Source organism: Panthera uncia (genome assembly GCF_023721935.1).
Source record: "Panthera uncia isolate 11264 chromosome B3 unlocalized genomic scaffold, Puncia_PCG_1.0 HiC_scaffold_1, whole genome shotgun sequence".
In the NCBI taxonomy this organism is placed as follows: Eukaryota; Metazoa; Chordata; class Mammalia; order Carnivora; family Felidae; genus Panthera; species Panthera uncia.
Window position 1 is genome coordinate 125,028,267 of NW_026057582.1, and position 71,279 is coordinate 125,099,545.

Here is a 71,279-nt window from a genome sequence, read left to right on the forward strand (position 1 = left end):
AAAAACCACCATTAATCAAGTGAAAATAAAACCAACAAAGTGGGAAAACATAATTGCAATATATCTGGCCAAAAATTCATATCCGGAATATGTGAGGAAAGTTTAAAACTCAACCAGAAAAAGAATAGAAAATGGGCAACAGACTTGAATTGGCACCTTACAAAGAAAATAGCTTAATGGCCAAGAAAATCTAAAATGTAAATTTTTTAGTTGTCGTAGACTCTAAGTCTAAAGTTCTCTTTTGCCTAGCAAGAGAGCGGACGCGGGATTAAAAAGAGAGATGGCTAATGTCCGGAGGAAAAAGACAAGAGCTTTGCCCCGTATTTATTCAGATCAGAAGGCTTGCAAACGTGATGGGCATGTACAAAGAGACAAAGAAACTAGGAACATTAACTTGTGGATGTGAGGGGGGAAAGGGGATTTTGAAGATATACACTGTTTGGGGTTTGGGTCAATATAAAAAAAATCCAGGCGCCGGGCAGATGGGTAGATGGTTGTTAACAGCAGACAGGAGGCGCCGTGCCTGTTGATCTTTGCTATCCTAGGGGATGAGACAGATAGGGGAAATAACCTCAGAGTTAACAAGACACCTTTTCTTTTGTTAACCATCTCCACTCCGGGCTGCTTTGCCTACAAGCCCAGTGGTCCAAAGTCCAATTCACCAATTTACCTAATCTGGCCCTATTCTCCTATGAAAGCAGCTTTCTGCTATAGTACTAAACTTGGGGTGCTTTCACCCTGAATATCTAATCTTGTTATTCCTATGTATTGGGCACCTTTGTGCCGATTCTATTTCAGGCCTTTGCCTCTATTTTGGGGAGTTCAGCACCCCCTCCCTATTTTGGGGTGCCTTTGCACCTCCCTATTCTTGGCACCTTTGTGCCTCCCTATTCTTGGAGTGCCAATCTGGTTACCCAAACTCGGGTGTGAGCATTTTATGACTTTGTGTTTCTTTATGCCTTGTTAACCCATTGGTGTAGGCCTGGGGGATTCCTAAGTTTATCCCCCACATTTAGTCATTAGGGAAGTGGACATTAAAACTACTACTGATGTACAATTATAGATGCACGATACTAGCTAAAATTAGAGTTGTTTTTAAATTTATTTCTGGGCTCTCAAGTCTACTCCCTTTATATGTCTATCCTTCCAAACTTGTTCCTTTTCAAAATTGTTCTGCTATTTGGATCCCTTGTATCTCCGCATTACTTTTAGGGTCACCTTGCTGATTTCTGTAAAAAGTCAACTAGCATTTTGACAGATATTATGCTGAATCTGTAGATCAGCTCCTTCATACAATTGACATGTTATAAATATTGTCTTCCAGTCCAGGGGCACACAAAAATTTGTATACAAATGTTCAAAGCAGCATTATTCATGATAGCCAAAAAGTAAAACAAAATGTGTACAGCCACACATTAGAGTTATTTGACAAAAAATAAAAAGAAAAAAAAAGAAAAGAAATAAAAGTATTGATACATTCTACAACATGGATGAACTTTGAAAACATTATGCTATGTTAAAGAAACTTGTCACAAGAGACTCATCCCATATACACAAAATGTCCGGGATAGCTGAATCCATGGTGACAAAAAGTATATCCTCAGGGTAGGGGTGTCATGGAGAGAATAGGAAGTGATGGCTAATGATAACTGGATCAAGATTAATTATTCTTTTTTTATTTATTTTAGAGAGACACAGTGAGCAAGTGGAGAAGAGAGGCAGAGGGAGAGAGAGAAAATCTTAAGCAGGCTCCACAATTGGCACAGAGCCCAACGAGGGGCTCAATCCCACGATTTTGGGATCATGACCTGAGCCGAAATCAAGAGTCGGATGCTCAACCAACTGAGCCACCGAGGCACCCCAAAGATTAATTATTCTAACATTAGATTGTGGTGATGAGTACGCAGCCCTGTGAATGTACTAAAAAAAACTGAACAGTATGCCTTAAAAAAGTCAGTTTTGTAATATGTGAATTATATCTGAATAAAGCTGTTAAAAACAAATTGTGGTAATTTTAGACAGTGAAAGAATAAATAGCAATGAAAATGAACTGCCGTTGTACGTAGTATGATGTGTGCATGGACCAATTTAACAAACATGTGACTTATGTCAAAGTAGCTATATACAAATAGTGTGTGATTCCATCCATGTAAAATCCAAGAATCACAAAATTAAACTATAGCATCAAAGTTAAGACAGCAGTGATGGCAGGTGCCAATGGGGCTCCTGATCTGATGGCCATGATATTGTTATTCTATAGGTTGATTATATGGGTCTTCATTTCGTAGTGGTTCACTGAGCCTTCCATTTACATTTTGCCCATTTTTCATATGTGGGTTATACCTTAGTAAAGATTTTTGTATTCTTATTTTTTTTAAGTTTATTTATTTATTTATTTTGAGAGAGAGAGACAGAGTATGCGAGCAGGGAAGGGCAGAGAGAGAGGGAGAGAGAGAGAATCCCAAGCAGGCTCTGCACTATACTATGAGTGCAGAACCCAACTCGGGGCTCGAACTCATGAACCCCGAGATCATGACCTGAGCTGAAACCAAGAGTCAGATGCTTAATTGACTGAGCCTCCCAGGTGCCTCTACTTTAGTAAATATTTTTAAAAGAACCTGATAAGCAAGCGTTCTTGAGAAAAATCAATGTGTCCTGATTCCAGGGTCATTATCTTCCAAGCAGCCATCCTCTCTTTGGAACGGGCAGCCCTTCACTCGACACCTGTCTGTAGGACACAACTAATTGGTCACCCTGGTGAAAGACTCCAGCCTGCCTGCTTGTCCTGGGATGGGCCACAACCGAAAGTTCTCTCTGCTACCAAGGCCCTGGATTTTCCACCAAGCTTAGCTGGACAATGTAAGTTCTCACCTATAGGTGGTCTTGAGGGCTTTTCGAGAAAGAAAAGGCTGTGATAAACCCAGATGCTTTCGAGTTGGCAAACACCCTGGATTCTATCTTTGACCAAAGGAACTTGGCTAGGTTCCACTTGCATTTTGCCAAAACCCCCTCTTACTTTAACTTGAGAAATTTCATTGAGAAACTTGAGATATTGTGGATCCCAAGGTCAGCTTCTTCCCAGGAGTGTTACTTCTTCCATTTTGCTCCCAGAGATATGGCACAGTCAGAAACCAGGAACACCTGGAGCCCACTGTGAGGAACAACACCAGGGGCCCGGCACCTAGGAAGTTCTCAAAGGGGCACCTGGGTAGCTCAGTTGGTTGAGCATCTGACTTGGGCTCAGGTCATGATCTTGTGGTCCATGGGTTCGAGCCCCACATCAGGCTCGCTGCTGTGAGCACAGAGCCCGCTTCAGATCCTGTCCCCACTTTTCTGCCTCACTCATGCTTTCTTTCAAAAATAAATAAACATAAAAAAATGTGTGCAAAGCGTCTCTAGAAGTGATGTCCTTCCAAGACAGTCACACTGTAGTACGTGCTCTGGTCTGCCAGCCTTGTTTCAGGATTTTCACACTTTGTGGACATTCTCTTTCTGGAAATAATTTTATCAATCTTGGACCTGTTGATAGCTCCCTTCTTTTCTACTGTTTTTTAAAAATTTTTTTATGTTTATTTATTTTAGAGAGATAGACAGAACGTGAGTGGGGAGGGGCAGAGAGAGAGGGAGACACAGAATCTGAAGCGGGCTGTAGGCTCCGAGCTGTCATCATAGAGCCTGACGTGGAGCTCGCACTCACAAACCATGAGCTCATGACCTGAGCCGTGAGTCACCCAGGAGCCCCCCACCCCTTTTTAATGTACTATACTTGCTCTCCTTGGAGGCATCTGGTGAGAGCCTGATTGTTCAGTGGGATTTAGTGTTAATTTTTCTAACAACATGATACTTGAACTTGGACATTTTTTGTCTTCTAGGTTTTTAGAGGATGTGGGTTTTCCGAAGTTATGGTTGTTCTTCATGTTGTTCTGTATTACTTTTCCAAGGATGTGTTTGGAGATTTGTATTTAAATGGCTGCCATTACCTTGACTGCATAACTCTCTTGTTTTTAAGAAGAAGCAGCCAAAACCTGGAGATAAGAGTCATTGATCAAAAAGTAACCCAGTTGAGTACGGCAGAGCTGGGCTTGAAAACCAAGCAGAATGTTCTTGTTTTATCTTGTAAAGCTTGTAGTGTCAAGATAACCGCATCACTATACATTTTAATTTGAAAATGAACTTCAAGTGTATTTATTCTCAGGATGTTCTATTCAGGCTTTCAGTGGATTGCATGATGCCCATCCACAGCAAGGAGGGCACCCTACCGAGACTGCCAATTTAAATGCGAATCCATCCAGAAACATCCTCACAGACACACCCAGAAACAATGTTTAATCCAGTGGCCCATGGTCAGTCAAGTTGACATGTAAGATTAACCATTGCAAAGGGTCTGCTAGCAAACCTGTTTGATCTTGGCCCCAGAGTAAGATATTATTTGTATTACACAGGACAGCCAACAGATCTTTTTGATACAGAGATACTATCTCCACTTCCAAGACATTGTGTCTTTGTTTCTTTGTTTGTACAAATACCCTTAAAAAGATAGTCTGGAACAGAAGTGATCAATGTTTTAAAATTCACAGAAATGCAAAAGGCCTGTGAGAATTGTCTTCCAGCAGCAATGGCTAGCCTAGAAGCCAGACTTATTAAGCATCTCATTCCTTACCCTACATACTACTGAGGAAAGACCAACATCTAGTCATTCTCTGTAAGCTTAGTGAGGTAAGACTTGTGTTTCTAGGGCTTGCTTGTGATCTTGCCACGATACTTAAAAAAATTTTTTTTCTTAATGTATATTTATTTTTGAGAGAGAGAGAGAGAGAGAGAGAGACAGAGCGTGAGTTGGGGGGGGGGGGGGCAAAGAGAGAGGGAGACACAGAATCTGAAGCAGGCTCCAGGCCCTGAGCTCTCAGCACAGAGCCCAATGTGGGGCTCAAACTTATGAACTGTGAGATCGTGACCCAAGCTAAAGTTGTACGCTTAACCGATTGAGCCACCCAGGTGCCCTGCCATGATACTTTCTGAGAATGGCCTCTTGGGAAGCTCTCAGGGGAGCCAAAACCAAACTATGACCTGGGGATTCTGTTTAGCAACTTTTCTCCAGAGAGCCTCTCCCTAACAGGGGCTATTCTGCTATTTGGTTTTCTAAACTTCAACAACATATTATGTGGGGATACATACTTAGGTATGAATTGAATGTAAAAGTCCAGAGAGCAGTTGTCTATTGGGAGAGGAGGAGGTGTATAAATCTAGGGAGCATGGGGGGCAGGGGCTTAGTGATAGGTTCATGGGTACTCATTTTACTATTTGTTAAATGTACGCATACCTTTTATGTACACTTCTGTATATGGGTTTTATGTACACTTCTGTATATGGGATGCATTCTACAGTTTAAAAATAATGTAACCACAACAGGGCACCTGGGTGGCTCAGTGGGTTAAGTGTCGGACTTCGGCTCAGGTCACAATCTCGCCATTTGTGGGTTCAAGCCCTGGTGTCAGGCTCTGTGCTGACAGCTCAAGAGCCTGGAGGCTGCTTTGGATTCTGTGTCTCCCTCTCTCTGCCCCTTCCCTGCTCGTGTTCTGTCTTTCTCACTTCAAAATAAATAAAAATTTAAAAAATGTTTTTTTTTTTTTAATACAAATAAGGCACGAGTAGTAGGCACGAGTAGGCACGAATGAGTAGAGCTTTGGAGTCAGAAACTCCAAACTCTGCTCCCCACTATCTTGGGCTTTGGTGAACTCCTCTTAATCTTTGGGAGCTCAGCTTTTTTGTAATTAATTGGGAATAATTGCAAATGCAGCAGAGGTGTGGACTTTGAACAGAGGTTGGGATTTGGTCAGGGTAAATGACAGGGAAGGCTGGCTCCTTCCCCTTCCCAGTAATGGAGCTTAGCTTAGGGTGACAAAATAGGGGGATGAATGATGGGTGTTTTTAACTCTCCCCTCCCCCCCATTATATTAAATGGGCCATGACAATGAATTCATTACACCTATCCCTAAAAGGCAAAAAAAAAAAAAAAAAATCTGGAGCAATTATAAAGTGATATATTATGGGCTTCTGGCGCAGGATGGACATCCAAGAACACAGTGGTCAATGTGGTCACTCTGATTAGAAGTCTTAGAGAAAATGCCTGGCTGGGGTCCACCTTGGGAAGAGTCTGTGGTCTCCTGCAGAGGCCAGCTCAGCCTCCTCAGGCCCCCATAACTGGCAGCTCAAGCGCACTGCTCTCACTGGAGTCAGAGAGGGCCTGGGGGGGGGGGGGGAGTGCAAGCACAGGCAACCTAGAGGGAGAGAGAACAGAGTAAACCCAAAAAGAGTAAATGAGAGGGACACCTGGGTGGCTCAGTGGGTTAAGTGCCTGACTTCTGCTCAGGTCATGATCATGCAGTGCGTGAGTTCAAGCCCCGCATCAGGCTCTGGGCTGACAGCTCGGGAGTCTGGAGCCTGCTTGGAGTTCTGTGTCTCCCTCTCTGCTCCTCCCCCACTTGTGCTCTGTCTCCATCTCAAAAATAAATGAACATTTAAAAATTATTTTTTAAAAGAGTACATGAGAGAGAGGGAGAACAAGAGAGGGATGGGGTGGGAGATGGGGGCTGGGGGCAGACAGCAAAGGACAAAAAGCCAGAGGGCCAGAAAGAGAAAGAGTGGGTTGGGGTAGTGGGGAGAGAAAGCGGGACAAGGGCAGATCCCGGGAGGTGGAGCAGATCTGGAACAGAGTGTTCGAGAGGTCCCCTTCCTCCTCCCCTCTCTCCTGGCTCCTCCCAACTCAGCCCTGCCTTCACCGCCCGCTCTGCCCCACCTCCCGACGTCTCGCGCTCTTTCCCAGCCTCCCTCCCGGCTTCCCTCTCCACTTCTCCTACCTTCCAACCCCCGTCCCACCCCCCACCATCACTTCTCTGCACCTCTGCATTCTGTCCGCATCTCGGTGCACGGGTGGCTCTGTCCATCTGTCCGCTTGGAAGATCCCCAAGGTATCTTTGGGTGCCCGTTTGACTTTCGCTTCGGGGACTGTGTATTATCACAATACAAATATTTTCGGACGGAAAAGAATGGGAGCAAGCCTCCTCGAGAGCAAGCCGCAGCGCCCGCCAAGTTCAAGGGCTCCCCCCCACCCCGCCCGCGCGCGCGCACACACACACACACAAGCACCCCTGCCAGGCTACCCCAGCGGCCCGGCTCTTGGCCGGACGGTGGAGAGCTGTGCAAATGCTTCTGGAGAGGCTTCTCCTCGCGTGTGTGAACTTCCTGCTCTGCGCCCGGGCCAGGCTAAGAAGGCGGAGCGGGCGGGCGCGCGCGCGGGTGGAGACGAGATCCCGCGGGTGGAGACGCCGCCGCCACGCGGGGGAACGCAGAGGGGCGGCTCCTGGAGAGCCCCGGACCAGCGCCGCGGCCTCTCCTCCTGGCGCCCGGGAGCGGCGGCGGCGCACCTGGCCTCCCGCCTCTAAGGAAGCGGTTTTGGGCAGAGGCTGGGGTTGCATCCCCGCCTTCGGTGCCCTTCTGCGGCTTTGGGGGACCCGGTGCAGCGCGCCTCACTTGGTCCCACCCTTTGCCCAACTCCCACGTCTTACCCCCTCCGCAGCTGGGGCCGGATGGTCCCCGGGGAGAAGACGGAGGAAAACACGAAATCAGGTCCAAGGGGAAAAAAAGAGAGACAAAGGGACGGATTTTCCCCCCTTCTGTTCTTGGCAACAACTTCCAGAGGCTCCAGGAAAGGGGAATTTGATAACCCGTGTAAGTTCACCCTTAGATGTAGCCCAGGCCTTGTCTGGCCCTTCGCCAGGGGCGTGTTTGCCAAGCCCAGCTTGCGAGAGGCCTTTCTGCAGACTCCATGTATCTTTGAGATCTGTGTGTCTGGCTGCCCCCTCCCCACCTCGTCCTCCTTTATTTTTCTTCCTCCCTGCCTTCAATTCTCTTTCTCTCCTTCCTCCCTCCAATTTTCCCTTGCACCACCCCTCCCCTCTCCCAGGACAATAGTGGACAGATTGGACTTAATCATACTCTCTGCACGGTATCATCATTGGGCCCCCCAACGCCCTCTTCATTATTTTCTTTTTAAACCTTTACTTCCCACTCCCTGATAGAGGAATTCAATCTGCGTATTTAATGTATGTCTTTCCAGCCCACTCTCTGTCTGAATTCAATACAGTGTTGATTTGAGCTTTAACTACATAAAAGTATCGTCAACATTTCATCCCATTTGTATTTTAAATTCAACATTGCTTTTGAAACGACTTTAGTGAGCTATAGTTGACATACAACAGACTGCACATATTTCAGGCGTGTCCTTTGATAAGCTTTGACATAGGTATGCATCCATGGGACCACCGCTTCAATCAACATGATGAGTATAGTTAGCACTCCCTGCAGTTCCCTCCTATCCCTTTGTATTTTCTTCCATGTACCTCCCTGTGCGGACCCCTTCCCCAGACGGCAATTGATCTGTCAACCACAGATGAGTTTGCATTTTCTAGAATTTTATGTAAATGTGATCCTGGATGCTTACACTATGTATTGGTTTTCTATATGTGGCTTCCTCCACTCAATTATTTTGAGATTCCTTCCTATTGTCACAAGTATGAATAGTTCATTCTTCTTTATTGCCAAGTAGTATTTCATTGTGTATTGTGTGTACACGTCACTGTATACTGTGTATTCTACAATTTATCCATTCACCTGTTGATGGGCATTTGGGTTATTTCTAGTTTTTGACTGTTATGAATAAAACTGCCATGATCATTCATTTACAAGTCTTTGTGTGGAGATATACTTTCATACCTGAGAGTGGAATGACTAGGTAGGCATATGTTTAACTTTTTTTTTTTTTTAACATCTTATGTGTGATGTTTTGAGCACAATCCACTTTATTTTTTTTTTTACGTTTATTTTTATTTTTGAGACAGAGAGAGACAGAGCATGAACGGGGGAGGGTCAGAGAGAGAGGGAGACACAGAATCTGAAACAGGCTCCAGGCTCTGAGCTGTCAGCACAGAGCCCGATGCAGGGCTCGAACTCATAGACTGCGAGATCGTGACCTGAGCCGAAGTCGGTCACCCAACCGACTGAGCCACCCAGGCGCCCCGGCATATGTTTAACTTTTAAAAGAATTGCCAAAATGTTTTCCAAAGTGGTTGTACCATTTTACATTCTCCTGGTAGCGCATAAAAATTCCTGTTCCTCCACATCCCCACTATGCTTGGTATCATTTTTTCTTTTTTTTGTTTTAAGTCATTAGACAGATACAGAGTTGTTATTTCATTGTGGTTTTTAATTTGCATTTCCCTAAGACTAATGAAATTGGACATATTTCAGATACTATTCATCTGTGCTTCTTCTTTGGCAATATGTCTACTCAAATCTTTTGCTCATTTAAAAAAAATTTGAGTGTATTAGTTCAGGTATACAACACAGTGATTTAATTTCTCTTCAAGTTATACTCTGCTTATTAGTGTAGCCATTATCTGTCACCCTACAATGCTATCACAATATCACTGATTATATTTCCTATACTGTGACTTTTAGTCCTGTGATTTAATCATTCCATAACTGGAAGTCTGTATTTCCCTCTCTCCTTCACTCATTTTGTCTACACCATCACCTTCTTAACCTTATGGAAACCATCAGTTTGTTCTCTGTATGTGTAGGTCTGATTCTGCTTTTTGTTCATTTATTCATTCGTTTTTTTTAGATTCCAATATAAGTGAATTAATATGGTATTTATCTTTCTCAGTCTGACTTACTTCACTTAGCATAATACTTTTTAGGTCCATCCATGTCATCGCAAGTAGCACAGTCTCATCCTTTTTATGGCTGTGTACTATTCCATTGTTCTTTATCCATTCACCAATCAATGGACACTCGGGTTGTTTCCATATCTTGGTTATTGTTAATAATGCTGCAATAGGGGCGCCTGGGTGGCGCAGTCGGTTAAGCCTCCGACTTCAGCCAGGTCACGATCTCGCGGTCCATGAGTTCGAGCCCCCGCGTCAGGCTCTGGGCTGATGGCTCGGAGCCTGGAGCCTGGTTCCGATTCTGTGTCTCCCTCTCTCTCTCTGCCCCTCCCCCGTTCATGCTCTGTCTCTCTCTGTCCCAAAAATAAATAAAAAATGTTGAAAAAAAAATTTAAAAAAAAATAATGCTGCAATAGACATAGGGATGTGTGTATCTTTTCAAATTAGTGTTTTCATTTATAAGGGATAATTACCCAGTGTTGGAATTATTGGATCATATGGTGTTTTTATTTTTAATTTTGGCGGGAAACTCTGTCCTGTTTTCCATAGTGGCTGTATCATCATGCTTGTAAGCCTTCTTATCCTAATAAAAATGGAGCAAGGACCCTTACTCGGGGCTCTTGTCTCCTCCCGGACATTAACCTCTCTTGCATTTTAATCCTGCCTCTGCTCTCTTGCTGGACAAGAGAGAACTCCAGACTCAGAGTCTACGATAGTGATACCTGCAGCTTTGTTCTTCTTTCTCAGGATTGCTTTGGCTATTCAGTCTTTTGTAGTTCTTTACAGATTTTAGTATTATTTGTCTAGTTCTGTGCAAAAGACTGTTGGTATTTTGATAGAGATTGCATTGAATCTATAGATTGCTTCGGGCAGTATGGACATTTTAACAATATTAATTCTTCCAATCCATGAGCATGGAATATTTTTCCACTTGTGTCATCTTTCGTTTCTTTCATCAATGTGTTATAGTTTTCAGAGTACATGTCTTTTACTTCCTTGGTTAAGTTTGATTCTAGGTAGTTTATTCTTTTTGGTTCAATTGTAAATGGAATTGTTTTTTTAATTTCTCTTTCAGCTACTTCATTATTTGTGTATAGAAATGCTACCAATTTCTGGATATCTGTATTGTATCCTGCAACTTTACTGAATTCACTTATTACTTCTAGTAGTTTTTTGGTGGAGTCTTCTGGATTTTCTAAGTATAGTATCATGTCATCTGCAAATAGTGACAGTTTAACTTCTTTACCAATTTGGATACCTCTTTTTTTTTCTTGTCTGATTGCTGAGGCTAGGACTTCCAATACTGTGTTGAAGAAAATGTTGGCCATTGTTTGACAAATTGGATGTGTGTTGTCTTATTATTGAGTTTTTTATTATTTTAAAATATATGTAACATAAAACTTATCATTTTAGTCATTTTTAAGTGTACAATTCAGTAGCCTTAAGTACATTCACAATTACCATTACCACTATCTATTCCTAAAACTTTTTTTTATCATCCATCCATCTATACCCATTGTACAGCTCTCCAACCCCACAGGCTTTATTCTATATGATGAGCTATATGGTAATTCCATGTTTGACATTTACAAATTTTTTTAATGTTTATCATTTTTATTATTTTTGAGAGAGAGAGAGAGAGTGAGTGGGGGAGGGCCAGAGAGAAGGAGACACAGAATCTGAAGCAGGCTCCAGGCTCTGAGCTGTCAACATAGAACCTGATGCGGGGCTTGAACTCACGAACTGTGAGATCATGACCTGAGCTGAAGTCGGACACTTAAACAACTGAGCCACCCAAGTGCCCCTATATTTGGCATTTTGAGAACTGCCATATTTTTATACAAAGGCTGCAACATTTTATTTTCCCACCAGCAATGTATGAGGGTTTCAATTTCTCCATATCCTCATCAACACTTCATATTTTCCATTGTTTTGAGAGTAGTCATTCTAATGGGTATGAGTATTTCATCATGGTTTTGATTTGCATTTCCCTAATGATTAATGATGTTGAGTATCTTTCTACTTACTGGCCATTTGTGAAACTTCTTTGGAGAAATTTGTGAAACATTTGGAGAATGTAAAAGTTCAAATCTTTACTATTTTTGAATAAGGTTATTATTGAGTTTTGAGAGTTCTGTATATATTTGGGATAGAAGTATCCTATCAGATATATGCTCTGAAAATATGTTCTCCTGGCCTGTGCCTTATCTTTTCATTCCTTAATAGTGTTTTATGTAGAGCGAATATTTTTAATTTTGGTGAAGTCCAGTCTATCAATATGCCCTTGGATATTGATAGACTGAAATGGATCATTCTTTTGGTGACCTATCTTAAGAAGTCTTTGCCTATACCAAAGTCATAAAGATTTTCTCCTGAAAGTTTTAAGTTTTACATTTAGGTTTATATTCCATTTTGAATTAATTTTATACATGATGCAAGGTATGCCTGTTAATTTTTTTTCCTATGGATTTCTGAATTTTCTAGCCACATTTTTGAAAAGACTATGCTTTCTCCACCTTTGCACCTTTTCCAAAAGTCATTTGTCTGCATATGTGTGGGTCTATATCTGGATTCTATTTTCTGTCCTATTGATCTCTTTTGTCTAACTTGATGCAAATACCATGCTGTCCTGATTAGTGTAGATTTACAATAAATCTTGAAATCACATAGCCCACCAAATTGTTCTTTTTCAGAGTTGTTTTCTAGGACTTTTGCATTTCCGTATGAATTTTAGACTCAGGCTATCAGTTTCTCCAAAAGTCTGCGGGGAATTTGTTTAAGGATGTATCAGATATGTATATCAATTTGGAGAGATTTGACATTTTAGCAATACCAAGTCTTATGAATATTGTACATCTCCCCAGGCATTTAGGCCTTCTTTAATTTTGCTCTGTGATGTTCTATAGTTTTAGTATACAGGTCTTTGGCATCTTTTTTCAGACATATCCCTAAGTATTTTGTATTTTTTGTGCTATTGTAAGTGATATTTATAGATTTTAATTTCTGATTGTTCATTGCTAATGTATAGAAATAAAATTGAAATTTAATTTAAAAATTTTTTAATGTTTTATTTAGTTTTGAGAGAGAGAGAGAGAGAGAGAGAGAGAGAGAGAGAGTTGGGGAGGGGCAGAGAGAGAGGGAGACCCAGAATCCAAAGCAGGCTCCAGGGTCTGAGCTGTCAGCACAGAGCCTGACACAGGACTTGAACTCATGGACTGTGAGATAATGACCTGAGCCAAAGTCAGTTGCTTAACTGACTGAGCCATCCAGACACCCCTACAAGAAATTTTTATATTGATCTTGTATTTTGGATCCTTGCTGAACATACTTATTAGTCCTTATAACTTCAAAAAATCTTATAACTTATAACTACAAGTATGATCATATTTTCTGTGAATAAAGGCAATTTTATTTCTTCCTTCCCAATAGAATTTTTATTTATTTTTCTTACCTGATTTCATCAGCTAGGCTACAATCAAGTTCCAGCTCAAAAGGGAGATAACCTAGCTCACCTTCTCCTTTTACAGATGAGAAAGTAGAGGATCTGAGGAGAGAAAAATGTTGCCTTAAACTATACAGACAGTGAGAGATAGATTTACTACCCAGTCATACGATCCATTCATAGGCAAGTGAACTTCCTTTTTTTTTATTTCCAGTCCCCCCCCCCCGCCCCCACTTAATGACAGGCATGACTCTGGTGCCCCAACACGGATTCAAATCCCAGTGTTACTACTGACCTGCTGTGTGGCCTCAATGAGCACAATGCTTATTTTTATCCTAGTGCTATGGCCCCACCTGTAGTGTGGTTAATAACACAGGGTTATGATGAGGCCTTTGCACCTCACTTGCTTCTTCTTACTTTCAGCTGTTAGATGCTGTGTTGATGGTCACCACTTCCCACAGAGGAAGCAACAAAGCAGGACAGAAGTAGGAACCATATTCATCCACCGTCTCCTTGGGATCCAGGGGGGAGATTACATATCTTTGTTGCCATTATATTTTCATCCATGAGGTGGGACTCTACACCTCATGGAATGCTTGTAAGAAATGGTCAATGTTTTAGGAAGTTATAGCTTTTTTTAATTTTTAAATTTTATATTTTTTTATTTTAGAGAGAAAGAGAGCAAGCTGGGGAGAGGGACAAAGTGGGGGGGGGAGAGAGAGAGAGAGAGAGAGAGAGAGAGAGAGAATCCTAAGCAGGCTCTACATTCAGCATGGAGCCTGACATGGGGCTTGATCCCACGACCCTGGGATCATGAACGTGAGCCAAAATCGAGAGTCAGTTGCTCAGCTGACTGAGCCACTCAGGCGCCCCAGAAGGTATAACTCTTAAGGAAATATTTTACTAAGTTCTCTTGGGCAAGTCATTAGCATTTCTCAGTTCACTTTCCCTATCTGATAATGATGAAAGATCATGTGTTTTCCCTGACAGAATTATTGTAAGATTAAGTAGTTTGTGGATATTATGTGATACAAATGTACCCTACTTGAAAACACAAGGCAATATGCTAAGTATATTAAAGGTGGGAATACATTGGAATTTTTAAAGATTTACTTTTTTCAAAATACTATATTCAACAAAGAAAGCAAATGATAGTTCAGGAAAGTTCTTGAAGTCTGAAACAATGACACCTCCTCCAATTATATCTCCATACTCACTCCTTTTTAACTATTTCTGTTAGTTTTTCTGATGGCTTCCTTCATGTCATTAAAAAACTATTCTTGGGGCCCCTGGGTGGCTTAGTTGGTTGAGCGTCCAACTTTGGCTCAGATCATGATCTCACTGTCGTGAGTTCGAGCCCCGCATCGGGCTCTGTGCTGACAGCTTAGAGCCTGGAGCCTGCTTCGGATTCTGTGTCTCCTTGTCTCTCTGCCCCTCCCCTACTTACAGTCTGTCTTTCTCTGTCTCTCAAAAATGAATAAACGTTAAAAAATTAAAAGAAAAAAGCTATTCTTTTTTTTTAAGTTTATTTATTTATTTTGAGAGAGACAGAGACAACGTGAGTAGGGGAAGGGCCAAGAGAGAGGGACAGAATGAGAATCCCAAGCAGGCTCTGCACTTGTTAGCACAGAGCCCCATGTGGGGCTTGAACCCGCAAACCATGAGATCATGACCTGAGCCGAAACCAAGAGTAGGACGCTTAGCTGAGCCACCCAGGTACCCCTAAAACACTATTCTTATATCAGTGTTTTTTAGATATCAAGATTAGACATACCAGTTGATTTACTGCTACAATGGATAAGGATTTACCTCACTTTTATCACATTCCTGTCCCAGGTGAAGAGAGTTTTACTTCTTTTATTGGTTGCCTTGGTAAATAAAAAGCATATATATGTATACCTTCACTTCTTATTTTATCAACCACAGGTAGTATCTTTGGATTCTCCACTTTGGAAGGGGAGGGTACTTGCCCTGCACACTTTTCTTCATTTTTTCCCCCCTTTTAACCTCCTACCTCCCTTCCTTCTTTGTTTATTATTTGTACATTTTCCAGGGTGATAACTTTTACAGTTGGTTCTATAGCCAGAATGACTTATTCTGGAATTTCTTTCTGGTTGACTTGAACAGTTGAAAATCATCTCACAGTGTTTACATTATGATGACTATGCATGTATTATGGTTATATTTCCTTTGTGTATGACTCTCTCTCTCTCTTTCTCTCTCTCTTTTTGTTTTCAGCGTTTCTGCTTATGTTCTGGGTGCTGAGACTCCCAGTTTCTCTTTGATGGTGCCAAACACATGTAGGCATGGGTTCAAGCACCCACACTGATTACTTTCCAGGCAAGCCAGTCAGTCTCGTCCTTGGACCTGGGCCAAGGCTTAGTGAAGGAGCCATGGAGGGTGACCAACCAGCTGTCTGGAGGCTCTTGTGAATGTGGTTACCCTGCTTACCCTGCAGGTTGCTTCTGGGTAGACTGAACTCCTAATGGCCACCTCCCGCATGCCACCATTGAATGAATGTTTGCTTACAAAACTTTAATCTATCTTGGAGTCAATTTTAGTATGTGTTACGAATCTGTATTAGTTAGCTATTGCTGTGTAACAAATTATCCACTCTGCCCCCCAAAACTTAGTGGCTTAAAAAACTATAGTTTATTTTCTCTTGTTTTATTGTGTGTCACGGATTCAGCCAGGGCACAGTTGGGATAGTTTGTCTCTGCTCACAATGTTTGGGGTTGACTCTAAGGCTGGGGCCTGAAATCATCTGAAGGCTTGACTGAGGATGGAGAATCTGCTTTCAAAGTCGCTCACTCACATGGTTAGTTAGTTGGTTCTGGCAAGTTGGTTTCCTTTTTGTTGGGCTTTTTCACAGGGCTGCCTGAGTATTCTCATGATATAGCCACTTATTTCCACCAAAGTAAGTGATGAAAGAGAGAAACAGAAAGAATAAGAGAGAGGGGGAACAACAGGCAGAGGGTGTATTCTTTTTATGACAGAGTCCCAGAAATCACAAAGCCTCACTCTGTCACTCCCAGTACATTCTGTTAGAAATAAGTCAGCGAATGTAGCACACTTTCCAAGTGGGGGAATTAGGTTCTGTCTGTTGAAGGGAAGGGGGTCATAATTAGCCGATATGCAGTTGACCCCTGAGCAACGGGAGGGTTAGAAGTGCTGACTCCTGTGCAGTTGAAAATCCACATGAACTTTTGACTCCCCCAGAACTTAACTACTAATAGCCTCCTGTTGACCAGAAGCCTTACTGATAGCATAAACTGTCAATTAACACATAGTTTGCATGTGATATGTAGTATACACTGTATTCTTACAATAAAGTAAGCTGGAGAAAGGAGAATGTTATTAAGAAAGTCATAAGGAGGAAAAAATACCTATATAGTACTGTGATGTATTTATATTAAAAAAATCAGCATGTTAGTGGACCCGCCTAGTTCAAAACTATGTTGTTCAAGGTCAAGTGTATTTTACAGCCATCACACAATCTAACTTGGGTTTTGTCTGAGTGTCTAGACAGCTGTCCAATGCCATATACTGTATACTGTATCATCACCACACAATTTGAGCCGTCATCATTTGCATTTATACTGAAATCAAACATAAATTTGGGTCAATTCTGTTTTTCAGCCTGTGTTGCATCACACTTTAGCCTAGCACATCAGACAAACCGCTTTCTTGAGCAAACAAAGAACTGGGACAGAAAGAGATCTCTGGGACCTTGACGGGCAACGCTGAAAGAGGAGAAAGACATGAGAGAGGAGAACGGTGTGTTGTGGAACAAAGGAAAATATGCTGCTTCTCTCGGTTGTTCCCTGGGGAGAGGAATCGGTGTCCTCACGTCTGACACTAAAGGCCCTCATTGTGCTAATTCAGACACATGGGGGCTGTAAAGTGCTGCCTTCTACTCAGGCGGTGCCTCTGGTGATGCTCAGAAGGAGCTGGAGATAGAGTTGTCTTTTCAACAATGGGGACACCGAAAGGCTTTGATGCACACTCTGCCCCAAAAGGCAGGCTGAGATCTGGGGCACAGCCCGGGGGTGGGTAGGGCCAAGATATTGGGAATGGGTAGGGCGAGTAGCAGACCCTCATTGAACAAATAATAGCTAGACTAAAAAAAAAATCACTTGTATTTTTAAAAAGATGTTTATTTATTTTGAGAGAGAGAGAGTGAGAGAGGAAAAACGTGAGCGGGGGGAGGGGCAGAGAGAGAGAGAGGGAGAGAGAGGATCCCAAGCAGGCTTCACATTGTCAGTGCAGAGCCCTGCACGGGGCTCCATCCCATGAACTGCGAGATCATGACCTGAGCCAAAATCAAGAGTGGGACACCTGACCCACTGAACCACCTGGGCACTCCCCCCTCAAAAAAACACTTCTCAAAGGAGTAGTAACTTGCATCTGTTCTGCAATATCACCCTGCAGGCCTGTTTGAGTGAGCAGGAATGGAGCACAGCAGGAATTTCCAGATGGGGCCATTCCTGGAGTCAGGCAGGAATGGTCCCATGTGGGAAGGGCACTCATTCCTGGTGAAGCAGATGTGGCCCAGCACCCTGGTACCAGGGAGGAGCATGCAGACCCCACAGGGAGAGGGCAGCAAGATTCACTCAGGGGATTAGGATGCTGGCTGAGTAGCTGCATTTCAGGCCAGGATCCAGGCTCAATAGGGAAAGGGTGAAATATAAATCAGAAAACCTTTGCCTTGGAAGCAGGAACGGCGGCATTTCAAACCAATTCTGGTTTAGGAAGACAAGACTGATGCTGGATGCCCCCTGCTGGAGAGGATGGGCCATCTCGTTGGTTGCCAAAGGAGGGCTTCTTGTCTCAAAAATCAAGTGAATTGAGTCTCAAAGAGGAGGTTGTAGTGTGGAATCCCCTCACTTACCCTCTCTCCTCAACCCTGCCACTGCCTACTGATCTTTAGGCCACAGGACCCTTCTTCCACCTACACACAGATCAAGTCAACACATGAGTCTTGTCCCCTGGACTCACCAACGAGCAGCTCAAGAAAGCCCTGAGTGAGGGATTCAAGAGGATCATATTTGGCCCGAATGCCTACAGTTCTGTTTATGCTCTGCCCGGGCTGTGGCTCAGGCCCTCTATTTCTAAGTATGGGCTTTGAAATGGTGGGTCTTGGCAGTCTTGCTTTCACTAACAACAACAGTTATGGTCTCTGATGCCTACCAGCATCCAAACCCGAGTGTCCACTGTGAAGCATCTGGAGAGAGGCCAAGAGACGCAATATACCCGACCTTCTGGGGGTCCGTTGCTGGGTAACATGATTGGAAAAGACCACTGTCCACCAGAATAGAGCCGTTCACAAAAAAAAACTTGTGGACATGCTGAAAAGTTGAATTTTGTCAACTATGGGCACAACGAATTGTTCTGAACACCAGACCAGGAAGATGGCTTTCCTTACACCAGAGTCAGATCACCACTGCCACCTGTAGGCGTTTTGTTTGCTTATTCGGCTCATTTTAATCTCACCCTGAGTCCTCTGCTCCATCCAAAATGGGATTAAGCTCTGCCCTTACACAAAATTAAGACAAGGCAAGACAAGGTATGTTAAGATGAAATGGTAATGGTAATTACCAGCCAATGGTAATGGTTTCTTTTTAAAGCATTCTTTTATTGTGGGGAAATATACATAACACAAAATTTACCATTTTAGCCATTTTAAGTATGCAGTTCATTAAGTACATTCACACTGTTGTGCAGCCATCACAACCCTCCTCCAGAACTTTTTCATCTTTCCAAATGGACACTTTGTACCCATTAAATAACCCATTATTCCCCTTTCCCCCTGCAGGTGGTAATCACCTTCCTACCTTGCATCTCTATGAATTTGACCATTCTAGGTACCTTGTATACATGGAATTGTATTTGTGTTTTAGTGACTGACTTATTTCACCTAATATAATGTCCTCCTTCAGATATACGTGCAAAAATGGAATTGCTGGATCACAGGGTAGTTCTATTTAAAATTTTTTTGAGGAGCCTCCATACTGTTTTCCTTAGTGGCTGAACCAGTTTACATTCCCTCCAACAGTGCATGAGGGTTCCTTTTCCTCCACATCCTCATCAACACTTTATATCTCTTGCCTTTGTGGTGACAGCTATCCAAACAGGTGTGAGGTGATATCTCATAATGGTTCTGATTTGCTTTTCCCTGATAGTGAGCGATGCTGAGCATCTTTTCATGTACCTGTTGGCCATTTGTAGGTCTTCTTTGGAAGAATGTCGATTTGGGTCCGTTGCCCATTTGCAAATCGGATTACTACTTTTTATTAAGTTGTGTGATTTCCCTATATATTTTGGATATCAACTCCTTACCCCATACATGGTTTGCAGACATATTCTCCCATTTCATTTTGTTGGTGGTTTCGTTTGCTGTGCAGAAGCTTTTAGATTTGATGTAAAATCTACTTGTTGAGTTTTGCTTTGTTGCTTGTGCTTTTGGTGTCATCCAGAAACATCATTGCCAAGAACAATGCCAAGGAGCTTGCTCCCTGTGCTATGTTCCCTTGTTCTGTGAGTTTTATCATTTCAAGTTTTACATTATGTCTTTAATCCAATTCAAGTAGATTTTGGTGAGTGGTATGAGATAGGGGTCTAATTTCATTCATTTGCATGTGAATATCCAGGTTTCCTATCACCACTTATTGAAGAGCTGTCCTTTCCCCTCAAGTATTCTTGGCTGCCTTGTCAAATATTAGTTGACTGGAAATACCTGGGTTTATTTCTGGGCTCTTGATTCTGTTCCATTGGTCTGTGTGTCTGTATGCTAGAACCCTACTGTTGTAGCTATATTGGAACTGTTCTAGCTATATATATAATATATATATTATAATATAATATATAATATAAAATATAATATATAATATAGCTATATTACTATAGCTTTATAATATAGTTTGAAACCAGGAAGTGGGATACCTCCCCATCTTTGTTCTTTCTCAAGGTTGCTTTTTCTATTTGGGGTCTTTTGTGGTTCCATATGAATTTTGGATTTTTGCTATTTCTGTGAAAAAATGCCAGTGGAATTTAGATAGGGATTGCATTGGACCAATAGATCATTTTGGAAGAGAGGCTTAAACTTCCAATGGTGACTGATGAACACAATGGTGAGAGGCAAAGGGGATTCAGACTCATTGAGGCCAGATTAAGACCGTTAGAAGGTCTGTCACCTCCATGTGCTTGCTTCTAAGTTCTGCTTTTCATTGTTGAGGCTGAAAGTCCTCAACCTACGTGCCATGGCTCCCTTATATTTTTTTAGGTTTCCTGTTAGATTCTGCCAAAAAGAGGCTCTAGCAGGAGATCAGATGGCAAGAAACAGAGATAAGGGTCTGGTGTTTGAAGTTGCTGGTGCAGCAATGGGCACAGGGGCAGTCTACTTCACACGTCTGATAGATCCAGAACCAACTGTGACAGTGTCTTCAATAGTGCAGCAGAGGCAGAGGCCCCTGGGGCTGGAATGCACCACAGGGGCAGGGGCAGCATTTAATCACTGAACTTATGGTTTCAGCTCTTCCTAACTTTTGTAATCAATTCTCCATGTTAAACTCCCCTGCTTGAAATACCTACAATGGTAGCAGTTATCCCAACTGGACACTGACATATATCCTTTCATGCAATTTAAAATAAAAAGAACACCAAACCTTAAAAAAAAGTTTGGTGTGTATCCTTCCAGACTTTTCCAATGATCTTACTATACAAATGATTTAATATTGTGCGTATTTATGGAAGTCTTGACATTTTCTTTTTTTTTCAATATATGAAATGTATTGTCAAATTGGTTTCCATACAACACCCAGTGCTCATCCCAAAAGGTGATGATACCCATCACCCACCCTCCTCTCCCTCCCACCCCCCATCAGCCCTCAGTTTGTTCTCAGTTTGTAAGAGTCTCTTATGCTTTGGCTCTCTCCCACTCTAACCTCTTTTTTTTTCCTTCCCCTCCCCCATGGGTTTCTGTTAAGTTTCTCAGGATCCACATAAGAGTGAAAACATATGGTATCTGTCTTTCTCTGTATGGCTTATTTCACTTAGCATCACATTCTCCAGTTCCATCCACGTTGCTACAAAGGGCCATATTTCGTTCTTTCTCATTGCCATGTAGTACTCCATTGTGTATATAAACCACAATTTCTTTATCCATTCATCAGTTGATGGACATTTAGGTTCTTTCCATAATTTGGCTATTGTTGAGAGTGCTGCTATAAACATTGGGGTACAAGTGCCCCTATGCATCAGTCCTCCTGTATCCCTTGGGTAAATTCCTAGCAGTGCTATTGCTGGGTCATAGGGTAGGTCTATTTTTAATTTTCTGAGGAACCTCCACACTGTTTTCCAGAGTGGCTGCACCAATTTGCATTCCCACCAACAGTGCAAGAGGGTTCCCATTTTTCCACAACCTCTCCAGCATCTATAGTCTCCTGGTTTGTTCATTTTGGCCACTCTGACTGGCATGAGGTGATATCTGAGTGTGGTTTTGATTTGTATTTCCCTGATAAGGAGCGACATTGAGCATCTTTTCATGTGCCTGTTGGCCATCCGGATGTCTTCTTTAGAGAAGTGTCTATTCATGTTTTCTGCCCATTTCTTCACTGGGTTATTTGTTTTTCGGGTGTGGAGTTTGGTGAGCTCTTTATAGATTTTGGATACTAGCCCTTTGTCCGATATGTCATTTGCAAATATCTTTTCCCATTCCGTTGGTTGCCTTTTAGTTTTGTTGGTTGTTTCCTTTGCTGTGCAGAAGGTTTTTATCTTCATAAGGTCCCAGTAATTCATTTTTGCTTTTAATTCCCTTGCCTTTGGGGATGTGTCAAGTAAGAGATTGCTACGGCTGAGGTCAGAGAGGTCTTTCCCTGCTTTCTCCTCTAGGGTTTTGATGGTTTCCTGTCTCACAGTCAGGTCCTTTATCCATTTTGAGTTTATTTTTGTGAATGGTGTGAGAAAGTGGTCTAGTTTCAATCTTCTGCATGTTGCTGTCCAGTTCTCCCAGCACCATTTGTTAAAAAGACTGTCTTTTTTTCCATTGGATGTTCTTTCCTGCTTTGTCAAAGATTAGTTGGCCATACGTTTGTGGGTCTAGTTCTGGGGTTTCTATTCTATTCCATTGGTCTATGTGTCTGTTTTTGTGCCAATACCATACTGTCTTGATGATGACAACTTTTTAGTAGAGGCTAAAGTCTGGGATTGTGATGCCTCCTGCTTTGGTCTTCTTCTTCAAAATTACTTTGGCTATTCGGGGCCTTTTGTGGTTCCATATGAATTTTAGGATTGCTTGTTCTAGTTTCGAGAAGAATGCTGTTGCAATTTTGATTGGGATTGCATTGAATGTGTAGATAGCTTTGGGTAGTATTGACATTGTGACAATATTTATTCTTCCAATCCATGAGCAGGGAATGTCTTTCCATTTCTTTATATCTTCTTCAATTACCTTCATAAGCTTTCTATAGTTTTCAGCATACAGATCTTTTACATCTTTGGTTAGATTTATTCCTAGGTATTTTATGCTTCTTGGTGCAATTGTGAATGGGATCAGTTTCTTTATTTGTCTTTCTGTTGCTTCATTGTTAGTGTATAAGAATGCAACTGATTTCTGTACATTGATTTTGTATCCTGCAACTTTGCTGAATTCATGTATCAGTTCTAGCAGACTTTTGGTGGAGTCTGTCGGATTTTCCATGTATAGTATCATGTCATCTGCAAAAAGTGAAAGTTTGACTTCATCTTTGCCAATTTTGATGCCTTTGATTTCCTTTTGTTGTCTGATTGCTGATGCTAGAACTTCCAACACTATGTTAAACAACAGCGGTGAGAGTGGGCATCCCTGTCATGTTCCTGATCTCAGGGAGAAAGCTCTCAGTTTTTCCCCATTGAGGATGATGTTAGCTGTGGGCTTTGGAAGTCTTGACATTTGCATGTGCATTATGCTGCAACTTGATTTTTTTTTTTAAATTTGACAACCAGTCTTAGAGTTCTCTCCGTGTTGTTATAAATATGAGATTATTGCATGCAATTGATGCCTTGTCTTTTATTAGCCATTTACGTAATGATGGATATTCAGGTTTTCAATATTTTTGCCCTTTCATAATGCACTGTGGTGAACATTCTTATATGGATGCCAGTGTTTCTCTGTGGTAGTGAACCAGAAGAGGAATTGCAAAGTTGTAGGGTGTGTAGCATTCAGATTTTACTACGGTTTGCCCAGTTATTCGTCAAAAGTGGCTGTGCCAATTTACACTCCCACCCACGGGCAGGAGAACGTCTCCAAGGCTTGATGTTTCCAAGCTCTTTGGTCTTGGACGGTCTGGGGGGATGGAACAGTATCTTGCTGGCGTTTTAGTTTGCATGCTCCTAAGGACTGATGCATTTGAGCATCATGTCGTAGGTTGATGATGACTACCTCAAATGGCAGAAGTAATTGTTCTTACGAAGCACAGTGGCTGCTGTTCCCTGGCTTTCAGGGGCAGGTCTGCCCCAGGAGGCTCTTTTGCTAACAAAGCTGCATCGAAAAGCTCACCACTATTTCTTGTGCCATCAGCAAGGGGCTGAGGCTGCTGTCAAGGGGGAGGGAAAAAGCTCCAAGCCTTTTTTGGACGAGTGTGGACGTGTGGTACGTAGCAGTGAGTGGCAGCCCGTGGAGCTAAGTGGCTAGCAGCGGTCAGCCCCTGTGGAGGGCAGGGGTAGACAAAGCAGGAAAGGATTCCGTCGGCCATACCTTGGAGGATGCGCAGAGTAGCGAGTTTGCTACAGTAAAAGCAGTGGGCTTTATTGAGAACCAGGAACACAGTTGACTCCTGGGGTTAATTAAATGTCATGGAAGCTGGACAGTTTTCATCACTGGATTCCTTCTTTCTAAAAAAAAATTTTTTTTATTAGTTTATTTTTTGAGAGAGGGAGAGAGAGCAGGGAAGGGGCAGAGAGAGAGGGAGACAGAATCCCAAGCAGGCTCCACCATCAGTGCACAGAGCCTGATATGGGGCTCAAACTCACAAACCATGAGATCATGACCTGAGCCAAAATCACCAATCAGACGCTTGACAGACTGAGCCACCCAGGTGCCCCACCTCTGGATTCCTTCGGATAAATTTTAGATTTTGAAAGGCCCCAAGCAGAATCCACTAAGAGTGCTGTAACCTCTCTGCTTTGAGAAAACAGTAACAGGCAGGACACGGAGTGGAGGGGGGAGACCCGAGAACGGGGAGTGTTTCAGTTAATTCTATTTTGCTTTGTTTTCTACAAGATGCTCCTTGGGAAGCTAAAGGAATCATCTTTCTTGCAAACCGCAGTTATACTCTGGTGGGAACAGAATGAACTCATTTTGTTGCCAGAAGATTCAAGTCCAGGCTTTGCCACTTTGTGCGAGTTTCCTAACCCATAAAATCGGGCTAATATGGCCTCCTGCCTGCCTTTGAAGCCCCTTGCTGTTCATTGTAAGCAGCACCGGGCTGGAAGTCAGGACTACGCTCTAGCTCCTGTTCTGACAGAAACTCACCGGGTAACTTAGCAAGCTCCTTAAGGTCTCTCTCCCTCAGTTTCTCAGTCTGTAAGAGGGTGTGATCATGCCTGGACTCCTGGCTTCTGTGAGGATAAAGAGGACAGGAGGTGTGAGGGGTTTGGATAAACACCGCCGTGTTGTATGTAACCATCAGGTGTGCAAGAAGTATACAGCGGCAGACAACCCAAACTAGTTTTACTCTAGATGCGGATAGAATATGGTTTTATGGTTGAAACCGGCCTGTCTTCTTGGCACGCAGGGCAGCAGGGTCAGAGAGCATTTTGACAAGGAGAACAAACTCTGAAGACCCAGTCAGGTGTCCTCCCAAGTCCTCCGGGCTAGCGCAGCTCCAGGAGGCTCCCTCGCGCCACCTGGTGTCCCGTCCCCGCCACTGCCCAGAAACCACGTGTAAGAAAGTGCTTACAACCTAACTACGCACTCTGGTTTAGACTTGTCCTAGCCAATGGGAAAGCGGGAGGCGGGGCAGGGGAAAGCGAGAGTCCAATCGCCCCCTGTCTTCCGAGGAGAAGGCGGGGCTTGGGATTTACCACGTTGGGTTTGTCCGCAGCGCTAATTACTTTTTCCAAAGGCTGGAGGGCTTCACTCCGGCTGGCGCCGCCGCCTCGCGAGCTCCTGCTTCGCCGTGACCTTCTGGGGGGCTGCTCCTCCCGAATACCATGTGTGACGGCGCCCTGCTGCCTCCTCTCGTCCTGCCCTTGCTGCTGCTGCTTTTTTGGGGACTGGACCCGGGCACAGGTAGCGCTCCCTCGCCCACCGCCCCTTCCTTGCTCGTGCCTCTCGCGGCCACCTTCCATCTACCCTCCCGAGGCATCCTGGCGGCCCCCGCCTGCCTGCGCGGCCGGGGTCCGGCGGTGGACCGCTGACAGCGCTCGGGGCCGAGGGGGTGCTGGCCGCGGCGGAGGACCGGGCTCCAGGCGGCTCCCGGGCGGCAGCGCAGCCGCCGGGTCTCCGGATGCCTGTGCCGCGCCGCTGGCCCCGGAGGTGCTCCGGGCGGCCGGGCTGGAGACCTTCCCCGGGTGGCGCGGGGCCCGGGCGGAAGCGCCGGCCGGCACGGAGGTGCCGGGGTGAGGGAAGGGAGGGGAGCGCCCGCCCGGGGCCGCGTTGTCCCCACGCTGGCGCAAGTGCCCAGCGCTGGACCCCGTGCGCGGCGGGCGGCCGGAGGGAGGGCGGGCGGCCGGGCGGGCGGGCCCCGCCGCGCTGACGCGTCTCCTCTCTCCCCGCAGCTGTCGGCGACGCGGCGGCCGACGTGGAGGTGGTACTGCCGCGGCGGGTGCGCCCCGACGACGTGCACCTGCCGCCGCTGCCCGGGGCCCCCGGGCCTCGAAAGCGCCGGCGCCCCCGCGCGCCCCCAGCCGCCCTGCGAGTCCGGCCCGGCGAGCGCGCCCTGCTGCTGCACCTGCCGGCCTTCGGGCGCGACCTGTACCTGCAGCTTCGCCACGACCTGCGTTTCCTGTCCCGGGGCTTCGAGGTGGAGGAGGCCGGCGCGGCGGGGCGCCGCGGACGCCCCGCCGAGCTGTGCTTCTACTCGGGCCGCGTGCTCGGCCACCCCGGTTCCCTCGTCTCGCTCAGCGCCTGCGGCGCCGGCGGCGGCCTGGTACTGACCGCGCCCCCTGCGGGTCTGCGTGTCTTTCTGTCATGGAGTCAGGGGTGGTCCCTGGGGGAGGTTGGGATGAGGTGGGGGTGCCTCGGCGGGAAGCTCAGCCTCCAGGGGTGCTCTCCTGCCATCCGAAGGGAACCTCGCCTCTTCCCGCCCTGACCTTTCGGAGGGTGTCTGAGCAAAGGGGTTGAGAAGGGAAGCGTCTAATTATCCAGTGCCTTCTTCTGGATAATTAGATCCAGTATTGATCCAGTAGCCAGGTAGTGAACCTCTGAAGTGCACAGGGACTGCGCTGTTCGGGGGTTGCATAAGAGGGTATGCAGCAGTCCGCCCAGGGGGGCACCGGTGTGGTGGAGAAGAAACCTGTCAGGCCTCTGGACTGAGAGGCGCACTTCACCCAGGTGTAGAGAGAACACGATTGATGTCCATCTGCACAGGTGTGTATGTGTGCGCCTCCTGGGGAACACTTTAGGTGTATATCGCATCTATTCTTGGATGTGGGGGTAGGGTAGTGAGCACTCATTCACCTTCCTTCTGTCCTTTTGAGTGTTTACCCAGAGAAGGAAAGTTTGGAGGGGTCCCCTGCCAGATCACTACACTTCTCTTCTTAGCTGAAACATGAGAACCAAGAGAGGGAGTGTTCATACCCTTGTTCCCTTATACCACAAGCAGCCACCCTCAGCCAGGCCTGAGGGGTGCTTACCATTGGTGATAAGACCCCCTTCCAGTCCCCAGAAGCGCCCTTGCTGTGGCATTAGCTACCCCATCCTAGGGACCCTGCTTTGCTACATTTGAGGCACTGTGACAGTGCTCGGAGGGGCCGGGGACGTTCTTGTGCACCTCTGCCCCGCTTGTGCTCCCACTTGCTCACTGCATGCTGGTGCCCAGCCAAATGCTTCTCAGCTCCTCCATTGTGCCCCCTAGGAGTGCACATGGCTGGCAGATGGGCTGCCCCACCACAAAGCTTGGTATCGGCTCAGAGCATGAAATGCACAAGTTGTTTCTCTATCTCCTGTCATGATCGGCCTCTGGGGATGCAGCGCCTGCTATTCTTTTGCGTCTGTTCTTCCTTGGCAGAAGAGACGGCTTCCCCCACCTTTGCCTTATCTTGCTCCACCGTCTAGAATTCTCTAGCCCTTCCCCCACACAGTATGCAACAAGTCCTCGAGAATCTGCAGCAGAGCCAGAGAGCCTGGGGGTCCAAGTCTTTATGTAAGACTTCTGCTTTCTTCCCAGCCCTGTAGAGGAACTCTGGGGGTAATTTCCTAGGATTGGCTTTCACTGATTCTCCTTGAAAGACTTTTCTGAGTCCTGATCAACATGATCTGCTTTTTGCTGGCCTGGGAGAAATTGGCGTCTTTGGTTAAACAAGGAAAACGGACCGTGGAGGGAGCCTGTTAGGAGCTAATGTGGAACAGGGGGCAGAGAATGTGGGCTGTGGGTGAGGAGTCTTAAGTAGGAGTGAGAAAGTCTCAGATCACCATAGGACTCGGGTCAAGGCTGTATCATGTTCTGGGAGGGACTGGAAGGCCCACATCATTTTTCCTGTTTTTGCCAAAGTGTTTAAAGTCTAGGTCACATCACTGTACTGTACATGGAAACATCTGAATCCCATTTGCTGTGGTTTAGTGAGTTTCTCTAGAGGTCAGAGTTTATACTTCTTGGTGTAAAGTTTCCAGCGAGGAGCTATCTGTGAAGGGGCTGAGGGTGGAAATCTGGATACCGTGGATTCCAAATCCTCACAGAGTTGAAAGCTGGGCCCTCTCACAGGTGGCATCTGAGCTGCCAGAGAGGGTTCACTTCAGTCCTCCGGTGTTCGGGAAGGCTGTCCTTCCCTTCAGCACCATGTGAGGGCGCTGTGCTTTAGATAAAGGAACCCCGCCAAGAGGCTGAGTTCAGCGTATGCCAGCCGCTGGTGCACCTCTAAGACTTGAGATTCTAAAATTCCTGCGTGAGCAGACGCCTCTGTTGTTTAGTCTGCTGTGTTCATCCTGTTCGTATGAGCTGGATGTCGGACACTTCTTCCCAAGTACACTCTACGGAGGAAGGCTGGAGGCAGGCAGGAAGGAAGAGACAGCAGCGTGGTGACTTGGAGCGGGCCCCTTGGTTGCGGGGTAGCCCTGGAGACATGTTGGGAAAAGAGAGCAGCAGGATCTCAGGCTAACCACGTTTGCATCGCACTCTAGCTTGCTTTGATTTTGGTGCTCATGTGCACTTGAGGCAGTTCAGGTGGGTGGCAATGTTGTGTTAGTCGCTGTCGACCCTGGTGGAAGCACTGAGAAGTGGGGATTGTGGTGTGTGTGGTGTGCTCGTCAGGACAGGATGCAACAAGGTGTGGGAGAGGAGCTATTGCAAGTAGGAGATTTAAAAAAAAATTTTTTTTAATGTTTATTATTTTGAGAGAGAGAGAGCTCGAACAAGGGAGGAGCAGAGAGAGACGGAGACAGAGAATCCGAAGCAGGCTCCAGGCTCTGAGCTGTCAGCACAGAGACTCACACGGGGCTCGAACTCACAAACCACGAGATAATCAACTCAGCCACCCAGGCACCCCTCAAGTAGGAGATTTTTGATGTCCACAGATGGGAGCATTCCATAGCTTCTTTGTATCTAAAGATCATGTAGAGCCCCAGGGCTGGCAAACGTTTTCTGTAACAGACCAAATCGTCAATATTTTAGGCCTTGTGGGCCATATGGTCTCTGTCACGGTTAAGTCCACAGTGTCCTTTTAGTGCAAACGCAGCCATAGACGGTAAATAAACAGATGGATGTGGCTGTATTCAATAAAACTTTATTCCGACGTTGAGTAGTAATTAAGTCCTGACGCATTAAACATCTCCCAAATGGCTTAGTGTGGAGTGTTTGGTGCACAGGCGGGGAATGTTCTGTTCCCCTCTGCGTGGCATCTGTGCTGTCTTCCGAGATGTTTGTTATCGGTTTAAGGGAAGGAGATGCATGATTAGAATAGATAATTGCTTGTTTATGGGGCATGAAGCGCAAAGTTCGTGCTCCATTTTGCCCCTCCTTCTTTGGACTGTGGGCAGAGGCGTGGGCCCTGTGATGTTCTCCCTGTCTCTGTCTTATCTTGAGAAGCCATGCAGGCTGCGCTTCTTGGCTCTTCAAAGACCATAGGTACAAGTATTAATTGTTTTTTGTTTATGCTTCTTCATTTTATTTACATTTCAGGGAGTCCTTAGACATCACGTAAGTTTTTGGAAGGGTTTCTATAACTGTATGATTTCAAAGCAGTGAACTTTGGGCATGTGAGGAAGGTATTTCTACCCCCAGAGAGTTTATGTAAGTTTGGATCAACTGCCTCCTGGGAATCAGACCAGCTCATAGAAGGCCAGCGGAATTGGAATCAGGTTAAACTTCACCCGAGCAGGCCGCTGAGATGGAACTTTAAGGGATAGAATGAGTGTCAGTCTTTGGAAAGGCTGTGTTCCTTGTCTGAGATGAGTGAATAAAGGGGAGGACACATGAGGACAGAGAGCAGGGGAGGCGCCTGCCAGCGGGTTTGGGCTGCTGAGTGGTGGCCTTTCTTCCTTAACGGATGTAAGCTCAGGGGAGTCCAGCCACCTGAATCTGTCCATCGCTTCTGGGCTGAGGCTGTGACCTGCCTGCCGCGTGCTGTGAGAGAAATATTGAGATCAGACAGGACATCCAGGAGCTCTGGGCTGTGGGACTTTAAGAAGCCATGCCCATTTTCCAGGCCACCCCAGAGGGACAGAGAGGTCAGGGATGTTCCTGCTTTCTTTGGAGTCACAGCCATACTCCACAGAACCCTTGCTTGGAGTCTTTCATCCCGGTTGGTCACTGGGGTTGACCTGATGGCCCAGCTCAACCTGGCTCTGGCTGGTCCGCTTGATCACAGCGCAGGGGGCTGTTTTGGTAGCACATCATTTATGATCTCCGTGAGAGCGTTGCAAGAATGTTCTTCTCTGTTCCATGAGCTAGACAGATAAGAACAGAGTGGGGCTGTGGTCAGCCAGTCAGTGAGCAGGTGGCTCGGAAGAGTTGGGGACTCCATTCTCAAGAAAGCAGCCTGCGTTTGTGTGACTCCTCTGATGAAGGGGCAGGTGTGGGAGGTGGCTGCCTCTCCCTTTAGAGTTCTCAGACTCTATTTGGATTGATTATAAAATTGCCCAGCTTTTTGATACAGCACCACTTGATTGCATACAGCCGAATAGGAATCCGCCGTGGCAAAAGTTGTATGGAGACCATTCGGAAGGGAGCAAATAGCACAGAATACAGTGTCCGACATCATCCTATTGGTACAGGTGTGGGGAGAGCACAGCGTCCTAAGTGATTCATCAGCTAAGATTACTGAAGAACTTATCACATACAGCATAAATGTATCTGGAAAATGCATACACATTTTTAAAGTGTTGTAAAAAGACAACAGTTGAGTGGCTGTTAGGGAAGGTAAGGAAAATAAGGGAAAAGATTGTGCAAAATTTGGGAGGCATGAAGGATTTGAAGGGAAGACATTGAATCGGAGGATTCTGGGGCATTCCACCTCTTCCTCTGAAGAATGGTCATGTGACCTCATGGTGACTTTCTATGCCCACTGCTCACGGGGATCACTTAGGCCGCGTAACCCTCCCCAGTGTCCTACTGACGGCACATAACTAGATTTCCCCATCTGAACTTTTGTTTAGTTGGCAACATCTTAAGAGAAAGAAGTGCAAGATGAGATGATAAACCAAAGAGGTCTTAGACTGATTGCATTCTTGGGGCTTATTTCCTGAGCTTTGAAATGCTACAGCTGCCTGGTTTGGGACGTGTGCAGCGGGGGATGTTTTTGCAGTCAGTACGTCGGAGGGAACCATGCAGAGTCACTGGCTATCCTTTCCCCCGGCACGCCTCTGCACACAGATGCACGGTCACGTTCTTGTTCTTTAGGAAATGAGGCTGCACGGCCGTTTGGGGCTGTGATCCTAAGTGAGCCACCTCCTCTGAACGTTCCCGTCTGCAGCCAAGATGACGGGTAAATAACATCAGCCTTGTGTGGCTGTTGATAGAATGAAGTAAGATCGAGTCTGTGAAATCATTTAGGGAGAGGGCCTGGCACATTAAGGCATTAAAAACAGGTTTCTTCTGTTGCCCTACGGGGCCCAGACTTTTCCAGTTATAAATCAACCAGTCAGTCAACACTGTTGCCTAAATGAACAGATCATTATCACACACCTGCCCTGTGTAGGACACTTTGCGGGGGCTCAGAGAGGAATACAAGGTGGGCCCTGTCTCAGAAGGCAGTCCAGGTACGCCCAGGAAGGAAGGTGTACTGGAACCTGCATGGTGGCAGAAGGGTGGGGTGGGGTCTTCAGGGAGAAGCGGGATTGGAGCAAAGGGGGTGGGCTCAGGTTCTAAGAGGGTGGAGAGACCCCAAAGCCTCCAAAGCCAGGTTCTTCGCCAGATCAGGGGCCCATGAGGCAGCTGCGGAATGGGGGTGGGAGTGGTAATTTAAGGCGATGGTAAGAGATGAGCTGAACAGACAGGTGTGTGGCTTAGACCAGGCGGGGGCCCTGGGTACCAACCTAAGGCATTTGGAATTTATCCTAGAGCAGTGGTTCTCAGCTTTGAGCTGGAATCCACCTTCCCTGGAGGATTTGTTACCCTGGTGGCTGGGCCCCACCGCCAGCACTCCTGATCCAGCCTGTCTGGGTGGGCCCGAGAGCTTGAATTTCTAACATATTCCCAAGTGCCGTTGTTGGTTTGGGACCACATTTTGAGGATCACCGGCCTAGAAGCAATGGGGAGCCTTTCTGGCTATTGACTGGGGTCCCTGGTGATAGCGTGGCGGGGGGGGGGCACTGGAGTTGGAGAGCATTCAGAGGCCCGAGGAGACAAGCTTAAGCCTTGAGTGGTGGATATGGGAAGGAAGATGATGCAGGAGAGATTCTGAAGAAGAGCTGAGTCTTTGTGACCGACTCTAGGGATCAGAAAGAGGGAGAGCCTGGCAGTGACTGGCCCATGTTAAGGCGGGGGAAGCTGGCTTCAGAAGGAAGACCAAGAATCAGTTTAGGCACCTGGTGTTTGCAGAGGCAGCGGCTGGACTTTGAAAGGGGGCTCTGGTTGGCATTCCAGGAGAGAGGCAGTGGGACTCGATGGGGGGCGGTTGGGGAGCCCCTCTTCCGCAGGAGCTCCTCTGAGCCCCCCCCCCCCCCCCAGAAAGTTGGAGGCAGGTACAGGCAGCCCTGAGGTCACAGGATTCTTTTTCCTTCTTGGAAGCAGACTTGCTCACGCAAGAGGCAAACTAACAACCCCATTTGCTTCATACTCTCAAACCACCCACGCTAGCCCATCGATGGGGAGGCGGCAACCTAAGACCCACACCAGCTAACCAAGGAGCCACAGCCTCCTGATGAAAGAGCTCAGAGGGCTCCCCAGGTACCAAAGTTCCAGTGGGGTCTTTATGGGACAGCAAGGTCTGCAGTCACGGGGCGTCCTCCCCTCAGACAGGTGTGTGCTTTGGTTCTAGAGCATCCATAGGACACACTTTTTGTTTTTGGGTTTTTTTTGCATGATCTTAATTTTCTACGTGATGCTGACAAGTTGTGCTGATGTTAGCAGATGATGAAAACCCGTGTGTCCTTCGTGCATTTTCCACGCTGCAAGGAGAGGCAGTTCTGCTTCGGAGGGTGGGGTGGAGTTCATGACACCTGATTTATAACACTCTCCTAACACAGTGCAGAAACCCTTCAAAGAAAGCACCAGAACAAAGAGAATTGAGAAGGAGCCACTCTGAACTGTTATAATATCAGGTTATACCTGATGGCATTTTATTTGACACACATTTCTTTGGTGGGATACCACATCTTAGAAAACTTTAGATTTCTCTTTTAAGAACACCGTTTCATGGAGGGTCATTGTATCCTTTAAAACCACGCAGCCTCAGGGCTTCCAGTCCTATCTGCTACAGGCATTCCTTTACTGTGGTGCCTCTTCAGATGAAGCCTGCAGGCCTCTTTCATCAGGCTCATAACTGCTGTTTCCTTGGCCTTGGAGGAATATCCCTGTGTCTCACCTCTCAGCACAGATGGCGACCAGAGGGTTAATGCAAATCTAAGCAGCTCTGCCCAGTTTCTGGGGCCACAGGGCAGCAGTGGGCTAGAAGCCAGGGGGCAGAGCCCCACGGTCAGAGGAAGGTCCAGGTTCATGCAGGCAGTTTAAATCCGGGCTGCCTCCAGACAACTAAATCAAGTGCATCTCTGGCACCCATTTAAAAGCTAGCACAATGTGGGGTGGGGGAGGGGCACCTGGGTGGCTCAGTAGGTTAGGCATCTGACTTCAACTCAGGTTATGATCTCACGGTTTGTGGGTTCGAGCCCTGTATTGGGCTCTGTGCTGACAGCTCAGATTCTGGGTCTCCTTCTCTCTGCCCCTCCCCCTGCTCACATTCTGTCTCTCTCTCAAAAATAAAATAAAAACATAAAAAAAAAAGCTAGCCCAATGGTTTTCAGCCCTGGCTATACTTTGAAATCTCCTGGCGAGCTCTGAATACCAGTGCTAGAACTCCACCCCCCGGGGATTCGGATTCAGTTGGCCTGGAGTGGGTGCTGGGCATCAGGAGTTTCTAAAGTTTGCCAAACAACTCCAATGTGTAGCCGGGGATGAGAATCACTGAGTTAAGGAGACTACAGAAAGTTCATGCCGGTCCAGCCCATTTGATTCTGTTCCACTCCACTCACATTTTCTTGAGGAACTGTTAGGTGGCAGACACTGGAAAAATAAAGGAGGAATAACTGTGATCCTGTCTCAGAGGAACAAACAATTAGGTTGTGACAAATGCCCCATAACACAGTGGGCAGTGGGCTGCAACACAGAGTGCCAGGGAGGAGGGAGGGCTTTGGGAGGAAGAAAGGAGGAAGTGGGAAGGTCAGGAGAAGATAAAGAGGGCTGACCAGTATTTGCCCTGGGCCTAGATTGTGTGTGAGTAGGGGCATAAGCGGCACTTTTCAGCAGAACGTTTTATCATTGGTAATGTGATGGCAGGATGAGCATTAAGAGACATTTCAGGGAGCCTAGTGACAGACTGTGAGACTGGGGGAGGGGCAGGGCAATGTCCTTGCTTGTGCCCGGCTCCTTCCCTCCTGGGTGCTGGTCCAGGCCACATCTCTGCTTACAAGTCAGGTCCCAGGCGGGTAAGTAGCCGCCAGGGAGGATGCAGTCCATCAGGCCACATAATCATCTTACCAGCGTTCCCATTTCCTCCCTTGAAGGGGTAGGAACCAGCACGTGGGCCCCTCCAAACAAGACCTGCTGAGGCAGAGCTGCAAGGGGCTAGATTATGCTTGTGTGTATGTACCTGCAGGCTTCCTCACCAATGGGCCATGCTGTATTCCTGTATTGCATTAGAACTACCTGCTAGCTGCCTTTTTTTTTTTTTTTTAATTTATTTTGAGAGAGAGAGAGAGAGAGAGAGAGGGAGAAAGAGAATCCTAAGCAGGCTCCGTGCTGTCAGTGCAGAGCCCATTGTGGGCCTCAAACTCATAGACTGTGAGATCATGACCTGAGCTGAAATCAAGAGTCCGATGCTTAACTGAGCCACCTGGGCGCCCCTGCTAACTGGCCTTTTACACTAGCTTGTGAATGCAAACACTAGACTGGTCTGGAAACTGACCCTGAAAGTGCTAGTCTCAAGGGGGCCTGTGGCCTCCCAAAGCCAGAGCATTTCAGGAAGAGTCCGGGTTGAGCGCATCCTCCAGAGAGCACAGGGCTCCTTCCATGTGGGGCTCATCCCACGTGCTGGGCCATCCCTGCCAACTTTATTTCGACACATGGAAGTGTTTGCCACGGTCACAGAGGTGTGTGTTCTGCGCTGAGGCTTTCTTTAGTTGTAGCTGCAGTGGAGCCCTGCATACCCCCCCAGCCACCTTCTGCATCCGCTTCAGTCTCCCCGAAGTATCTTCGTGAACAAATTCAAGTTTTAACTTCAAAGGAGAGGGAAGAAGGCCGTGCTTCCCTGCAGGCCACACAGTGCCACTTTAAGACAGTTTTATTTGGGCAGTAAAATCTCGGAGTTGTTCTTGGCAGAAGTTCTAATGAAATGGAAACCTTGAGATCTGTGTAGAGCTGTAAGTACGGTCTCCCCCTGTGTTTTGGGGGCTCAAAGTTGTAGGCGATCTTACTCGCTGATCTGATGTACTTGCAGAGAGGCTTGGTATCCAGGCATCCTTTCCAAACGTAAAGGAGTTCTACCATTTGGCTTGAGGGAGCTCTGTCCTTGAGACCAGAGGACTGGCTGGGAGGGAGAGCAATGCTTCTCAAAGCCTGGTCCCTGGCCTGGTGGGGTGAGTATCACGTGGGGACTACTTAGAAATGCACATTCTCAGGGCCTACCAAGACGTCCAGGTGATTTTCATGTGCAGCTGGTGTTTGAGAGCCCCTGGTTCAGTATGACTTGGCCTTTGGAGATTAGTGTAGGAGAGAGAGAAGAGATGATGCTCATTTCAGCCTAAGACTGATCTGCTTGATCTACTGAATCTGGTTAGCCAAGATGGTCTTGGGCATCCACTCAGAGGAGGCACCGGGCACTGTACAGACCAGTGTGCAAACACGGGTCCTTCTCCAGCCCTGACCCAGTCGGGTTCCTTGTGGGGGGTTTACCTTGCTTTATTGACACCTCAGAAGGGAAGATGATAGCTAGTATCCCAGGGAAGGAGCACAAACTGGTTTCGTGCCATCAGCGTTGGTTCCAAGGGATAGGAAAGTTCTCTGTACTATGTATATTTATTTTAGAATTAGTATTCACTCTGTTAAAGCAGCAAACTAAAAATCTTAGGTCTTAAATTTTCCTTTCAATTTACAAATCACGTCCTATTTAGGGGCGCCTAGGTGGCTCAGTTGGTTAAATGTCCAACTCCTGATTTCGGGTCAGATTGTGATCTCATGGTTGGTGAGATTGAGCCCAGCATTCGGCTCTGCACTGACAGCGTGGAGCCTGCTTGGGATATTCTCTCTCCCTCTCTCCCCACCTCTCCCTCTCTCCCCCCCCCCCCCCCTCCCCCCCCCCCTCCCTCTTCCCCCATCTTTCTTTCTCTCCCCCGCCCCTCCCCTGGAGCCCATGTTCTCTCTCTTTCTCTCTCTCTCTCTCTCAAAATAAACATTAAAAAAACCAAAAACAAATCACATCCTATTTATAATGTAGCAAGTTTTCCAACGATTTTTGTTGAAGTATAATTAAGATACAGTTATTAGTTTCAGGTGTACAATATTCAATAATTCTGTACATTTCTCTGTGCTCATCTACATAAGTGTACTCTTAACCCCTTTTATCTAGGAAGGTTTTTGCAATCCTTTTCAAGGAAGCTTTAGATAAGATTCCCCCCCCCCCTTGTAAATTTGGCAATTAACAACTTTTAAACCTTTAAACCTGCATTGAGAAATTTAACATATTCAGTTTCCTTGTCAAGTTTTTTCATTGGCTGAGGAGCCCTTTGTAAATACTCAAGTGTCCAAACCTAATAAGCTAGTCCTATAAACATGGGAAGTCTCAAGTTGTCTTACACATTCTAATATTGCTTATAGACCTAATAAGACTTTAAAATCAAATCTAACTCGACTTTAAACTAGAATCACAAATCTAATTCATTGGACACTGTCAAGTTCTCTTAAGGACTGCAAGTTCATTTATTTATTTGTTTGTTTGTTTGTTTAGTTAGTTAGTTTTGAGAGTGAGAGAGACAGAGCCCAAGCAGGGAAGGGGCAAAGGGAGAAGGAGACTCAGAATTTGAAGCAGGCTCCAGGGCTCTGAGCTGTCAGCACAGAGCCTGATGCAGGGCTCAAAGTCACAAACCTCAAGATCATGACCTGAGCCAAAGTCAGATGCTTAACCAGCTGAGCCACCCAGGTGTCCCAAACACCGCAAGTTCTGAACAAAATGTACGAAACCCCTATCACAAAGCTATTCCTACCACAGGACTGACTCCCTTTTTCCTTTCTTTCTTTCTTTCTTTCTTTCTTTCTTTCTTTCCTTTCCTTTCCTTTCCTTTCCTTTCCTTCTTTCATGTTTGTTTATTTGAGAGGGCACACAAGTGGAGTAAGGGGCAGAGAGAGGGACAGAGAGAATCCCAAGCAGACTCAGCACTGTCAGTGCAGAGCCCGATGTGGGGCTTGAACTCACGAACCGGGAGATCATGCCCTGAGCCGAAATCAAGAGTCGGATGCTTCACCAACTGAGCCACCCAGGCACCCCAGCCATCCTCTTTAATTCTAAATATCCCCGGGAGTAAGCTGCAGTTTTTCCCATTAAGGATGTAACCGTCATTCATTCCCAACAGTTTTGGTATTGCTTCCTCAAGTGGGCTTTTGGAGGATGATTTAAGGAATAATTTTTAAAAGGAAGTTTCTTTTTATTAATAATAAAGTAATACATTTCTTTTGAAAGTGAACCTGGAAAGTGGGTGCTGTGGTATATATCTCTGCACCCCTGCACCGCCCCTCCCCAAACACAGCCACTGGGTGGGATGTTTCAAGTCACACAAAAGCTCGTTCTTGGGCTCGGCAAATCGGAGCAACCTGCAGAGCCAAAGCCCAGACGTGGGGACCAGGCCATAGCCAGGTGGCTTTGCTGCCCTCGGGTTGTTGGCGTCGTGGGTGTGTGTGAACGAGGCTGACTCATGTCCTGTTTCCCTCTTTCTGGGCAGGTTGGCCTCATCCAGCTTGGGCAGGAGCAGGTGCTAATCCAGCCACTCAACAGCTCTCGGGGCCCACTCAGCGGACGAGAGCACCTGGTCAGGCGCAAATGGTCCTTGACACCCAGCCCCTCCACCGAGGCCCCGATACCTGGGCAGCTCTGCAAGGTTCTAACAGGTGAGTCTGGGAAACCTCTCGACTGACAGCACACACCATTCGGCACCGTTGCATGTCCCCAAATGCACTGAAATCATGTGAGCAAGAACTCACCTTTCCCGGTACTTTGAAGCTGTTTTGTTTGTTGCCCCTAAGGCCACTTCCTTTTCCTGTTTATGTGGATTGGTGTTAGCATTTCATGCATGATTCTAATAAGTAGCTTGGGGATGAGAACCCAGGGTTCTTGCTTTCTGTGCTTCTGTTTGAGCCACCTGTGGCTTATCAGGTGTTTAAGAATATGTCACAGTCACTGTGAAATTGACCCTGCTGTGTCACTGGCCGTCTTCCTGTGACTGTCCCCTGATGAAGACGGATAAACTGCTTCTCACAGGTGGCACTTCCTCCTTGGAGGGCATGGGACCCCATGGCTGACGTTTGGGAGTTGTGCTTTTGGCATTTAAAGACTTACCTGGATAAAGAAATATAGTGTCTTGGTTTGATATTCCAATGACCTTGGAAATATTTATTTGTTTTTGAGAGAGACAGAGTGTGAGCAGGGGAGGGGCAGAGGGAGAGGGAGACACAGAATCCGAAGCAGGCTCCAGGCTCTGAGCTGTCAGCAAAGAGCCTGATGCAGGGCTCGAACTCACAAATGTGAGACCTCAGCCGAAGTCGGATGCTTAACCGACTGAGCCACCCAGGCGCCCCTAAAAAATACTCTTTAATAGGAAGCAGGGGTTTGGGTAAGTTGGTTGGTTGTATGTTTCGGCTTGATGTTGGTGTGTTATTTTAAGCCACTTGACAGTCTCGGTGGAGCATTTTTAAAAAAATCTGCTTTCAAAGTAAATGACTGTTGGTCATTCCACATCTGAGTGCGCTTTCTGCTGCTAATGTGAATATATTGTTTTAGAGGCAGGGGGAATAGCAAAGGCAGTAGGACTCAGCACTGGCTGTCCATGGGCATCACCTGGGGAGCTTTAACAGTCACTCAAGCCTGGGTCCTGCCCCCCCGGAGAGCTGCTTTAATTGGTCTCGGGCACAGCCTGGGCATCTGGTGATTTAAAACCTCCCCAGGCAGTTCTAATGTTCAGCTGGTGCTGAGAATCACTGTGCTAAGGAGTATTAGACGAGAGTAATAGCACCAGTGGGCCATCAGAAGTGGGTTTTTTGCAGGTGAGAACCACCAGGCAGGGCCCCACAATGAAGTCCAAGGGCAAATACGTTTTATTCTCACTTTTGCCTCTATTCAAGTGGCTGATCTCATGGAATATTTGTCTCATTCCCCCCATTGACATCCTCTTTAGGGGCATGCGTGATACCAAGGATTGCTGACCAAATGATACATTGTGCTCAGGTTTGCATTTTTGTCTCTGAGGCTGGCTACAAGGCGCCCTTTTGATGGAGTGTTTAGCCTGTAATGAAGGAAAGGAACAAAAACAGGGTGGGGAGGATGTGATATAGATGAAGTTAAACTAAGAGCAGCCTTGTGAGAAATTTCTGAATTTGCTTAAAAAAATCCTCTCCCCTTCCCTGCCCCCACATCTCCCATCAGTGTGCTCTGCCATGCCAGGCTCTGGCCTGGGTAGGTACACGGACACGGGAGAAAGGTGTGTATTTATTTCCCTTCTGGTCCTTCTTGCTTTGTGTGAAATACGCTGTAAATTTTGTTGCTGTATTGAGACAGACAGTGGGCCTTCTAATAAGTTTAGCTAATTAACAGTCAATTAGGCCCTATCTAGTGTGAATTAACTTTATGGGAGTTCAGAAATTTAATTTAGACATTGAGAAAATCAATTTACTGGGAAACCAGCAAGGTAACATTTTTGTTTTCCCGGACGTATGAATCAGATTAATCATCCAAGATTTCTGACGGGAACATATTCTCTAGGGATGAACATGGCTGTCAGATGTGGCATTGTGCCTTGTCTTGGATGTTGTGTTGCCCTGACTTTGGACCCAGACTGGGAGTAACCAGCTGGCTCTTGCAGGTGAGGAGTGTAGTGATTTTTCCTCCTCTGTGAAACGCTCAATTTACCTGAGAGTTGAACTGTGGTAAGCCACCCTGTTCTCTCCAGGGATGGACTAGATGGACTAGCACAATGGAGGCTCCTGGGAGGACCCACTGCCTTCTTGTAGGTACTACTGAGGTTACATTTCTTTCTGGCAGTCTTTGGGGCTCCCAGGGAGAGGACAGTCTTATCCTATCACCTTTATTGCTCCTTATTTTTAGGACCTTATAAACTGATCCATAAAGCATCACTCCAGGTTGGAACTTGGCGTGAAAAATATGGAGTCTGTGGGCTTTTCTTTTCTTTCTTTTTTTTCATTTTTTTCTTTTTTGTCACAGCACAAGTTTTTGAAGGTTTTGGGGGCTATTCCCAACAACTAAGTTGGCAGTTTGGATATTTTTAAATGTGTCTCAATTTCGACTTCAAAACTTTTTGTCTGTCTTCTATGCTTATTTTAATTTCTCCATTGGATTCTGTTTAGAATCTCCCCACTTAGCATTTTCATGGACTTTAGTAACAGTTTCAATCTCTGTCTTCTCCATCACGGTAGATGTAACATGTCGATGGTTGAGGTAGATGGCAGAATGTTAAAACTCCTTTGCCACAAGGCACTGTCAGAATAGGAATCCTATAGTGTTTCGGTGGGCTCTTTATAACCCAGATATGCCATCTGACAATGGTACCTGCAAAGACATTGATATCTCTTTTTTTTTTTAATGTTTATTTATTTTGAGGAGAGAGAGAGAGAGCAGGGGAGGGAAGGGGGGAGAGAGAGAGAGAGAGAGAGAAAGAGAATTCCAAGCAGACTCCGTGCTGTCAGCACAGAGCCTGATGTAGGGCTAGAACTGTGAGATCATCACCTGATCTGAAATCAAGAGTCGGATGCTTAACCAACTGAGCCACCCAGGCGCTCTAGATGTCTGCTTTATAGTTCAAGTTCTGTTATGACTGTTTTAAAAGATCATTACAGTTATTTTGTAGTATTGTTTGGTTCATTTATATAGCATTATAAAGTTAACTTTAGTGAGTATTTAGAGGATGCCACAAGTCTTTAGAAATTGTGTATTGCTAATTTGTGCCATAATTTGCATAACAACTGTGTTTATAATCTGCAATAAATAATTGGTTGGGGCTTGTGCTTTGCATCCATTAAGATTCATTTGGTTGGAAATGACAGAAACCAAACTGGCTTAACCACCAACACCACCACTGCCCTGGGCTCTTGGAACTGAGGAGCAGAGCAGGAGGTTGGACCTCAGGTAGGCTATGCAGGTGGGGCTCCTCAGAAGTTGCTTCTCTCTCTGACAGCCTGTCCTGAGCCAGCTTCTCTTGTAGTGACAGAGAGGCAGCAGGGCTCAGGAGGTAAACTCTACTGTTGAGTCTGGAGATGAAGTGGGTTGATTTGGATTGCAACTTGGACGACTTCCAGCTCGTCACTGGTTCACATGTCTGGAGGCAGGACCAAAAGAGCTTCGGTCCCAGCCCCCACATCACCACGGAGGTATCATTCTGCTTTCTGTCCTCATCCCGGCTTCTCACGGGCCGCCATATCGGTAAAAATCTGGTGGACCAGAGGTCAGACCTCTACTCCAGGTCTGACCCGTCATTTCAGCTCACATGGTTGGTCAGAATTTGGCTGTTTTTTTCCCCCCACACTTCCGCAAGATCCTCTGTCTGATGCTTCTTAGCTCCTTATCTCATCTGTGGTCCAGGGATAAAAGTGGCTCATGGTCTTTACTTAGGAAGAGTTCCATTCCTCTGAAATTTGGTTCTACTCTAAATGTCATCAAGACCTCAGCTGCCCAAGTGGATAAAAATGAGGGGCACCTGGGTGGCTCAGTCCGTTAAGCATCCGACTCTGATATCAGCTCAGGTCATGATCTCATGGCTAGTAAGATCTCGAGAACTGTGAGATCGAGTCCTGCGTTGGTGTCTGTGCTGATAGTGCAGAGACTGCTTGCGATTCCACCCCCACCCCTCTCTCACTCTCACTTTGCCCCTCCCCACTCACGCTCCTTCTCAAAGCAAATAAATAAACTTAAAATGACTTCATAGCTTATACAGTATTTTGTTGTTTCATGTTCTTCTACGTCTTAACTGGAAGAAGAACCCAACATAAATGGAATTAAAATGCTACTACTTTGAGTTTCTCCATCTTAATATTTTAAGTGTTTATTTACATATAAAAACATTAACTCCAAAAGCAGACACTGATCGTTTAAGAATTATTCCAAAGGAAAGAAAGGAGAACATGCTAGAAGCCTGACTCTGTCTTTCTTGGATGTGACCCCAGGAGAGTCCCTTGATATCTCTGTGCCTCTGTTGTAACTTGTTAGGGCTGCCAGAACAAAGTGCCACAGCCTGGGTGACTTATACAATAGGCATTTATTTCCTTACAATTCTGGAGGCTAGAAGTCCAAGGTCAAGGTGTTCGTAGAGTTGGTTTCTTCAGAGGCCTCTTTCCTTGGCTTGTAGATGGCCACCTTCTTCCTGTGTCCTGACATGGTCTTCCCTCTGTGCGTGTCTGTGTCCTAATCTTCTGTTCTTATAAGGGCACTGATTATATTGGATTAGAGCCTATTGATGACATCATCTGCACTTAGTTACCTTTTTAAGACCTTCTCTTCAAATACTGTACTCTAAGTTGCTGAGAGTTCTAGTACACAATTCAGTCCGTAACCACCTCTGTGTTGTCCTCTGTAACATTGACATGATGATACCAGTGTTGTCTGCTTCTCAGGGTTATTGCTGAAGGGGAACACGCAGATGAGGAGTGATGTTAGACTTCCAGCTGCGCTGGTGGGGGGGCATATTCTTGAGAACACTCACAAATGCCTAGAGGGTAGAAAACAAATTTAGAAGAAATTAGAAACAGGCTGTGTGAAGAGACCCTTTCTATAAGAATAGATGTCATAGTTGGCTGGTCATCTGTTCACGTATTTTTCTTGATAAACAAATACTGAAGGAGCTGCAGAGCCTCAGACAAGGTAAAAAGGATTGAGCCACTCTGACCTTCAGTCCCATCAGCTAAGTAATGCCATCCACCTCTTAGTGGTTTTGTGAGTGTTACAGGAGATAATGCACTTGTCACTTAGCCACTAACAAATTTCCACTACTGTTGCAGCCACCGTGCTTGTAATTATTATTACTTGTACCCCCAGTCTTTATTGTCAGGGGACCACTTAATGCCCTTGGTTCTGTATAAAGTGGGAGATAAAGAGAAACCGTATAGGGCACTAAGCTAAGAGCCAAAAGCTTCCCTTGTTCTTCTTGAATCTGTCATTCTTGCCTCTTGAACAAATCCACAATGAAATCAAAGAATCTCAGTGTTTCTAGACCAGAAGTGACTCTTTGAGGTCATCTGCTTACATTTTTCCTCTTGTTTTTCATTTATTTAGCTATTAGGTATTTGTTGACCCTCTAGACACTGGGTACACTGTGGTAAGCCTGACACAGCATGGTCCCTGCCTCCGGGGAGCTTATGTTTTGGTGGAGGAGATAGGGCAGAAGGAAACAAATGTAGTGGCTTTAAATTATTTTTAGATCTGAAGTACTTATGACAGGCAAAACACACACACACAAAACCAGAAGTCCATGAACCCAGTATTCAGACTTAACCAATGTTAAGATCTGCCCTATCTGCTTCAGAACTTTTTTCTTTTTTGAGAGAAATTAACATTTATGGATATGACTGAGTATCTCTCCAGCCCCATCCCATATTGTCCCTCTAACTTACTCCTCAGAAGAAACCACCATCCCGAGGGATACACTCAAGACCCCCAGTGGATGCCTAAAACCGCAGATTGTACCAAACCCTGTACCTACTATGTTTTTTTCGTATATGTATGCACCTATGATAAAGTTTAATTTATAAATTAGGCATAGAAAGGGATTAACAGCAACCGTAATAAAATAAATGATTATGACAACAGGGGTGCCTGGGTGGCTCAGTCAGTTAAGTGCCCAACTCATGATTTTGACCCAGTCATGATCTCATGGGTTTGTGAGTTCGAACCCCCATATCAGGCTCTGTGCTGACAGTGTGGAGCCTGCTTGGGATTCTCTGTCTCCTGCTCTTTCTGCCCCACTCCTGCTCATGCTCGCGCTCTCTCTCTCTCTCTCTCAAAAATAAATAAATAAACATTAAAATAAAAACCAAAAGGGGCGCCTGGGTGGCGCAGTCGGTTAAGCGTCCGACTTCAGCCAGGTCACGATCTCGCGGTCCGTGAGTTCGAGCCCCGCGTCAGGCTCTGGGCTGATGGCTCAGAGCCTGGAGCCTGTTTCCGATTCTGTGTCTCCCTCTCTCTCTCCCCCCCCCCGTTCATGCTCTGTCTCTCTCTGTCCCAAAAATAAATAAACGTTGAAAAAAAAAAAATTTAAAAAAAAAAATAAAAAAAATAAAATAAAAAAAAATAAAAACCAAAAAACTGTTATATGAGGCACCTGGGTGGCTCAGTCGGTTAAGCTTCAGACTTCGGCTCAGGTCATGATCTCATGGTTTGTGAGTTCAGGCGCTGTGCTGTGCTGACAGCTTGGAGCCTGGAGCCTGCTTCAGATTCTGTGTCTCTCCCTTTCTCTCTGCCCCTTCCCTGCTTGTGCTGTGTCTCTCTTTCTCTCTCAAAAATAAATAAATAAATGAATGAGTAAATGAAACATTAAAAAAAAAAACCCTGATAACAACATACTGTAATTAAGTTATGGGAATGACTTTCTAGCATGTCCCCAGTTAGGTTCCCGTCACTTTGTTGCCCTGAACTCTGTCCTTTGTGTCTTTAGGCCTGAGGACCACAGACCTCCTACTGGATTGATTATAAGCCACCCTTTATTTATTTATTAAAAAAATTTTTTTAAACGTTTATTTATTTTTGAGAGAGAGAGAGAGAGACAGAGTACAAGCAGGGGAGGGGCAGAGAGAGAGGGAGACACAGATCTGATGCAGGCTCCAGGCTCTGAGCTGTCAGCACAGAGCCTGACGCGGGCTCGAACTCACAAGCTGCGAGATCCTGACCTGAGCCAAAGTCAGACACTTAACTGACTGAGCCACCCGGGCGCCCTTATAAGCCACACTTTAAAGCATGACTTTGTGGTATTCTTCAGCCCCTTGTGCTATTCTTTTCTTCCTAGCCTTGCCCACCCCCTACCCCAGAGTCTTCCCGCATTGGCTCACTTTCCAGCCCTCAGGTCATTGGGTTTTTATATTTTATTCAAATTTATAATTGCTGTCTACAGGAGGGTTAGGTCTAGTAGAAGCTTGTTGGCAATATTCCATATGATACTGATTCTTTAGCAGTGGTTGAGATTTGCATTGTGGTTTAGAGTATAGGCATTTTTTTTGTTTTAATAAATGTTTTATGTGTAAATTAAAAAAAACTTGCATTCTTTAATTGCTGTGAACAGTGTTCTGTATATGTGTTCATTAGCTCTAACTGTTGTGATGTCAAATCATCCTGTCCTCATTATTTTTGGCTGGCTTGATGTATTCGTTTTACCAAGAGGTATGTTAAAAAGTCTCATAACTTTTGTGGTTTGGCCAATTTCACCTTTCAAATCTATCAATTTTTCACTTTATGTTATGAGGTGATAGTGTTTGACGTATTCAGGTGTAGGAGCTGTATTCCTGGTGAGTTATTCCTTTTACTATCATGTAATGGGCCTTTTTGGTTTTTTTTATCCCTAGTAAAGCTTTTGGCGTCCTAGCTATTTTTACATAATATTAATACTGTCAGAGTTTCTATTTTGGTCAATGTTTGCCTAATGTTTCCTTTTCCTTTTATTTTCAGGCTTTCTCCATAACGGTGGCTTATATATGTTTCTTAAAAGTATTATGTGTCCTAATTTTTTAAAAAAATGTCCAGTTTGAGAATATCTGTCTTTTCATTGGCAATGTTAGTGTTTTTACATTTGTGGTGTTACTGATTTATAATTAGGTTTATTTCCACCACCTTATATTTTGTTTTCGATTGACAATACTATGCTTTTTCTTTGCTTCTGTATCTTTTTGTTGTTTTTCTTTCTTTTGATTTCACCAGATATTCTCAATTCCCCCTTCTTTCTTCCATGGATGTGGAGTAGATTATAAACTTTCACATTATATATTTTTACAGTTAGAGTTACTTAGATTTATTTATATATTTGCCAATTTAATCAGTATTATTTCTTGCAACCTACTTTTCTGTGTCTAAGATCCTTCTGGAAATAACTCCTTTTTAAAAAAATTGTGTTTTACTTTTAGTTTTTTGGGGTATAGTTGACACACAATGTTACATTAGTTTCAGGTGTACAACTTAGTGATTTGACAAGTTAATATGTTATGCCATGTTCTGTTAATGTAGCTATTACAGCATCATTGACCACATTCCTTATGCTGTGCCCTTGATTCCTGTGACTTGTTCCAGAACTGGAGGCCTGTATCTCCCTCTCCCCTTTGCCCACTTTGCTTCACTTTCCACTCCCTCCCCTCTGGCAACCATCAGTTTGTTCTCTGTATTTATGGGTCTGTTTCTGCTTTTTTGTTTGTTTATTATTTTTTAATCTTGGCGAGGGTTAAATTATTATCTTTGTTTTTCCCAAACTGCCCTGATTTCACCTACACTCTTGGTGATGATTTAGCTGAATATGGAACTCTAGGTTTAGCCTTAACTCTCATCAACACGTTGAAGATATTATTCCACTGTCTTCTGACTTCTGTTTTTGCTACAGAAGGTCTTCTGTCCATTCAAATTTAGATTCTGTGCAAGTAACCTGTCTTTTCTCTCTGCCCGTTAAATCATGTTATCTTTGTGTTTATAGTATATCTATGGCAGATTTTTTCCATATTTATCCCATTTGGGACCCACTGTGATTGTTGGATGTGAGAAATCATAGCTTCTGTCAGTTCTGAGAGAGGCCCAGCCTCCATCTTAGGGGCCTCTTCTCTGTGATCAGCTCATTCCCCTCCTGGAACTCCTACTCAGTAGATGTGCACCTTCCTGTTCTTTCCTCTGGTTTTGTGTTTTTAATTTTAAAAAAATGTTTATTTATTTTTGAGAGCGAGCACGAGCAGGGGAGGGGCAGAGAGAGAGGGAGACACAGAATCTGAAGCAGCGTCCAGGCTCTGAGCTGTCAGCACAGAGACCAACATGGGGCTTAAACTCATGAGCTGTGAGATCATGACCTGAGCTGAAGTTGGACGCCTAACTAACTGAGCCACCCAGAAGCCCCATTTTTTTTTTTAACCTATTAGGTCTCTTCTGTATTCTGGATTATTTCTTCTCATTGGTCTTCCAGTTCACCAGATTTCTGTTAAATAGGGTCTAATCTCCATTTAATTGAACAACTGAGTTTTCAGTTTTAGTGTTTAGAATCTAGACTTCTGGAAGTTACATTTTGACTCTTTTCCAGTTCTGCCTTATATTTTTCATAGTGCCCTGTTCTTTCATTATGATTTTACCCTTCCCTTTATCAGATTGGTAATTTTGTCCTAATTACTATTATTTTTTAATGTTTATTTTTGAGAGAGAGAGAGAAAGTGTGAGCAGGGGAGGGGCAGAGAGAGAGGGAGACACAGAATCCAAAGCAGGCTCCAGGCTCTGAGCTGTCAACACAGAGCCTGATGTGGAGATGGAACCCACGAACTGTAAGGTCATGACCTGAACCGAAGTCAGACGCTTAACAGACTAAGCCACCCAGACATCCCTTACCATAAGTATTTGAAGTCTCTTTTGAATTATTCCACCTTCTGAATTTCTTGGGATGTTGATCTTGCTGTTTGTCATATTGGCCCACTCACACTTACACTGGACCATTTTCTATGTGGATTCTAATTTTATACTGTGCTCAGTGTAGACATCTATGTACCCCACTGCCCCATCCTCTGCAGGTATGCTCTATATGTTGGGTTATGGAAAAATCTCTACTGAGTAATTTTACATGTGCTTCTGTCAGATGCCCCAGGACATTTTCACCAGTCCCAATGTGATTTCTACTTTCACGTTTTTCCTTAGGAAAACCTTGAGAGTGACATGTATTTGTGTGTAGCACAGGCGGGGGCAGTTTGTATCCGAGACTCTACCTGACATTCCACTGGAATTCAGGGCTGTGTACGGAGACAAATTTCTCCCAATTTCCCTGTGCCTGTGGGTGCAGGTGTTCTGCCACTCCGGGGCCCCAGCCACATCTCTTATCTCACGGTAGCAAGTGTAACACTGGCCCCTCACCCTTAGGCCAATATTTGGGCCTGATGTCTGCTAGGTTCTCGTTAACTGTCCCAGGTATGAAATTTCCCAGCATCTCTGTGCCATCCTTGATGACAGGGACCCTTCAGAGGGGCCGTGGGGTGGCTGGGACCCACCCCCTGGGGGCCACAAGTGTGAGGTGCCTCCCTGCTGCTCATAGACGCCTCCCCTTTTGCTCTTGCTGCTTCGGCCCCTGCCCCTGGTCTCCAGGGCACTCCTTCCCCTACTGTTATTCATTTAGGGAGCTTAGTTTTCTGAAACTACAGCCTGGAATGGCAGCTATGCCCAGGCGGCTTCTGCTTTGGGCACAACAGAATGCCCGTGGCAAAGGAACACAAAGGTTGCCTTATGACAGTAGCTTTAGAAAAAAACTGCATTAATACCTAGTAAATCAGCACACCGGAGTCACTCACTGCTTTTCATGGACCGAATAGAAGTGCTATCTCCTTGGTCAGTGTTGTTTGAAGAAGATCCTCCATGATTTTCATATTCTCTGGAACTTGAGTTTATTCCCTTGGGCCAAAAGGAGCTCCTGTAACGACCTGGCAGAGTGTTTCCTGGGCCACCTGTGGCATTTCTGATGTGTACCCACCACCTGCTCTGGAGGGATCTGGCACCCGTGTTAGACTGGGCAAGGATCCGCCCTGGAAGGCCAGGGGGTCAGACAGACCCTCTGCCTCTGTTTAGGCTGGGGACCCACATCCACATCTCCTGGCTGCCTGATGCTCCTAGGGGGCACTTTGGAGATCACCAGATAAGTGTTTCTTGTACTTCAGAGCTTTCTTAGAAAAGCCCATGGGGCCCCTTTGGCATCTTGAGTGTTTAGTAATAATTGGTTTTGCATTTGCTCTTGTGTTCTGACTGAGTTCTCACAAGCTCGAGGGGCAATCTCCAATCCTGCCATTTGCTTTATGTGAACCATGTGTTCATCCGAATGCCTTTGATCTCATTTTTATTTCTTTTTAAGACAAATGACTGAAGAAGTCTTATGGGTTTTTGTCGGGGCTGTTTGGGTAGCAGGAGGATGCTTGGTAATCACTTTGGAAAGAATAAAATTAAAACCCAGTAATATTGCTCTATAAAATCATCATCATCATTATACTATTATTATAATTATTGCCATTATTATTCCCTGAGGCTGTATAACTCTGTGGATTTGGAGCCTGTAAGATGCTGTAAAATGGACACTGCCCGTCCATGTGGCCTGGGAGTGAACGCAGCCAGGGGGATGGGGCCCGGCAGCTTTGGGCAGCATCTGATACTGCTTCCCTGTTAATTGCTCTTACTCCTATGCTTCCTCATCTGTAAAATAGAGGTAATATTTTTCTCAGTATCTTCATTTCACCCAGGTGCTAGGAGTTAAATGAGCTAATGCCAATGGACTTTCATTGAGTAGAAAGTATTCTTAAAACATAAGGTGTCTTCTCTTTATGGAAAAGGTCCATAGAGTGGGTTCTCTAAAATCCAGGCGTCAGATGAGGGCTTGAGTATAGGTGGTTAGATTGAGAAAGGGAGGAGTCTCAGGAAGCAGGAGAGAGAGACCGGGAGGAGCAAAACTTCCATTGAAATCCAATGGAAAATCCAGTGGAAGGTGAGTGTGCCAAGGGGACTGCTGCAGGCAGCGGGGGCGTGGTTCCTACAGCAGCAACTCTGAAAAGTGCATGGAAGCATCCAGAGTGATCTCAAGGATGCAGATGGGGCAGAGCTTGGATGTTACCCAGCACTTCTTGTCTCCCAGATTTCCAACTGCTCTTGTGTAGGCCAGGCAGGCTTCTTAGGTATAAGAGCCTGCAAAAAAGGAGAGGCCAGGGCCATATGCTTGAGGAGGGGCGCTGTTGGCACAAGCTGACCATCACAGTGGTAGCAGAAATTGGGGTGACATGGGGTGCTGCAGGGAGGATACCAGAAGAGACCCTGCAGGTGTTCTGACTGGGAGGCAGCATGTAGTGGGAGGGACCCCTAAGCATTTAAAAATATTAATAGTTAAAGAAAGCTTGTTACCTTCTAAAAATTCCTATATGTTCAGTTAAAAAAATTCTTCCCACCGGAATAATCAGCTGACCTGTGGTATATTCTTCCCTTCCCTCCTCCATCCTTCCTTCTTTAAAAAATTCTGGTCATTCAGCAAAAGAAGCCCCAAGATCTCCAAAGGAGTGGACAGATCATTGCACACAAGGGCCTCCTGGAGGCTTGGTGAAGGCCAACTGGGAGGGAAGGCCGTCTTGCCTGGGGGACTCACCCGTGCTCTTGCAGTCCCCTCTGGAGGCTCTGATTCTGGGCTGACCAATGGAGACTCAGGGAAAATGGGCAAGCCAGGCCTGGAGGCAGTGTCTGAATGAGTCTCCGTGTAAATATTCTTTTGCTTTTAAGCTTTCAGTGACTGTGTGGATATTTCCTACAAATTGGCTTGAACATATTTTATTCTTGGGTCTCTGCCTTAAAACTTGTAACAGGCCCTGTTATCCAAGGCGGGAATTTAATCGCTTGACCGATGTTTATTTGAGACTGTGTGTCTGGCCCAGTTGTGGGCGCTGGGCATCCTGTAGTAAACAAGAGACCTTATCTGGTCCCTGCCCTCATGGAGCCAACATTCCAGGAGATGATTGCGGACACTCGAATGGCAGACTGATGACCGGTCTCATTCTGGATGTGCTCTAGGGAAGTGGGCCCTCCGTCCTCACTTCACCCCTTCCTCCTGTGCTAACCTAGGGGTTTCAGACTGGAAGGATGTTCTCATTCCCAGTGGTGCTTGCTGGGCGGGGTAGAGGGAGAAAAGAAGGGAGTGAGAACCAAGCCACCAGACTGATGTTGTGACTTCACCAACATCAAGTGAGGGGTGTCCAAACCAGGGCTGGGGGGTTGTTGAGTGGCACATTGCTCCTGAGATTGGAATCTGATACATGGGGGGAGGGGGGGAGTCATGCCTCCCCCACTACCTGCCCACCTGCTGACCTCTGGTATGGCCTTCCCAGCCTTCTTTTACTGTTCTCCGGTTTCCTTTTACCTCTGGGATCAGATGCGGTCAGTGGAACTAAAGTGTCCCCCTCAGAACCCAAGCCTAGTTCATTTTCTCAGTTGTATTTTCCCAGCATCATGGACACATTGCCGGCAAGGAATGCTCGCCCCTCGCTCCTGGCCTCCACATGCCAGCACTTGCCAGAGTGCACCTGTGCTCACTGCCACCCTTCCTTTTTCTCACTGCCTTGGGGTCCTTATCTGGTCCACCCTGCTCCACTACTCTCTTCCCAGACTGTGTCTTGAGCCCTTCGTCTTTCCTTTGATCCATCTACACGTCTCTGCTGGCTGACTACTGTCACCACCTGCTCTCTGGAAGTTGGTGTTTCCCAGCCAAGTCCCTGTCTGACAATGCCCACTTGCACCGGCCTAATTCCCAGTGTTCTGACTCCCCGTCTCCAGCCATCCAGACTGAAAATTGTTTGCTCTGCTATCCCTGCCCTCTTGTATTCCTCCATATTTTTGTTAGCTGCTTCTTTTGATATAGTTGCAAAGAGTGTTGGTGTACCCATTACTCACAGTCACTGATCATTAACACTTTGTCTACTCGCTCTGTAGCTTGCTTTCTCTCTTTCTCTCTCTCACCCCCCTTCCTCTTGTCCTCCCTTGATGCCTCCCCCTCTTCCTTCCTGCCACCCTCCTCAGCACTCTCTCCCCTACACACAGTTTTCCCCCCTGAACCACCTGAGGGTAATTTGCAGACATCGTATCCTTTTACCTATAAATACTTCCATTTGTATCTTCAAACAACTCTTACTAACCATCGTATAGCTATCAGACTTGGGATATGAACCATTGACACAATGCCATTATCTAAAGTACAATTTATATTTGATTTTTGTTGGTAGTCCCAATGAGGTCTTTAAGCCATGGTGTTTGGTGTTCTTTTCTTGCTCCAGAATCCAATCTAGAGTCACACGTGTTGTGTTTAGTTGTTGTGTCTTAGTCTCCTCCAGTCAGGGTCAGTTACTTAGTATTTGTCTCTCCTAATCTTCATGCTTCTTTCAAAAACACAAGTATAGCCTAGGTTTTGTTTTGTTTTGTTTTTTTTTTTTGGTCAGAGGTCTCTAAATTTGGTCTTGTCTGTTGTTTCTTCATGATTGGGCACGGGTTATGCATTTTTGGCAGGAATACCACCAACGTGATACTGTGTTCTTCTCAGCGCATCTAATCAGGAGGCCCGTGCTGGCAGTTTATCCCATTATTGGGATGTCAGCTTTTACTATTTGGTTCAGGTTGTGTTTCTAGGTGAATCTGATGTAAGGTTTTGATCTTTACATATACAATTAGCAAAATTTTGTGGGATATTTCTGAGACTATGTGAATATTCTGTTCTTTAAAAAAAAAATTTTTTTTTAATGTTTATTTTTGAGAGAGAGAGACTGAGAGTGAGTAGGGGAGGGGCACAGAGAGAGGGAGACACAAAATCCGAAGCAGGCTCCAGGCTCTGAGCTGTCAGCACAGAGCCTGCTACGGGGCTTGAACCCACAAACCACAAGATCATGACCTGAGCCGAAGTCAGATGCTTAACCGACTGAGCCACCCAGGTGCCCTGTGAATATCCTGTCCTTCATCAGACTTTCGCTCACTAGTTTTAGCATCTCTTGATTCTCCAGACTCAATTATTATCGTGGGGGCTTCAAAATGGTGCTTTTCTGAGTCCGTTATTTCCTCCACATTTTTAATCCTCTTCTTCCCCATTTATTTATATTGATGTGGGCTTGTAAATTCTTATTTTAGTCTATGGATACTCATTTATTTACTTATATTTTTTTTTAATGCACAGATGGTCTCAGATTTGTCCTGTGAGTATACTTTTTAAATTTTTTTTAATGTTTATTCTTGAGAGAGAGAGAGAGAGAGAGAGAGAGACAGAGTGCAAGCAGGGGAGGGACAGAGGGAGAGGAAGACACAGAGTCTGAAGCAGGCTCCAGGCTCTGAGCTGTCAGCACAGAGCCTGACGCGGGGCACGAACTCACGAACCATGAGATCATGACCTGAGCCAAAGTTGGATGCTTAACTGACTGAGCCACCCAGGTGCCCCTGTGAGTGTGCTTTTTAAAATCAGACATGGATGTTTGATTTTCTAAAGGCTTTTACAGCACTGGGGAGACAGGGATACATGTGACTATTCTTAGATGTACTAATATGGTGTATTATGTAAATTATACCAACCTTGAATTCCTGGTATAAATCTCACTTGGTTGTAGTGTATTATTTCCTTAAAGTGTTATTGTTATTTGCTAATGCTTTGTTTAGGCTTTTTGCATCCATATTTGTATGTGATGTTGCTCTGTCATTCGTGTGTGTGTGTGTGTGTGTGCATGCACGTGTGTGCGCTTGTGTGTGTGCACGTGTACGCATGCTAGTGTAGAAGCTTTCCTTTGTTTTCAGTGCTCTGGAATGATTTATGCATCGTTGAGGCCGTCTGGTCTGGGAAGGCTTGGTAGAATCATCTTTGGAACCATCTCAGCCCGGTGCTTTCCTGGGACTGTAGTTCCTTTATAACTTTCCCTGTTTCTTCTATAAAAAAGTTGATGTACATTTTGTATTGCTAATGGGATCAATGTTGGTGAATTTTGTTTTCCTAGCAAATTTTGTCTCGGTTTCCAAATTTCAGTGCATCAAGGTTCCCCCCTTACTTAATGTATAAAATAGTTATTATTTCTTGTGGTTCAAACTAGATTATGAATTGTTTGGTCACAGGGCCTACTGTGACCAAAAGGTCTACTTTGGCTTATGGAACTGTATGGAATGACCCCTTTGTGTCCGTCTTTGTACTGCTCTTGAACACCCGTCATATTTTTGAAGGCCCACCTTAGAGGGTACCTATTCCAGGAAATCCATCCTAATTGCCTCACTTAGTTTTCTGGAATCCTGAGGTGCTTTGTCTGTGTTCTGAATATCACCCTCATCTCTGTCCACTGTTTGTCTTAGTTGCGTCCAAGGCCCTCTGGCTAGAAGACACATGTATTACTTTCCCATTGCCGCTGTAACAAATTACCACAAACTTAGTGGCTTAAAACAACACAAATATATTCTCTTACAGTTATGGAAGTCAGAAGCCTAAAATCTGTTTCACTGGGCTAATGTCAAGATGTTAGCAGACCTTCATTCTTTCTGGAGGCTCTAGGGGAGAATCCGTTTCCTTGCCTCTTCCAGCTTCTAGAGGCCGCCTGTATTCCTTGGCTCCCAGCCCCTTCCTTCATCTTCAAAGCCAGCAATGGGCAGTGGAGTTTTTCTCATGCAGCATCCCTCTGATGGTTCTCTTCTTTGTCAAACCTCTGTCTGTTTCCCTTATATAATAACATGTGTCATTACATCAGGCCCACATGGGTAATGCCAGATAATCTCCCCGTCTCAAGGTCCTTAACTTAATCCCATCTGCCCCTTTTACCATGTAAGTTAACATTCACATGTTCCAGGGATCAGGCTGTGGACATCTTTGGGGGGGGGGTGCATTCTCCACCCTACCACAATCATAAATATATTTCCAGTGTCTCTATGAAACATTTCACAAATGTGTTTCTCCTGTAAGGCTGAGCATTGCAGCCTCTATTTAGTAATTCTTTGTTTTCCTCTGTCAGTTGTCTTTTGAACATATTCTCTGAGAGAACACAGGAAAACTAGTATGGGACACGCACATCAGTCCTCTTCTTGAATATTCCCAGTACTTGACTGAGAAAGAAAATCTGAAATTCCAGCGCCAAGAAAAAAAAAAAAAAGGATACCAGGGTATTTTTTTGTGCGTGTGTGTCTGAATCCTTTTTCCCACATGCGGCTCCACCAAGCAGAGGGATCGGAAGAGAAGTGTTGTCTTTCCCCAGTTGTCTCCTGGGCTCTTATGCAACACATACCCGCCCCTCCTGGGTAACTCAAAGCAGAGAAGGCCTCCAGCTTAAATAGGAAAATCTGCTTCGAGCTGCAGACGGATCAAGAATGCATAGTTTATTATTTAAAGTGCACGCTGGCTGGGGCTGTCCAGGTGGCTCAAGGAAGCTCCTGGCAGCCGGTCCAGCCCTGAGGCTGGAGGAGGGACCGTGGCCCCCAGAAGGCGTGGCCCAGGCGGCCGAGTGAGCGCATGGCCCCGAGGAGGCGCTGACTTGATGTTCCAGGGGCGGTGGGGGTGGAGATCCAGGTCTTGCCAACTCCCGCAGAAGTGTCTGATTTTTGAATCAGCAGTGTTCATGGTTCATGTTCCCTCCAAGGGAGAGAGTGGGAGAGAATGTGTGACTGAGTGAAGGAGCACGCCCGGGCTTCCCTCCCAGTAGGCAGACTCTCGGGCCAGGAAGTCCGACACAGGGAAAGGGAAGGGGGAACAGACGATGTGTTTGGAGCAACTCTTTGGTCTTTTTCAGAAATGACTTTAGGGTTGCATTCCCCACCCTGCAGAAAGGTCTAGCCTTTTCAGTACACTAATTTCTCATGGAAAAGCCCAGCAAAAAAAAAAAAGAAAGAAATAAAAAAAAAAAGTGTCTCATCAGGACATCTGCTGCCCAGTTTTCTTGGGTGCTTTCCAGCCACGAATGCAGTGGGTTCATTTTGCACAGCCTTCTTTCAAAGCAACGGGCAATTTCTTGTGCACGAACAGACAGGGAATTTGCTTGCTGGAACGGGTATGGGGTTGCACAAAATGCCTTCAGGCCGAAGGAGCTCTTGTACCTTTCTCAATCCATTAGCAAGTCGTAGATCAAATTCCCTGTCACTGTGTTTGGACAGAGCTGGACAGTGGGCCATAGGGGAAAAGCCCAATAAAGCTGATAGTGTTCCTACTCAGTTGAGCAGAAAATACCGGGCATCACTGGTGGGCAGCTGTGATGGTGGTGTGGATGGGACCTGGGACCAGCTCTGAAGGGCCAGAGCCCCCAGCAGGGGACCCAGAGAGACCTCGCCCATGTCTGCTGGGGTGTTGATGCCATTTCCCCAGGCCCAGGGATGCTCAGGGCCTGGGTCAGGGGTAAAGGGGCTTTTCTTCTCTGCAAGGAGACAGCCATTATTTAGAGATGGAGCTTCTAGGCCATGTCCCCACGGACCCCTTAGGGAGTCCATACTTGGCCTTCTGGGCTCTCACAAAGGGAATGAGCCTTCTTTATGTCAGCATTTAATGAACTACAATTTTCTCCCAGAAAATAAACCGTTACCCATCACCGCCTAGGCCGGCTGCTACTTTTCTGATTCTGCTTTTGGGTGAGTTTTGATTTCCCTCGACTGTCTCCAACCTCCTGACCTTGACACTGTGCCTTTTCCTTGTGTGGAGCTGACAGTCGACAGCGGGGATAGCTGAGCATTTGTGTTTCATGCCTTCTCTGTCCCAGAGGGTCTTGTCTGAGTCATATTTGGACTGATGGTCCCCTTTCTGTGAAGCAGTTAATCATTTTGTTGGTGTGGAGTGTTCAGAGCAGCATTGAGGCTGAGGCCCTCAATTAATTTCTGTCAGGGGCCTTGTTGGCTTGTCTCTGAGTTTGAAAAACTGTCTCTTTCAGTATAAATATGCATTTTCCAGCGACGAGTGATATCTTGGCTGTTCTAGGGATGTGAGCATCTGCGTTTCAGGCCCTTAGGGGAAGTGGTGTCCCTTGCCAGCAGGTTGTCTGTCCCAGATGCCACTGTTTCCCCACCCTGTCACCTTTCAGACCTGGCTCTGGTAGGGTTTTTGGGTCTCTGTCCATCCCGTACAAAGGCGGAGATTTTTCACTTGATTGTCTCAAGGCTGAGAACAGTACAGTTACTCTTTTCTCCAGTGTCATATGACCCATACCTCGTGAAGTGTTTCGGAATTCCATTTGAGAGCCCCTCCGGGGACTCCCCAAACACATTTCCTCTTCCTCTGTGTTCACGTCATCCCATGAGTACCAGGCCCTCAAGGGATGCAGTGGTGGATGGCGGGGAACATGGCGAAAGAGCTTAAAGAAGCGGGCTAAGCTGCACGGAATCCAGTTACCCAACCCAAGGTGGGCACTGATGGGATGGGAAGGGGGATTTGGGAATGCTCACAGGAGCGTAGGGTGGGGGGGTGTGAGGCTTGAGCTGGGCCTTGAACATGACAGGACTTGAGTGGGTGTGCTGAAGAGATGATTCCAGAGAAGGGGAACCATTCCCATCACATGTCTCTTTGTACACTGCCAGCGTGCCCGGGAGCCCGTAGGGCCTGGAAATCTCATTCGGCCGGCAGGAATTGGTCTGGAAATATGGAGAGGGGCTCATGGCAGCCAGGAGACTAAGTGCAGAGCCTGGGGTCAGGCAGCCCTGAACTTGAGGCCTGGCTCAAAATGCATATGTACTGCGTGACCTTGAGCAGGCGTGTCTCCCCATGTGATTGTCGCCAAGGTACTGTCCCTGGTGGACGGCCGGTGTGATCCCCTGGGCTGTGGGGACAGCAGCATCAGGGGGGAAGTTCTGTTGGCATGCGGCTTTTAGCCATGGTAGAAAATGGGCATCATGTGATTAAAAATTTACTTTCCTTTGGGACACCTGTGTTGTAAAAAAAAAAAAAAAAAAAAAAATCAGTGTTCTTCCACAAAACGCCCTGTTGGCGGTAGAGACCAAATAATTGCTAGATTTGGGGACACGATGACTCGGGAGGAAACAAAAGCAGGGACTGGTGGCCCTAAACCCAGTATGGTTTCCTCACCTCTTCTGACCAGCACCCAAGATGTGTATCCAGGTAAATGAGACTTGCCCCTGGGTCCCCCGGGGGTGGATTTTCCTGCTGCCCAGTCAGGCTCCCACAGGGATCTCACACCAGATCATCCAGTGGAGAGAGCAGACTGGGAGGGGAAGCCAGAACAAAGTTGGATAGCTAAGCCAGGATTCTGTTTTTATTTCCCATGACTTTTTTTTTTTTTTTTCATGATTCTGATGCTGACAATACAGACTTCTTGAAGATACTCCAGTTTTAACTGTATTAAAGAATAGTTACTTGGAGTTCTGATGTACCAGTAACTACCTAAAAAGGGAAAGCAGTTAGCAATAGCAAAAAAAGAAGGAAACTTGCAAATTGCAGGAAGAATGTAATTCTGATTTAATTACAGGCCACGTGAGAGACACGGTGCTCTCTTGAGGAAGCCTGAGACTCTGACAGTGTGAACAATGGCCACTTGCTTTCTCTTTGGAGATTCTGTCCAGTCTTCTCCGTCCCTCCCTGCCCTTCCAGTCGTCTGTGACAAGCAGCCTCTAGCAGCCTGTGTTCCAGACAGCTGAACATCATTTCTGGCTGCCAGATAAAATAAAATGTTTTATAATAACTTTTTGACAAGGCTCTACTATAAAACATTTTGTGGTGTGTATGTGTGTGGGTGTGACTCGTCTGTGCATGTGGGGGGAAAAAAAAGTAGAGGTTGTTCTCCTCCGGGAGTGTGATGTTCTCGGTAATAGGTGTCACTGAAAAGTTGTTTAAAAAGTGAGATTTTGGCAAAATGAAGCAAATTTTAAATTAAGTACATGAGCTTACCATTTAAAGGAAATCTGGAGTGAATCCTTCTGTAGAGGGAAGTTTTTGGCGGGAGATGTACTAGCTTCTCAGAATGTACTTGGTGGTTGCTTCTGTATTTTTCATAAAACGGAGTAATTGTCTAGATCAGATCTGTGATAATGGGGCTGCCTTAGTGGATGCTCTTATGTGTGGGCAAGACGGTTTCCCGGGTGTGGCCTCGTCAGGTGTGTGTGGCTGGGCACCAGGTTTAACTCCTGGCCCAGAAGGCAGCCTCACGTGCAAGAGGGTCTGTGGGAGCTCACACTGTGTTCTGGTCCTTGGGGACACGGAGGACATCAGCCACACGCCTGGCATCATGTCAGTCACATTACATCCGTTATCTCCTCTTATCCTCCTTTTTTTTTCTAAATATAACCAAGATATTTTATTATTAGTAGTAGTAGTATTATTATTATTATTTTAATTTAAATACCAGTTGGTTAACATACCGTGTAGTCTTGGCTTTAGGAGTAGAACCCAGTGATTCATTTCTTACATATGACACCCAGGGCTCATCCCAACAATGCCCATCATCCATTTAGCCCATCCCCCACCCACCTCCCCTCCAGCAATCAGTTTGCTCTTCGTATTTAAGCTTGAACTCTGTATTTTTTCTCTAGTTTGCCTCCCTCTCTGTTTTTATCTTCTTTTTCCTTCCCTTCCCCTATGTTGTACTTCTCAAATTCCACATATGAGTAAAATTGTATGATATCTGTCTTTTTTCTGACTGACATTTCACTCTGCACAATACTCTGTAGTTCCATCCATGGTGTTGCAAATGGCAAGATTTCATTCTTTTTTTATGGCCAAGTAGTATTCCATTACATATATACATATACATATACATATATGTATATATACACACCACATCTTCTTAATCCATTCATCAGTCAGTGGACGTTTGGGCCCTTTCCATAATTTGGCTGTTGTTGATAGAACTGCTATAAACATTGGGGTGCGGGCAGCAACGTCTTTGACCTAAGCCATAGCAACTTCTTACTCGACATGTCTCTGGAGGCATTTTACCCTTCTTTAAGTGCTCAGTTCCTTCCGTCACTGCCAAACTACATGGGTCCCATTACAGCCCAATAAACATGGAGGAGCCTTTAGGAATTAGAGGCAGGAGGAGCGCAGCATTGATCGGGTCTCTTTCTATCTCAAACTAAGCAAAAAAGAAAAAGGAATTTATTAGCTTATGTGGAAAGCCTTTCAGGCGTCACTCATGGATGGAACCTGGGTTTTCAGTGATATGTGTGGTGGGACTTTGCTGCTTTCTCCTGCTGTCTCTTGCCTCTGTTTCCTATCATGGGGCTCCAATCTCAGCAGGTCTTCCCTAACAGTAGCAAAGGAAACCCCGGCAGCCAGCCGCATCGCATGTAGCTCTTCCTGCCCAGGAACTGAGTCACCTCAGATTTCATAAAGGGACTCACACGATCCTGCTTGGGTCACATGCCCTGCCCTGGACCAATCACTCTGAAGAGTTGAGTCCATTTTGCCCACATAACACAGTCAGCATGCAGAAGCAGTGGAAGGCTTGTGATAGAAGCACCCCACATGTCGTATGGTCCCCAAAGGCAAAGAGACATTCTGTTGTCCGAAAAGGGCACAGCCTCAGATGGCCCCTTAGGTGGCACAGATCATTTTGCCAATCTCTGCCTTTTTCTCCTGGGTCAGACTCCAGGGGTGGCCTTTGCCAAGGGGTCTGTAAAGTGCAATGCCCTTTTTATCTTTCCTCTCCATTCTCCGAGGGTAGTGCAGGAAAGAAGTTCTGTTCATGCTGGGGGGCCATGCCTACGTGAAAGACTATTCTAAGAGCAGTGCTTTGGAACGGTGTTCTTGTAGAGTACCCAGGCCCCTAAGTCCAGGTTGGCACAAGTAATATAGGTAGGCACTTTGGGCTTTGGAAGCATAGCAGGGCATAGGAGTTGGCACCATACCTAGGTTGGCACGGGAGAAACCCAAGAAATTACTCCATTTACCTCTGCATCAGTCACTATTGCTGTGTAACAAGTTACCCTGAAGCTTAGTGGCTTGAAACTGCCTTTTTAATATACTTACAGATTCCTTGGGTCAGGAGTTCAGACAGGACATGGAGAAGATAGCTTGTTATCTGCTCCATGGTGTCTGAGCCTCCAGCCTGGGGAAGATTTGAAGGGGGGAGACGGGGTCGGGGGCAGGCTGGAGTGATCAGGAAGCCCCTTTGCTCACATCTGGCACTGAGAGTGAATCACTTCGAGGAGGATCAACCAGAGCATCTACACATGGCCTCTGCCTGTGACTTGGCCGCCTCACATTATGGTGGTATTCTGCTTGTTCCGTGGCTAGTCGGGGCTGCAAGTGCATGAGTTCCAGCAAACCCGCCTGGTGCTGCCCAGCCTTTTTGTCTCAGCCTGTGAAACCACAGAGCATTGATTCCACTGTGCCATGTTGGTTGAAGCAGTCACCCAGTGCAACCAGATTTAAGGGGGGTGGGGACAGACTGCACCTATCAATGTCGAAGAATTTAGAAACCTTACTCAAAGCCACCACGACGCACCTGAGGTTCGTGACGCTGCTAATGATGAGGGTCCTGTTTCATTGTGCGGGGGTCCCAGACAACATGAGGAGAGGTGTACCGCCTTCCTTCTTCCAAAGGGAGGAGAGAACATGTTGGGTGCTTCTCTCTTCAGCCCTGACTTCTTTAGAAACTGTTGGGCCATCACCGGTGGGTGGCAGAGCTGAAGCAGGGCTTTGTATCAGAAGTGTGGTACTGCCCCACTGAGTATGCTTAATCAGTCAACTGATTATAGCTTCAAGGAAATCAAATTAACATATGCTAAACTGGACGTGTGTGAAATATACAATCTGAGAAGTTTTGATGCGTGAACACACCAGTAAAGCCACCACCACAATCAAGATAATGAACATGTCCATTACCCCCTGCCAACTGTCCTTGTGGACCCTGTAGCCTCTCCCCTGTCCCTCCCAGCATTTCCCCTCCTCAGGGACCACTGATCTGCTTTCTGCTATTCGGTTGGTGTCCATTGTGTAGAGTCTTGTGTATATGGAAGCATCCCGTGTACAGTGTATATTCTCATTTGTCTTTCACTTATAGTTATTTTGAGATACACATCCATGTTCTTGTGTGTATTTTTAGGTTATTCCTTCTTATTGCTGAGTAGTATACCATTGCGTGGATAATCCAGTTTATCTGTTCGCCTATGGATTGACATTTGGGTTTCCAGTTTTGAGCTATACTATCAAGCCACTGTGAATATTTGTTTACAAGTGTTTTTATGGACCATTTTCTTTTAATTCTTGGATAAGCAGATAGCTGTGGAGTGGCTGGATCATAAAGTAAGTATGTATTTACATTAAAAAAATTAATTTAGGGGTGCCTGGGTGGCTCAGTTGGTTAAACGTCTGGTTTCGGCTGAGGTCATGATTTCACAGTTTGTGAGTTTCAGCCCTGCGTCGGGCTCTGTGCTGACAGCTCAGAGCCCGGAGCCTGCTTCAGATTCTGTGTCTCCCTCTTACTCTGCCCCTCCCCTGCTCATGCTCTGTCTCTCTCTGTCTCTTAAAGATAAATAAACATTAAATTTTTTTTTTTAATTTTAATTTATTTTATATATAGATAGAGCACAAGGGAGAGGGGCAGAGAGAGAGAGAGAGAGAGAGAGCAGGCTCCATGCTCAGTGTAGAGCCCAATGCAGGGCTTGATCCCATAATCCTGTGATCATGACCTGAGCTGAAGTCAAGAGTTGGACACTCAACTGACTGAGCCACCTAGGTGCCCCTTTTTAGAAAGTACCTTTTTAAGAAAGTACCAGACTGTGTTACAAAGGGTGTTTTCCTTTCCTTTCCTTTCCTTTCCTTTCCTTTCCTTTCCTTTCCTTTCCTCTTTCTTTCTTTTTTTTCTTCATTTTTTAAAAAATTATTATTCTGAGTTCCTTGAATTTCCATATGAATTTCAGGATCAGTTTCTTCAATTTCTGTAAAGAAGCCAGGTGGCATTTTGATAGGGATTGTTTTGAATCTATAGATCAGTTTGGGGAATATTGCCATTTTAAGAATATGAAGTCTTCTGATCCATGAACATAGGATACCTTTCCATTTAATTTAATTTAATTTAATTTAATTTAATTTAATTTATTTCAGCAATGTTTTATAGTTTTCAGAGTGTAAGATTTTCACTTCTGTCCTTAAACATTTTAGTCATTTTGATGTTGTAAATGGAATTGCTTATTCATTTCATTTCTAGTTTCTTAATTGCTACTTTATAGAAAAAAATTTTTCTTTATTGATCTTGCATCCTTTAATCTTTTATTAATTCAATATCAATTCCATTCATTTATTAGTTCAGAGAGTTCGTAGTGGATTCCTTAGAGGTTTCTATGTATTAGTTCATGCTGTCTGTGAATAGAGATAGTTTTACTTCCTCCTTTTCAATTTGGATGTCTTTTATTTCTTTTTCTTGTCTCATTGCCCTGGCTAGACCCTTCAACACATCCTGAATAGAAATGGCAAGAAATGACATCCTTTTCTTGATCCTGATCTTAGGGGGAAAGCATTCAGTCTTTCACCATTAAGGATGATGTCAATTGTGTGATTTTTGTAGGTAATCTTTCGGGTTGAGGACGTTTCCTTTATCCCTAGTTTGTTGAGTTTTTATTGTGGCTGATATTGTGGTTGATATTTTATTGTGGTTGATATTGTTGTTTAGAGGTGCTCGATTTTGTCAAATGTTTTTTTCCTGCTTCTATTGAAGTGACTTTGTGGTTTTTGCCCTCTGTTTTATAGGTGTTACGTTATGTTACTTTTTATTTTTGGATGTTAAATAGATTTGCATTCTTTGGGGAAAATCCCAATTTGTCAGGGCGTATATTCCTTTTTTTTTTTTTTTTCTTATTGCTGGACTCAGTTTACTAATACCTTGTTGAGAATATTTACTTTTCATAAGAGGTATTGGTCTATAGTATTGGTCTTTTTCTTGTCATGTCTTTATCTGGTTTGGGTAATCGGGGTAATAATAAATATAATAAGTGCCTCGTATAATAAGTAAGGAAGTGTTCCCTTCTTTTCCATTTTTTGGTAGAGTTTGTAAAGAATTAGTATCAATTTCTGTGTCAGTGTTTGGCAGAATTCACCAGTAATCCATCTTTGCCTGGCTTTTCTTTGTGGGTAGTTTTTAAATTACAAATTCACTCTCTTATAATAGGTCTGTTCAGATTGTTTATTTCTTCATGAGTCAGTTTTTGCAGTTTTTGTCTTTCTAGGAATTTGTCCATTTCCTCTATGTTATATTTGTTGGCATAAAATTGTTCATAGTGTTCCTTTATAATCTGCTGTGTTTTTGTAAGATAAGTAGTAATGTTCCCTCTTTTATAACTGATGTAATGATTTGGGTCTCCACTCCTCCCCCCACCCCCACCCCACCCCAACCAATGTAGTTAAAGTCTGACAATTTTGTTGAGCTTTTCAAGGAGCCAACTTTTGGTTTAGTTGATGTTTCTCTATAGTTTTTCTATTCTTTATTTCATTAGTTTTTTTCTCTAATTTTTGTTATTATTTTTTCCTCCTGTTTCCTTTGGATTTTGTTTGTTCTTCTAGTGTCTTAAGGTAAAGGTTAAGTTATTGAGTTGAAGTATCTTGGTTATTATTGTTGAATTGTCTATTTCTCCCTTTAATTCTTTTTGTTTTGGCTTTGTATATTAAGCAGCTCTATTAGGTACACATATGTTTATAATTGTTTTGTCTTCCGGATAATTTGATGGTTTATCATTATAACATGTCCTTATTTATCTCCAGTAACAGTTTGTTTCAATTTGCCTGATAGTGCTATAAGCCATTTCCGCTTTCTTATGGTTGCTGTTTGCATGTTATGTTTTTCTATTCTTTTACCATTAACTATTTGTATCATTTAATGTAAAGTATGTCTTTCAATAACTGCACTTAGTTGGATTTTTAAATCTGTTCTGCCAGTCTCTGCCTTCTAATCGGATTAATCCACTCACATCTAATGTTGTTGATATGGTTGGATTTATGTCTGCCATTGAAATTTTTGATTTCTACATGTTGTCTTTTTGTTCCTCTGTTTCTCTTTTTTGCTTTATTTTTTCATTAAGCGAATATTTTCTAGCTTAGCATTTTAATTCTATTAATTATTTCACTATGCATTTTTAAGTTATTTTCCTAATGGTCGCCATAGAAATATCATACATTTTACCAGAATCGACTTCACATTTACTAACTTAATTCTAGTGAGATATAGAAATGTTGCTCCTATATAGCTCTATTCTCTTCTACCTTTTTTGTGCTGATATATACGTGTGTGTGTGTGTGTGTGTATTACATATATCACCACGTTACCTGTTTTGTGCTATTATATATATAATGTATATATACGTATATATAGATATGAGAGAGTTTATTATATCAACCTTATTCACCATTCCTGATTCTCTTCATTTGTTTTTGTGGGTTTGAGTTACCATCTGGTCCCCAAGACAACTTTCCTCTCACTTAACTCTTTTGTGCTGATTGTCAAACATGTTACATTTCTGTATGTGAAAGCCTGGCAGTGCAACTGTATACATAATGTTTTATACAGTTTATTTTTAAATTGGATATGAGAAGAAGGGGAGGAAATACGTAGTTATATGTCTCTTATAATTACATATTCACCTTTCCTCTTTTTTGAGTGTCTCGATTTGAATTAGCATCTGGTGTCACTTGTTTTCAGTCTGAAGAACTTTCTTTACTATATGTTGTAGGCAAGTCTTGTAGGAACAACCTCTCTGTTGTTTTTTATTAGAGAATGTCTTTATTTTGCCTTTATTTATGGAGGATAGTTTTTAATGTGTCATCCCACTGCCTCTGGCCTTTATTGATTCTGATGAGAAGTCAGGTGTTAATTTTATTGAGATTCCCTTACACATGACCAGTCCTTTTTCTGTTGCTGCTTTCTAGATTTTATCTCTGTTTATTAATTTTTTTTTTTTTTGGCTTTCATCATTTTCACTGTATGTCTGGGTGTGGATTTCTGTTTTTATTCTATTTGGAGTTTGTTGGGCTTAGCGTATGTAGATTCATGGTTTTCATCATACTTGGGAATTTTTCCGTCATTAAATCTTCAAAGATGTTTTTCTAGTCCTTTTACTCTCTCCTTTCCTTCTGGTATTCCCATTACATTTATATTGGTATGCTTACTGTTGTCCTATGTTCTCTGAAGGCTCTGTTCACTTTTCCCCTAGTCTTCAGATTATACAATCTCTATCAATAGGTCCTTAAATTCACTTTTTACTCTTCCAGTTTAAATCTGTTTTTTAGCCCCTATCACAAAATTTTCATCTTCGTTATGGTACTTTTCAAATCCAGAATTTCAGTTTGGTTCTGTTTAACAGAGGTAATTTGTATCTCTTTCTTGATATTCTCCATTTGATGAAACATTGTCATCATAGTTTTCTTTACTTCTTTAAGCATGGTTTCTTTTAGTTCTTTGTACATTTTTATTGTGTCTGCTTTGAAGTCTTTTTCTTTTATTTCTCTCATCTGGGCTCTCTCCCAGACAGTTTCTGTTACTTGCCTTTTTTTTTTATGTATCGGTGACACTTTCCTTTTCTTCGTATGTCTCATATGTTTTTGTTGAAAACTGTACATTTTAGGTAATAAATATAGGAAGCTGGATACTGATTCTCGTATTCTTTTTTTAGGTCTTGCTTTTGATGTTGCTTGCTTATTTATTTGTTGGTGACTCAGACTATTTTGGTGATTGTTTTTTTTCCCTGTACAGAGTGAATCCTGTTGTTTTGCTCCTCAGAAGGAGCAGGCTTTGGCATGTGTACAGTCTCTCTGAGATGACAGTGGTTTAATCAGGGCCGTCTTTGAGTTTCTCTTTCCATGATCTTTCTGTTAAGCTGTCTCCCCCATTTGATATCACACCCAGCATGTAGGTTTCACTGATTGCTGGCTTATCACTCTATTATTTTCAACAGTGCCCTGGGACATACTGGCTTCAAGTTTGATCCAACTGAGTGCAGGTAGGGATCATTTTTGTGACAACCCTTTAAGATTTGTTCTAATTCCAGGAGGGCTGTCCTTACCTGTCTTTCCCCCGCTTGATTCTCTCTGATGAACTAGGTGGCCTATCATTTAGCTTCTGTTAGATAAAAGGAGCTTCCAGTCTCATATTGCCTGCTACTAAAATCTGCATTGTTTCTGGAGAGTGCCCTTAGATTTGAATGTTTCCACACTGTGTTTTAAATAACACCAGTTCTTCTGGGGAAAGCATGCTGCCTTTATCCCTGGGGAAAATCTCAGAGCCATTACTCTAGGCAGTAGGCAGGTTGGTAATCTGTGATCTTCTCAGCTTATCTCTTCTAGCATGGAATATATGCCTTGTGAGAGAGCTGATGTGAGGGTGATTGGTGCCTCTAGTATTTTCTGGGGATAGAGCCACATTCTTCTGAGTGGTGGGGGCTTGGTGAAGGAAGGGAGCCTTGACCTTTTGGATGTACTCATTAAGAATTAGACTCTTCAGTTTGGACTTGGAGGGGATGAGAAATGCTGGTGGCCTGCCACTCCTGGTGAAGTACCATACCCCTTGATTGGCGACTGAGGGGAAGAAGAGCCAGTCTTCTTGGACTCACTCATCTGGAATGAAGCTTCCATTAAGCAGAGCTAAAGTGGGAGGGAGTGAGTGGTGGCTCAAATGTCATGGACTCTTGTTCCTAAGATGCTCTTGAATAAATTTTCCTTCATTTCCTGAATATCCTTAGGAAAACTTCCAGAGATCTTCGAACCTTTTTAATAGTTTTCCCCAGTGAGCTCCTCATACTTTCTTCCCAGAAGTGGGACACAAGTAACTATTTCTAGCAGCTCATGGACTGAAAGAGAAAAATGGCCAGGTTGGGAACCAATGTTGTCATAAAATTGGCTCTTCTAGGCAGGAAGTCTAAGTGTCATAAATCTGAGGTTAGCTTGCCCGTGGCAGTGTGCTAGTGAAGGTGATGACTTAATTTATACAGCATTGAAGTGGATCTTCTGAAGTACAGTCTGTGATCTAATATTCCTTAAAGATTTCTCAGAGCAAGAGAGGCCCCCTGTTGGATGTGACAGGGAGTGTGGGCTTTTTCTCCTGTTGACCAGGACAGCTGGCCCTGAGAAGAGGGCATTCTAGAAAAAAACTCATTGATGCCATTCCCAGAGCTGGGAAGCAGGTTGGTCGTGGCAGTAGCAGGTGACCTGTGCATTTCCCTGGCTGGACTTTAATCTTCTCTTGGGCAGTGTCCAGGCAGGGAGTGGGTTGACCTGCAGTGGGACTAGGGCCACAAGTGGTGAGCTCATGTGGCTTCTGTGCCCCATCCGAGGCTTCTGCTGGGGACATGTAGGCAGGCATGATTGCAGATTGAGGCATATCCAGAGCTAATCCCAGACCGCTGTGCTGATTGGTGACACAGGGTGGTCACCACAGGTGAGGCTCCTGCTGGAAGTGGTCAGGTTACATGGTGGCAGAATTTCATCCTGGAAGATTGCTCACTGGACTGGTGACTTTATGTTGGTCTGCTCCTATAGGCTTCTAGATCAGAAAATCAGTGTGGTTTCCAGGGATGCAAGTAGCTGGAGTCACATTAACAGAAACTCACCATGTAATTCATAGAGGGAGGCATCCTCCTGCAACAGAACAGTCCTGGGGCCACTTGGTACAAGCCAGGCTTGTGCAGTGAATGATTGGCTCAGGTGTGCCAGGATCAGAGCAGAAGTGATAAAAGCCTGACTTAAAAGGGATGTGCAGTAAACATGGGTGAAAGGACATGGAGGCAAGGAAGGGAGGCCATGAATGGGCTACCCTGCCTCTGAGAGATAGGGCAGGACAGTACCATTAAAGAAAAGGGGGGGGGGGGCATAAGGCATGTCCTGAGGAGGTACTGGGACATCTCAGCGTCCAACACATTGCCAGCATTTGGAATTGTCATACAACAGTGTTATGCAGTGTTATCTCTCAAGAATTGAATGCTAAGGCTATTGGGCTTAGGACTTACTGAGCCTCTTATAAAGGCTGTGCCACAGAGCTTAGGACAGTCCACTGGCGCTTGTTATAATCTGCAGTGGCAGCAGATTGAAATAAATCCCCCTGAATATGATGACACATTCAGATTAGGAAGCCATAGAAATTCTCTCTTATTAATCTCTGGATGAAAAGGGTATTACAAAGCATGCTTGCAGCATGACCTTGAGTTTAATACTGGATCTAGCAAGCAGTCCTTCCCACTAAAACCCATATGAAGATCGAAAAGAACAAAAACATATTTAGAAAAACGAAGGGATTTTTCTTAATTCTTTAAGAAATTGTTAAATTTCACTGTTAAAATCAGTGAGGACCTTCCATTGACTATAAAGGATGGTGGGCCCAGATCGCCAAGGACAGTCAGTGGCCTTTTCAGAGTGGCCAAACCTTGCCTGTCCAAACGAGGGCAAGAGAAAATATTTTTCCACCTCCACTCATTTTTCCTTGGCTTTGACATTCAGGGGATTTGGGATACTTAGGAAACTGGTCAGCTGTCCTTCTTGGTTTGGCGTTAGCCGTTGTTTTGTAGCCATTCTGTAGCCAATTCCAGGACAGCCCTGTAGCAGGAGGTGTGACGCTGGTACTTCGCATCTAGAATTGCCCTGTGGACAGAAGGAGGCCTGTGGATCCATATTTAAGTGCCCTATCAGTTCAGAATATATAGTACCAGTGTTTGGGGAGATTAAGACACTATCCCAGCCTGGCAAAGCCGACTGTGCAGAAAGAATTTATTTCAGGGACCAGAGTAAATCTTAGAAAAGTAGTATGCCAAATGGGAAGCAAAAAGGGCTTTTAAGAAGCAAAAGTCCTAAGGACTATAGAATGAGATGTAAAAACAATAGCCTTAGAATAAAAGGGGCTTGGTGAGGTAATGAAAGCTTATAAAGCTCAAGTTTGCTATAACAAAATTAAAACCCCAAGCAGAAGGCAGTAGTGGACAGGAATGACACTGCCCATTTGAAATAGTGATGCAGAGAAAAAATGTGAGATGCTTCCTTGGGACACAAAGCAAAGAAAGCAGTAAGAAAAAAAATACTCTGTAGAGAAAAAAAAAATGCATTATAGAAAATGGAAACCCAATTTAAGTATATCTGGAGAAGGAGTCCTCTTCCCCCCAGGTTAGATTAGGAGCAGTTAAAAAAGGTTTGTAATGAATGAAGACTTTTGGAATGTTTTTAAAAAAAACCCAAAAAACGGGGCGCCTGGGTGGCTCAGTTGGTTGAGCGTCCAACTTCGGCTCAGGTCATGATCTCACAGCTCGTGAGTTCGAGCCCCGCGTCAGGCTCTGTGCCTCTCTCTGTCTCTGCCCCAACCCACTTGCATTCTGTCTCTGTCTCTCTCAAAAATAAATAAACACTAAAAACAATTAAAAAAGTAAAAAAAAAAAAATCAACTTAGTTTACAGGATAAAAGACTTTCTGTGTTCTGGTAAAAATTAATATACATAGGCCCACAGTTATTTCTCCTGGCAAAATTTGTGAATTACAAGAGTCCCAATAAAAGTTATGCCATCTTCAAGCAGACAAAATGGGTGACTCAAAAGAGACGAAAATCTGGCAGGCCTCAGAGTTGTCCAAGATACTAAGTCCTAGAAGACAATGGAACCAAGGTGACAGTGCTGGGGTGAGAAATGGTTATGTTGCTCAGCCAAGTTGTTGATCAGGTGTGAGGGCAACCGAGGGTAAGAGTTTCGAAACTCTACACCCCACATGTCTTTCTTCTAGGAAGAATTTCCTTGAGATGTAATTGCAGGTGATTCTGAACTGAAGCAAAATCGAGAGACTGGAAATCGGGAAGTCATGATGTAAAGAGTTGGTGTTGATGATTGAAACTGGCTAGAGTTAAGCCTAACTAATGGATGCAAATATAGTTGCACATGAAATGCAATAATTGAAAAATCAAGGGAAGATCAAAGACCTAAATGTGAGAGCTAAAACTGTCAAACTCTTGGAGTAAAATATAGGTATAAATTTTTGCGACCTTGGATCCGGCAGTGATTTCTGAGATACAACACCAAAAAAACCCACAAGTAACCAAAGACAATATGGATAAATTGGACTTCTTCACAACTAAAAATTTTTGTGCTTCAAAGGACATCATCAAGAAAGTGCAAAGACAGCTCACGTGATAGAAGAAGTTTTCTCCAAACCATAGATCTGATAAGGGACTTGTATTTGGAATATATTCTGTAGCTCGATTATGAAAAAAGAAACCTGCATTTAAAAATGGGCAAAGGACTAGAATATACAGTTCTCCAAAGAAGCTATACAAATGTTCAATAAGCACATGAAAAGATGCTCAGCATCGTTGGACATCAGGGGAATGGAAATTAAAGCCACAGTGAGATACTATTTCACACTCATGTGGATAGCTATAATTAAAGAGATGGATAATAGTGAGCGTTGGTGGGAACATAGAGAAATTGGAACCTTCATA

The 71,279-nt window shown here is 44.7% G+C and overlaps 1 protein-coding gene and 1 long non-coding RNA gene across 2 annotated transcripts; one reads left to right on the forward strand and one right to left on the reverse strand.

Moving 5' to 3' along the window:
• Positions 1–5,625: 5,625 nt before the first annotated feature.
• LOC125910243 (uncharacterized) lies at positions 5,626–7,269 on the reverse strand. Its single transcript, XR_007453901.1, has 3 exons — positions 7,147–7,269; positions 6,900–7,005; positions 5,626–6,278 (listed from the first exon to the last, which is right to left on the reverse strand). It is a non-coding gene; the product is annotated as an uncharacterized LOC125910243 (long non-coding RNA).
• An 18,087-nt stretch (positions 7,270–25,356) lies between these two features.
• LOC125910415 (translation initiation factor IF-2-like) lies at positions 25,357–58,768 on the forward strand. The gene is made up of 5 exons (XM_049614155.1): positions 25,357–25,435; positions 25,581–25,756; positions 25,823–26,294; positions 37,946–38,111; positions 58,359–58,768. The coding sequence occupies exons 1-5, from the start codon at positions 25,357–25,359 to the stop codon at positions 58,411–58,413; spliced, it is 948 nt and encodes a 315-aa protein (XP_049470112.1). The 3' UTR covers positions 58,414–58,768.
• The last annotated feature ends 12,511 nt before the right edge of the window (positions 58,769–71,279 follow it).

What these genes read in the sequence shown, in the direction of transcription:
- LOC125910415 (XM_049614155.1), top strand. Translation starts at nt 25,357, where the DNA reads ATGTGTGACGGCGCCCTGCTGCCTCCTCTCGTCCTGCCCTTGCTGCTG. An exon ending in GGGACTGGACCCGGGCACAG is followed by an intron (nt 25,436 to 25,580) that starts GTAGCGCTCCCT and finishes CTCGGGGCCGAG; the next exon opens with GGGGTGCTGGCCGCGGCGGA. An exon ending in AAGCGCCGGCCGGCACGGAG is followed by an intron (nt 25,757 to 25,822) that starts GTGCCGGGGTGA and finishes CGCTGGCGCAAG; the next exon opens with TGCCCAGCGCTGGACCCCGT.